The 62,083-nt window shown below is 48.1% G+C and overlaps 3 protein-coding genes across 5 annotated transcripts; 2 read left to right on the forward strand and 1 right to left on the reverse strand.

Annotated features, from left to right (window-relative positions):
- Positions 1-1,455: 1,455 nt before the first annotated feature.
- On the reverse strand, positions 1,456-16,817 carry LOC122372475 (heparan-sulfate 6-O-sulfotransferase 3-B-like). Of its 2 annotated transcripts, none has more exons than XM_043349690.1 (5): positions 16,667-16,817; positions 11,082-11,759; positions 10,425-10,577; positions 3,929-4,052; positions 1,456-3,326 (listed from the first exon to the last, which is right to left on the reverse strand). In XM_043349690.1, exons 2-5 carry the CDS (start codon positions 11,555-11,557, stop codon positions 2,796-2,798), a joined length of 1,284 nt encoding a protein of 427 aa, XP_043205625.1. In that variant the 5' UTR covers positions 11,558-11,759; positions 16,667-16,817; the 3' UTR covers positions 1,456-2,795. The 2 variants fall into 2 exon arrangements, with proteins under 2 accessions (XP_043205625.1, XP_043205626.1); XM_043349691.1 differs by having other exon boundaries at positions 11,082-11,576; positions 16,667-16,810.
- A 4,277-nt stretch (positions 16,818-21,094) lies between these two features.
- Positions 21,095-29,632, forward strand: LOC122372476 (carboxylesterase 1C-like). The gene is made up of 12 exons (XM_043349692.1): positions 21,095-21,195; positions 22,465-22,763; positions 23,619-23,744; positions 24,101-24,257; positions 24,492-24,677; positions 24,920-25,107; positions 25,429-25,615; positions 25,808-25,900; positions 26,546-26,649; positions 27,556-27,721; positions 27,969-28,092; positions 29,247-29,632. Exons 2-12 carry the CDS (start codon positions 22,473-22,475, stop codon positions 29,617-29,619), a joined length of 1,995 nt encoding a protein of 664 aa, XP_043205627.1. The 5' UTR covers positions 21,095-21,195; positions 22,465-22,472; the 3' UTR covers positions 29,620-29,632.
- A 6,233-nt stretch (positions 29,633-35,865) lies between these two features.
- Positions 35,866-51,462, forward strand: LOC122372477 (RNA polymerase II subunit A C-terminal domain phosphatase SSU72-like). 2 transcript variants are annotated; one of them, XM_043349693.1, is made up of 7 exons: positions 35,866-35,910; positions 36,001-36,171; positions 46,380-46,542; positions 49,743-49,869; positions 50,198-50,354; positions 50,588-50,706; positions 50,964-51,462. In XM_043349693.1, the coding sequence occupies exons 3-7, from the start codon at positions 46,472-46,474 to the stop codon at positions 51,063-51,065; spliced, it is 576 nt and encodes a 191-aa protein (XP_043205628.1). In that variant the 5' UTR covers positions 35,866-35,910; positions 36,001-36,171; positions 46,380-46,471; the 3' UTR covers positions 51,066-51,462. The 2 variants fall into 2 exon arrangements, with proteins under 2 accessions (XP_043205628.1, XP_043205629.1); XM_043349694.1 differs by having other exon boundaries at positions 35,866-35,905.
- Positions 51,463-62,083: the final 10,621 nt, after the last annotated feature.

Here is a 62,083-nt window from a genome sequence, read left to right on the forward strand (position 1 = left end):
GGTAATTGCACAAAAACGTGCCAGATTCACTGCACCAAATTAGTGATAACTTGTATATTCTGAGTACCAAGATCCTGTTTCGGATAGACTTGTTAAAGGGACCCTCCCACCTTCAAAAAAGTTAATGAATTGGCATGAAAGTGATGTCGCTCGGTTCAGAAAGAGCAAAAACGAATAGCTACCAAGTTTCATCGAAAAATATTCACCGGTTTTCAAGATATTAGACTTTTACTTTTGTTTACTTTTTGGGATCTCCGCTGTTCCTAGCGACTTTATTTGAAAGTGCGGCATTTGTTGCGCGCTAAGCAGCATATACCACCGCGTGCTACAAAACGTTTTAGTCAAACATTAAAAAATCGTTAGATATCTGCGCTGACGTCACACTTCAGAGGGGTATTCTTATGCATTAGCCCCTCTGAATCAAAATGCTGCAATTTTGAAATTCAATATTTCCGATTTAAGGCATTTCTCGATGTTGTAAGTGCCGAAACCGGTAATTGTGAGCCAGGGACCCCATTTTGGCTATCTCAACTCAAATCTAATGTTAAGGTGGGAGGGTCCCTTTAACCTTAATACTTCTGCCTTTGTCACCAAATAGGCTCTACTGGCCTATATTGGTAACTTCGTTGCAAGAAAACTTAACGCTGATTTGAACATGGGCATTGGAATGGACATCACAGCATCAGCTCCAAGTTTGGGTTTCACGGATGGAGTCCTTTTAGCAGACTCCACCAGCCCTGAGTAGTGAGTTACTACCCAAGTTACTACCCACTACCCAGCCAGCAAATTTGGTTTGGGCCGTAGCTGGTTTTACTCTGGCTGTGGCTAACTCAGGCATTTGCTTCGGCTTTAAGCAGGGATAAGGCCTGGCGCTCTACTGGAGCTGACACACGATCCCGGAGCTCGCCCGCACCACAGCCGGACTTATGCCGCATCAGCCGTGCCGTACCTCAACCGTACTTCAGCCACACTGAGCCAAATCAGCTACGAGGTGGCCCGCACCCGGCCGTAGGGGGCCGGACTTGAGCCGTGGCAGGGAGCCGGACTTGAGCCAGACTTGGCGGTCCGAAACCATACCAACCCGGGAGCGCTACGGCAAAGGCTGGCTAACCGGGATTGAGCCACATCGACCCAAACCCCGGCTCTGACAGCGTTCCGTTTACACCGGCCCAAGTATGGCATATTGGAGTTGCCGGGGCAAAACAGACTTGAGCCCAACCGAATTGCTGGCTGGGTATGGGCTGAAGACAAATACATTGACACAAGATGCGAGACTGGTAACGGTTTCAAATTCCACCCAGCTCTCTCGCACCTAGTCTTTCGAGTCACCGAGCGTAGGTATGCGAATCCCTTGCAGTATGCAGTAAAATTTCTTCCACTCATATTTCTCCGCTCACTTGGCAGAGACAAATTCCTTCTGCGACGGATTCCGATATATCCACCAAGAGTCGTCGATCATTTATGTAACATTCTCTATTACGACTTTGGTTATAAAATAACACATATGCCTAATGTGCCCTCATTCTTCAGTCACAGGGGTCACAGCATGCTCCCCGTCAAATAGCGCCCATTGAGTTAATACTGGCGCCTCTGCAGTGGCGCGGGCGGTAATCCCACATATAAATCAATCATCCACATCAGCATATTCATCCCCAGCAGATATCTCACAACTAAACATGCGTATCGAACAAATGAAGGTAGCCTGCCGCAATGCATCGCGGTAAATCACGTACGCCGCACTCACAAGCACACACTCAGTCCACAAACCCTGCCATGCGAGGACCGTGCCCAACGGAGGACACCGGCCAGCCGAGCGCTGCCGGTACCGGCCGGAACGGTCCACCCTACGCCCCGCTCCGATCCCCTCCGCGCTGCAAGCATTGTACGGTCGATGAAAGGCATATTCACACGGATATGTTGCACTGTGCTGGCCATGCCGGCGGGGCGACACCTCGGTGCGATCCGACCGCCTGAGAGTCGACACGGCCGCACTCTGACGGTAATACAAAACATGGTCCTCTCCGGGCCCGAGGGTTGTACAAAACACTCAATCGTTGTATGGATAAATGCTACCAAAATGAACGCCTCTCGGCACCGGCTCAATGAAGTACACGGGGGTGGCGGTGTGACTGCACTGGACAGCGCTCACAGGCCGCGAACAAGCTCAAAATCGAACACCCTGATGGCACACTCATAATGCGGAACACTTTATAAGACGAGTCACGACACCTAATGAGAAAAATGATGATCTAAACTCCGACATTAAAACCCCAACCCACGCAAAAATCACTCCGCTTCTATCAGCAGCGGAAGTAGCATCAGCCATGCGAATTACAAATAGTAAAGTAGCTGATCACGTGGCCAAGCCTAAGGTGATTATAGAAACATTCAAAAAGGTACACTGATCCACAGAAAGTCCCGAGGCCAGTCATGAATAAGAACAGGGCCCGAGTTCGCCTGGTCACTCCAAGTCACCGCCCGAGCTCAGGGCACGGTGGGTGGGTGGTGGGAACGAACAGCCCACGTGCAGAGGTGAACACTGATCGGCGGCCGACCGCGAGTATCAGAGAAGCAGCCTAAAATCTCCAGAGTTGCTCTCTGCCGGCATTCATAGCAGTATCGTGAGAGCTGAGTAGACCTGCATTCTTCCTAAAAAGCCCAAAGGCCGCACCGGTGAGCGAGTCGCTTTCAGAGCAGCAGCGATCGTGCGATGGATCGCATCACACCGACCAATCACCAGCGGCCCGGCGTCCTCACCGACCAATCAGCGCCGCGGCCACCACCAGGAGCGCCAATCACCGTCGCTGGTGCTCCAGTTCGGTCGAACCTCGCTCGTCCACCGTGCCCAGGGCATCCATATGCTCGCGGAAGTGGTCGTCGGCGGCGCGTATCCGCTCGAAGCGCTCCTGGAGCAGCTGTCGCGCGTACTCGTACAGCTCGAGGTCGAGCGCGTTTCTGCGTCGCACCTCCTCCAGCTGCCCAGGCCGCAGGGCGCGCAGCGCGCTCTCCGCGTGCGTGCGGTTGTAGGCGGCAAACGCCGTCTGGAAGCGCAGCCCGAACAGCTGCTCGAACATGTACTGACTGCGCGGCTGGTCCTCGGTCAGCCCGAAGAAGGCCATCTGGCGCAGGTTGGTCTTGGCGCTGGCCAACATGACCCTGTCGCGCTCGTCCGCCGACATGCCGGTGCCCGTGTAGCAGTTGACCAGGTGCAGGTCGGCCAGCATGCGTGTCTGCCGGTTGGCGGCCAGGTTCGAGTCGCAGCGCAGAAACTCGTTGAGCGACACGCCGTACCAGTCCTCGCCGTCGTAGCAGTGCGGCAGCTCCGCCTGGGACCGGAGGGGGCACAGACGGTCAGATGAACAGCTAGAAGACGGTACACCGTCCGTTCTCCATAACCCAGGACAGGGAAGAGTTTACGCGATGAAACAATGCGGTCATTTGCCGTCAAATTTTAACATCGATCACATAATATACCCGTCATACTCCGTTCCAGATGATCAGGATAGTGTCCCGTCCCGGTACTAAAGTCCTTTTCCCTGTCCACCACCCTCCGCCAGACTGACCTCTGTGGCACCCCGTTCCCTCCCCATCCACCCCGTCCAGTGACCCTTGTGGGGTCCCCCTCCCCCGTCCAGTGACCCTTGTGGGGTTCCCCACCCCGTCCAGTGACCTGTGACGCTCCGTCCCCTACGGTCACTTCTATGGCATCCCCACCCCCACCACTGACCGCATCCCCTTCCACTGACCTCTGTGGCACCCCGTTCCCTCCCCATCCACCCCGTCCAGTGACCCTTGTGGGGTCCCCCTCCCCCGTCCAGTGACCCTTGTGGGGTTCCCCACCCCGTCCAGTGACCTGTGACGCTCCGTCCCCTACGGTCACTTCTGTGGCATCCCCATCCCCATCCCCACCCCCACCCCTTCCACTGACCTCTGTGGCATCCCGTCCGCCACACCAGTGCCGACTGGTGCTCCAGGTGGCGCCCCGCCGCACGTGCTTCCACTCGGACAGGTAGCGCTGCACCGGCTCCCGCAGCAGAGAGATGTAAAAATACCTGAAACAAGACGGGGAATTGTAATTGTACGTCCACAAATCGGGATAGGGACCGGACAAAGGCAGGCATATTAAACATAAAATTCCGTCACTATCCATTCTCAGAAAAGTCAAATGCTTCTCCTTCACGCCTCAGACCCCTGCTCCGGCCTGGACGGCCACATGTATCCCACATGGGTAGCTCCTCAGAAGCAGGCCCATCGCGAGGTGTGGCGCCTGTTAGGAGGCTGGGTGGGCTGTCCATGTGACGGTATCAACCCCGGCAGCGCACCACGGCCCGGTGGCCGGCCGCCGCCCGGACTAATGTCTGCCCTTAATTCCTATCATCCTTCCGGCTCTGCGAATAACAACTATTATAACGACTTTGCGCCGTTCACGCATGTTAAAAAAGTATGGTTAAATCTTGATAGCACAAGTATTTTTCGCAGCATCGGAGGACTGTCTCTAAACGCGCGCGTGATTTCAGTTTTTTAAAGGGACCCTCCCGGCTCCCACCTTCAAAAAAGTTAATGAATTAGCATGAAAGTGATGTCGCTCGGTTCAGAATGAGCAAAAACGAATATCTACCAAATTTCATCGGAAAATATTCACCGGTTTTCAAGATATTAGACTTTTACTTTTGTTTACTTTTTGGGATCTCCGCTGTTCCTAGCGACTTTATTTGAAAGTGCGGCATTTGTTGCGCGCAAAGCAGCATATACCACCGCGTGCTACAAAACGTTTTAGTCAAACATTTAAAAATCGTTAGATATCTGCGCTGACGTCACACATTCAGAGGGGTATTCTTATGCATTAGCCCCCCTGAATCAAAATGCTGCAATTTTGAAATTCAATATTTCCGATTTAAGGCATTTCTCGATGTTGTGAGTGCCGAAACCAGTAATTGTGAGCCAGGGACCCCATTTTGGCTATCTCAACTCAAATCTAATGTTAAGGTGGGAGGGTCCCTTTAAGTAAAACGTCGGTATAACAGAAATTAATCCCGGGAATAATATTGTTAATCAGACTTTTTCTTTCCGTGGTGGAGCCCGAATGGTTTCACAAGAATGGTTTCAAGCTGCTCGCTGAAAAAAAAAGAATATTGGCCTGCATCGAGGTTGAATGTTAAGTGCACCGAAGGCAACACAGAGCTAAATCAAATTCAGAGAGAGCTTTGAGACGCCTTCTTAATTTTTTTTTTTAATCTGATAGGCCCACTGCTTTGTCCGATCACTCAAAGGTGGTGCTCGTAATGCAGAAAATGGATACGAATGGTACAGACAGCGAGAAAAAACTGCAGTTTGCTCTCCCAAGAGCTGGCGAACAGAGAAGCAGAAGGTGTTCCAACCAACACAAGGAAGACCCAGAATGGGCTGTAGCCACTTATCGTGATAGGAGCAGCGCAGACCAAGTGTCTGATTGGTATACCCAGGCACACATGATACAGAGATGATGGAATAGATCAGAGCTTGTAAATACGCGTTTTCAGAATAAGGTTCTCACAGAAGGCGGCCCTGGGTGCTTAAGTTCTTTACAAGTGCTGCAAGAGGGCCTGCATATGAATATAAGAGACTGACCGAGACATTGCACAGTCCACTTATTCCACTATTGCATTTCCTAATTGGCGCTATTAATTTGATTAATTAGTACACACTTCGTTATTAACAAATGTTCCCCGAAAACAAAACCAAGCCCCGTTTCTTTTCCCAATCCCTCAATGTAGCCCTTTTAAATAGACGAGCTGAGCAACGAACGGCGCAAAGTCGTTATAATAAATGTAATCGGACCGCCTCCTCGGTACACCAGGCATTATTCGGTGTGCCTTGCCAAGAGTGTTTATATTTAATGCACTCGCAGGCTCGTGCATTAAATACAAAAATAACACTCATTTCATTCGTGTTATTTTTGAAAATATTAACCTCACTTCGTTCGGTTAATATTTTAGAAAAAATAATGCCCTCACTCAGTTCGGGCATTATTTAAAACACCCTTGGCTAGGCACACCGAATAATACCTGGTATATCGAGGAGGCGGTCCGATTAAATATATATTGAACAAATTGAATAAAAAAAAAAAAAACACGACTGACGAATAATTGATATATCATATATGGATGTCGAAATTACCGATATAACCTGAATCAAAACGATTTTACATTTCGTCAAGCAGGTTAAGTGAAGCAGATCTGAATAACACTTTGTTACGGAGCGAGCGAAGCGAGCGTAGTCTTTCCTTAGATTAACGGAAATTTCTGAGTATGAGCGGCCGGCCGGCCGGCCGGCCGGCCGTGGTCACGCTTTTGCGAGGCTTATATCTCAGGAACCACTTGACTGATTTACACGCGGTAATTTTTGTAGGGTAGCTTCATTCCTTCTACCAAGTATTGGACTATTCACGATGCATGTGGGTGACCCCTTATGCACGTGCCACGTGCAAAACGAAGAGGTGTCAGTTTTGTAATTGTTGCAATATCTCGGTAACTACTTGGCCGATTGCGCTGAAAGTTGGCATGTAGGTAGGCACCCACTAGGCACTGCATATACATGTGCCAGAGTTGGGGTGCTGCTGCACGTGCGCACGTGCAGGGGTCGTTTCCAGATATCGGGAACGGCTGGACCGATTGCGCCCAAATTTGGTACACGGTTAGGGACCGGTTAGTAGGGTGCCGTGCACAAGTCAGTTGGGACCCATTTTGCACGTGCGCACGTGCAGGGTGCCGCTTCCAGATCTCGAGAACGGCTGGGCCGATTGTGCCCAAATTTGGCACATCGCTAGAGACCAGTTAGTAGGGTGCCGTGCACAAGTCAGTTGGAGGTACCCCCTCGCAATTTCGCACGTGCAAGGCCCACCCTCTCGCTCGCTCCGTTAGTCGCCCCAAAAGGCGTTATACTGGTGAGATTATTGATTGAGCATAATCAAAACCTCAATATGTCATTTAAAGCGGGCAAAAAGTTTATATGAGATCTTGGTATGAAAAAAAAAACGTTTCAAAACTACTGAGAATTGAGAAAAAACACATTCACTCATTTGTTTAACCATTGAGCAAATGCCGAAACAGCCCAGGCTATTAGTGTTTACGGAGCGAGCGAAGCGAGCGTAGTCTTTCCTTAGATTAACGGAAATTTCTGAGTATGAGCGGCCGGCCGGCCGGCCGGCCGTGCGGACGCTTTTGCGAGGCTTATATCTCAGCAACCACTTAACCGATTTACATGCGGTAACTTTTGTAGGGTAGCTTCATTCCTTCTACCAAGTATTGGACTATTTCTGATGCATGTGGGTGACCCCTTATGCACGTGCCACGTGCAAAACGAAGAGGTGTCAGTTTTGTAATTGTTGCAATATCTCGGTAACTACTTGGCCGATTGCGCTGAAAGTTGGCATGAAGGTAGGCACCCACTAGGCACTGCATAGTGCATATCCATGTGCCAGAGTTGGGGTGCTGCTGCACGTGCGCACGCGCAGGGGTCGTTTCCAGATCTCGAGAACGGCTCAACCGAATGCGCTCAAATTTGGTACACAGTTAAGGACCGGTTAGTAGGGTGCCGTGCACAAGTCAGTTGGGACCCATTTTGCACGTGCGCACGTGCAGGGTGCCGCTTCCAGATCTCGAGAACGGCTGGGCCGATTGTGCTCAAATTTGGCACATTGCTGGAGACCAGTAAGTAGGGTGCCATGTACAAGTCAGTTGGAGGTAACCCCTCGCAATTTCGCACGTGCAAGGCCCACCCTCCCGCTCGCTCCGTTAGTCGCCCCAAAAGGCGGTATACTGGTAATTAAAGTAGTAATATGAAATATCGCCTAGATTAAAGGCACCATCGATAGGTGGCGTGATTGTGGCCTAGCTGACACTTTTGTCACCTGACACCGTGATACTCATACGACTCGTGACTCCTTCAGATCCATAAGTGTTTACTTAGACGCCATTGTTTTCGTGCATTCCAATCGCACCTCGCCCCAAGTGCAAGGGATTCAACTTGTCACGGTTCGAGTGGCCTCATGCCGTATGGTGTGACAATGTGCGCACTACGTTAGCCTCGAACATTGGACTCAGCAAGCCATGTATACGTCTTCACCGGTCGAGCATCTCATAAAGGGATCATAGACGTCAAACTATGAGATCTTCATCCGGACAGATGGGAGTGGGGAGACATTAAATGACAGCTAGCGTGAGTATCGATTACTATCCTGCCAACAACAGGCTCTTCACGGCTCAAGTGGCTTATCAGGAGCCACACCACCAGACTGATCCGAGGAGGTGCTGGCTTGGAATCTGTCTGTGTCCGACTGTCCTGGCCTTGTCCGGCAGAGGAGGGGCACGCCCCCAGGCTGGTATCGGGCACGGGTGTGTGAGAGCTCACGTGCCAGCACGGCCCAGTAACTGGTCCTATCGTACCCACCCCACATCACCCCAGACAGGTGACTGAGGGACGACCGACACTCACGGGCTAAAAATGGGCGGCATTGTTTGATCAAGTACTTAGCGACCGCGTAAAAGAAAACTGTCATCTCGCACGACAATGGCGCTAATGTGCGAGCTAATTGAACTCTTAAGTGGCAATAGTTGAAGGTAAGCAGTAAGCACTCATTGAAAGCAAATTGAAAGCAATAATCAAGGCGCTAGATACGGTGTCACGCAATCCAGCTTTATATCGTTTGATCTATGTTTCATTCTGTATGGAAAATATCACTTATTCCTTCTATCGACCAACAGCAAAACACATATGAGCCGTTGACAACAAGAACACGTCGGAATAAAAACAATGAAGTCGTGGGCACCAACAGCTAAAATCGATAAGTTGGGATATATTACTAGACTTGCCAGTGGAACAAAGAATAGAACGGCACATTGTCAGTCATTGGTCACCATGATATGACTTTAATTTTGAAAATCACCTCACGTTGATCCCTACGCCCTGTGTGGTCCTTTGAGCTACCCTGCTTTGAGCAGGTCGGAAGTGCTTTGTCATCATTACGTTTTTCGTTTGTTTCGTCATTTCAGTATTCTGAAATTTCATAGTTGTGCCTCCTCAATCTAAGCAAATGCTTTAATGCCTTCGACCATGAGCTTCTACTTCAAAAACTGGCTAGTGGCTATGCAAGGGATCAAGACCTCCTGGTTTTCTGCCTTCTTTAGGGGACACACCCAGAGTACGTCGCTGTCCGATGGAGCCAGAGGCAGAGTGCTGTCGCAGCCGCTTCAAAATAACATCGGAGTGTTTCAAGGATCCATCCTGGGACTGTTCCTCTTTAAAAAAAAATCCAGCAACCTATCACTATCCACAGGGGACGCAACCGTTTTCCATTATGCGCACATTTCACTCAGGTTTTAGTGAGCCGCCGTACCGAAGACCTCAGCCCACTTACCCTCGCATAGAAGCTCTCGCATAGAAGCTTCACTCGCATCAATCAGTGATTGGTTTAGCCTTCAAGCCCTCAAGCTGAGCGCAAACAAAGCACAGCTCATGGTGCTTAGCAGTAGACAAAACTTACGGAAAGTACCTGACTTCAACATCTCCCTAGCTGAGTTTTGCTGCAGCCAAGCGAGCAGATGAGGAATCTGGGCGTCGTCTTTGACAGCACCCTGTACTGGGAAGCACATGCGTCCGAGCTCAATCGTCGGTGTACTGGCTTGTTGATTGGACTGTCTCATGCACGAAATTGTCTACGGACGGTGTCATTAACGTTCTCTTGTTGTGTTACGGATCAACTACTGTCTTCCCGTGTACGGAAACGGGACTCAGAAAAATTTCTACCGACTCCAGAAAATTCTGAACTTTGCCGCTATCTTCGGGCGTCGTAAATTTGACCACGAAACGAACTTGGTTGGCTGCCCCCAATATCTATGTCAAACTAAGATTACTTGACACTTATAATCGCCCACAATTTTCGCCCACAATTTTCGAGACAGGCACACCCGGCAGGACCATATCCTCCAACTACCACGACCGAGACTTTAAACCGGTAAACGGCGTTTTGAGTACCGAGCCACGGCGCTTTTGAATAGCCTCCCACCTCAAATAGTGTAGATGCCACCTGCCAGCTTCGCCTGGTCTGAAGAGTCACACCCTGTTACGCCGCTAACCAGCTGTACAGTTAAGCCTACAGGACTGTCAGTATGCCAGTTGTGCAGTTTGTTTTGTGCACAGCCTTATGTAGAGATGTTGATAAGCTTTGTTGCGACCCCATGGATGGCTGACGTTAGACGTATGGTGTTGAGTATGGTGTTGACTGTTGAGCGTTCTCCCCTACCTGAATGCTTGTTTGTTACCTATGACTCGGGTCTAAGCCGTAGTCGCTACGCTGTATGTGGAAGATTTGTGATGTCAATACAATACAATACAATACAATACAATTCTGCCCGGGACAGTGCCGTCGGGTGGCAGCGAGCACTGACCTGCGCTTGTGTCGGTCTCTCTCTAGCTGGTCCATAGCCTCATCCACGCAGGCGGTCAGCTCTGTCCAGTCGGCGTGCAGGCCGCACCTCCAGCCCGTCGAGTAGCGGCTGAACAGCCACCGGCTGTCGCGGCCAGGCCGCAGACACTGGCATCTGGCGGTGACACGGAACACTAGCGTCACCACCGACCGCCGTCGGGCGCTCACCGCAACCACCAATCAGCGAGCGGGCAATTGCTGGCACTCGTTAGGTACAGTTAAATACTACATCCATTGTTGGTATTTGAACACTGGGAGGTGGATAAATGTTTCAAATAAATAATATCCCTTCTTCCGGTGCCACATCTTTTGGCATTTAAGTAACAACACGTTATCATAAAACACGCAATTCAAAAACACGTAAACATCACCTCGAAAATATTTTAGCCACTTTCAAAGCCGAACAAAAGTAATTGGATTTAATCTCGGAACAACGGCTAGCTTTCAGTGGGCCACAAAAAGTATTTTATAAAAGAAGTCTACTGAACAGTGTAAATGATGATACCGGGACCTCGGCAAAACGTCCCAAGCCGTAATTAACATCCGACCTGTCCCTAAAGTGTGGAACTGGACATGACCCTCCAGCAACCCTGACAGCGCCCCCGCTCCACCTCCTTACCGTTTCTTGCGGCGGTAGCAGACGCACGGCCGCTCCAGGTCCAGGTCGTGCACCAGGTGTCGGCCAAACTCGGTGCCACCCGTCTTCTGGATATGCAGGAACACCATGACGTCGTCCCCCGAGACGTCGAAGCGCACACCCTCGCTGAGCAGCTGATCGAAGCTGAGCGAGTCGGCAGCGGAGGGCAGTCGCGGACGGCCCTGTCGGTCGGCCAGCGGCGCGCCCGGCGGGCCGCCGGCGCCCAGACCGAGGCCGGTGCCGCCGCCGCACGCGCCCGCCGGACACAGGTAGGCGAAGTAGACGATGGCCAGTGTGCTGGCGGCGGCGGTCAGCAGCAGCAGCAGCCGCAGACAGCGCGTCCGCGACATGGGACGGCCCGCCTTCTCGGCGGCGGCGGTGGCGGCGGCGGCGGCGCGGTCGGCGGCGGGTGGCGGCAACAGCGGCTCGGAATCGGTCTGGATGCCAACCTCAGTCATACTCGGCGGTCCACGGCGGCTGCGGAGCACGGTCAGCGGCCAGTGTCGGAGGGAGCGGAGGGGCGAGGCACAGAGCTGTGCCCGCGGCCAGTCTCGGCGGACGGCGGTCGGCGCGCGGGTCTGGGCGCCGGCGCGGGTCCGCTCCGCACGCTGGATGGTACTGACTCACAGGCTGGCTGGCAAGGCCACCGGACAGCTGACACTGCAAAACAAACGGTCTGTGTTTGTGTGTGGTGGAGTAGCCCACCCGACAGCCCGAGCCGACAGCCCTGAAAATGGACACGGAAGTGGCGTGTACTGTAGGCAGGGCGTGTTTAACCAACGCTGTGTTGGTGGTCTGTTTTCCGTGGAGTCCTGGGGGGGGGACGTTTTTACACCCCCCCCCCCCGTCTAGCCCGGCTCCGGTAAGCGACATTCGAAAGTGTCGAAAAAAAGATGAAGGTACGTCGTTCATTTTTATGTCAGGTCAAAGGTCAGATCACTAAAGGTCGTCAAAGGTCAAATTTCGTCTAGTTTCGACATTTTTCGACCAAGTTGGGCGGTCAGGAATGAATAGAGATACAGTGCCGCGGAAAAACGCAATCGATAGCGCTTTTTACATTCTTTCTGCATTGTGTCCTCAGCCTTCACCGAAGACCAACGGTTTAGTCTCCAGAGGGAAAACAATATTAAAATTGACGTTTTTACATAACCTTTGACTGAAAAATGACACGACATTGACTTTTCCGGCATCGTGTTCTTCTTGTCGAGACACGTCAAATGAACTTTAATTTTTAATTCGAAAGTTCGTTTTGAAAATTTGACCTGAGGTCAAAGACATGACCTGACCGGAAAGGGGTATGGTGAACATCAGTCGATTCGTATCGTCAACGTGAACACAAACAATGTGTTTTCATCGTTCTAGTATGTCTCTATCAAAAGTTATCATCAACAAACTGCTGGAGACCTTTCATGTCCTGGGAATCGGGATGACCTCAAGGGCATATAGAGGGCCATGGGTGAGGGTGGGAATTTTCCGATTCAGTGTATCATGGTTAGGTCTGATTAGTTCAGACAAGTTCCCTGAAAGTTTCAAAGCGATCGTTAAGTCAATGTAGTCATGGCAAGCATTGGAACATTTTTTTAGGTAAGATATTATGGGTCTGAAATTTTCACATGAGTATAATAGATGCATGAAAAGATGTGCCAAAAATGGTGGCGCAGAGGATATTCGCGAAAAATATGTGAAGCAAGAAAACACCCCTAGCATGGCATGAATGAGGACTGAAGGCTGATGCATAGGTACCTAGTTTGATTCAAAAATTACCTTTCTATTGCATTTTTCATGATGAAAGAAAAAGGCAACTTTCTTTAGAACATAAACTTAATTCCAAAAAACATCCTATAAGGTTTTTATCCAAATTATACAACTGCCAGTACCTTAAAAAGAATCGCAAAACGTTTCATGCAATTATTTGCAGACAAAAATCAACATCACACTAATATCGAACAATGCAGAGCACGAGCATATCAATATAAAACAAAAGCAGGTAAATGGTAATCAGCGCCCTATCGTAGGGGGGGGGGGGGGGAGGTCGAGAGCAAACGACCTCTGCCTTCTCTCGATAGCTACTGAAGTGGCCAGTGAGTACCCAATGCAGATGTTGCGACCCTTCCCACAAGCACTGTAAGCATGATGACCAAAAACAATTCAGTTCAGAGGTGATCAGCATTAAGATCAGTTGAAATCAACTCAAAAAATGAGTAGGTAAACTCATTTTCAGGAATTCAAGATCACAAAATGTTTTGCAGGAAGAAGTGGTGCTAAATGCTAATACCTGTTTTTGGTGTGGAGCCTCCATAAAGCACTAAGCAGTGTTGGTCAACTGCAGGGTCATATTGATATTGTGTTATTTGGCCTTTCCCTATGCTGGTCACTGGTGTAGGCTGCAGCATCGTCCAAACAAATTTATGCACTAGCCAGGGAAAAATTTAGCATTTACTGCCATTTAATGTTATCATATCACAAAAAAGATGCTTAACTCTGGTAGCAAAAACTCTAGGCCTTGTTCAGTGCTGGCTGGTACACATTTCGTACCTGGGTGATGACTGATGCAATTGCAGGCCCCTAATGTGTTGCATCATCCTAAAAATGTAATTCTTTGCAGCTTAAGTTTTCATGAAACAAATTAATAAAATTGAGAAGAAAAAACACTTTTATCACCCTGCAGGTTAGCCTTTTAATCCAAATCTGCATATAAAAATACATGAGCTGTTGATCTGTTCAGTCACAGTGTTTTACAGCTTGCTTTCTGCTTCTTATTTGGCAAATTCGTATTGTATGTGCAATTCAAAATCAACAATAAGATACCACAACCACCAGCAGGCAGCAAAGGCCTGTCACTGAACACATTTTAGCTGCAAAAATCCGTGTTCATATTTTTTTGTAAAACTTCCACGTTGGGTCAAACTAAGACTATCAAATGTAAGGCTTGGTCAGGTTAGGTCAGGTCATGTTATGCTATGTTGATTTCATTTCTTCAGGGCCCCATTGCATGGCATCATGATGCTACAACATGATACCCATATCAGTGTATTGGGTTATCATGGAAACATCGACAAACTCGGATGCTTGCAGCACTGGAGCTAACAAGTTTGTAAAGGCGAATTTGTCTAAAATCCGCATCAATGCCTAGTCGCATGGCATAGTGCGATGCACTGAAGTGTCGCGCCAGCCGCCAGGAAACATGGCCCTAGTTGAAAGCAGCCATAGCCCATACAGACTTGTCCATTCAAAGATTTGTCCGGCTGGAATGTCAAGGACCTTCTACTTATTACTTTATGAACCTGTGGTACCATGCTCATAGAAACAGATGCCGTACAGGAATACATTACACGAGTTGCAATGAAGCCTAACATCTCCACAATTATCATCATCATACCTATCTTGAAATCCCACAGCTATTTCAGCCTGGTAAAAAAATAAATACGTCATACTTAGATAAAATCCTAATTTTGCCTTGGTGATGGGCGGCCAATGGCAAGACCGAGACGCTGCTCCTCCAGTCTGCAAAACGTGGCAGGCTTCGACGAGATCTCGTCGGGGCAGACACCACAGGTTGGGGCAGAAATAGGGGCAGGTTTCAGGAAGATTGGGGCGGAAACAGGAAAATCTGGTGCAGAAGTTAAAAATTGACACAGAAGTGATTTTCTCAGCTTCTTACTGCTTCCTACATCATTATATCATTACATTATTAGCATCATTAGGGGCAGGAATTGGGCTGCCCCTGGACTCAGCATTCTGATTCGGGGCAGGATTTTGTCTGCCCCAAAAATCTTGTCGAGCTCCCTGCCATGTTTTGCAGACTGGCTGCTCCTAGCAGTTGATCTTCACCATGGAGCTCGCATTTTGCCAAGAGAAATTATAACCAGGCACCAACAAAAAAGCAATAAAGAAATCGGTCATGGTGAGAATACCATGACTATCCTTAGGGCTGTCAGGCTTGGTGAACCCTACCACAGTAGGCGGAACTATGGTCAAGCGTACCCATTTTCGGGAACGCATTTTCGTTCCCATGTTTGGGAACGATAAACCCAAATATGGGAACGCCATGTAGGCATTATTTAAAACAAGAAAAAGAACTGTTAAATGACGTCCAAAAAATATAAAACGATCGTGAACCACCTGATAGTTGTCTCAATATTGATGGGAAAGAGTTTGATATTGTAAGGCCCATCGTAGTTTCAAATCGTTCCCCTATTTCTAAAGCAGTCCATCACCCGGGCCGCGAGCCCAAATTTGGGAACGCTCTCGTACACTGGCGCTGCAAGCGTTCCTTATTATGGGAACGGCGTACCCAAAATTGGGAACGATTTCACCGACGCCTTTCAGGGGCTCTTTTCATTAACAAGCATCACGTCCAACGCCGCAAATTATTGTTAACGCAACAATCATCAGATGACCTTTCCGGCAAGACCGTTGCATGTTTCGCCCGGTCTTCTGCGCTTTTATTCCCGTCGATCTCGCAGCGGGCACGCCCCCCTCTGCAGGATTACGTAATCCACAACGCTCAGCGATGTTCAACAAGGTCTTCCATACCTATATCCACCGTCCGCGCCGAGGGTGGAGACATGTCAAGCACCTGTCTGCTAATCACCGAGAGTTGACGAGCACAAGAAGTATCCAAAAATGGGAACGCTGAATATGTTACACCCTTAAAACACCTAGTCCCAATGAAAATCTAGTTTTTTCCTTTCTTAATGAGTGTAAGTGGCAAAAGGCCTGGTAGGATGGGCACGAGGTATGATCGAAATCAGCATAAAAATTATAAATAAGCCACACAGAGCGACCTATATCAGAGAAATTCCCCCCAAACGATCATGCTTAGAAACGCCGAAGACAAAAACCACGCTCATGACGCTGCTTATAAAACAACGCTAAACAGCTAGCATCCAAATAAAATATGTCTTTCAGGGCTGATAAAATACAGCTGAATGATTTTAAACCACTGAAACTGAGTTTACAACAGTAGTTCGGTAAAATCACTGACGTTCCACGCGGTCGATCGCCCCGACACCAAAAGTCAACAATATTACCTCGGGACTGTCCGCGTGTTCGCTTGCATATGTCAGCATCTGGTGTCGCTAGAATGAAATTTCATAACCAGGCGAAAATTATTATACTTGACCTCAAAATGTAAAAAATGCTTCATTTTCCTTAAAATTGCATGTTAAATGTCGTATAACCCATATTTCCACCATTCTGTCATTTTTAAAAAATCATTAAAAATATCATTCCACGGTCAATTTCCTTGTTCCACGGTCAGATTAAAGATAACTTTATGGAGATTTAGTAGATACTTAAATCAGCGTGCACTTTTTTGAGACGTGATGCACTTTTGAGTTTTAGTGGGCGAACGGCCGAAAAATTGCCTTCCGTTCTCATAAATGGGAACGCCCGTTCCCATATTTGGGAACTCCGTTCCCAAAAATGGGAACGTTCCTATATTTGGGTACTCATGACCATAGTTCCGCCTACTGACCAGGTGAGAATACCATGACTATCCTTAGGGCTGTCAGGCTTGGTGAACCCTACCAGGTGAGACCAGGTCCCACCCATGCCATGCATACCTTTGAAATCTATTCAGGCATTTTTTGCATATAATTTATCAAAAAACAAAATAAACAACAACTTGCAACAACCACAAATTTACGTGCATTATGTGGCGCACACTTCATCCACTTCATCAACCACCATCAACCACCACGAAGCAGCTGCGCCGGATTGTTTTGTGACGGGTGCTGCAATATTGCTTCCATTTCCCCCTGTTTCAGAGGATCCCTTGCTTTTAGATTATTTTATGTCCGTTTTACACAGGCGCCTATGCATATGCATGCTGCATGCATATGCAAAACCATTTAAAGCCTCCAGAAGCCTTGTGCAGCCCTTGGAAGCATCAAGCATGGGACTCTCAGACGCCGATGGGACAGTAGCGGCGGAACACCTTCAAAACCCGCGCCCCGTAGGGGGGGCCGAAACGGCCCCCCTGTCCTTTTCCGTCGATATCTGCTAAATGGCTAAAAATTTCGCCACCAAATTTTCAGGACCCCTCCGGGCATCAATTTTACATATTGTGACCAAACATTTTTCCAGAGGCTATGATAGGTTGGCCACAAATGACGTCAGAATGACGTCATGTTCTGCTATTTTCGACCGAAAAAAGATCTTCGCGAGAAGAGCTGTCAGGCCTACAGCTTTGAAGATACAGAAAAATGATCAGACATAGAAGGTGTAGAGTTGACAGGGCTACAAAAATGCTATCTCGGATTTTTGCCATTTTTGAGTTTTGACCCCCAAAAATCAAAAAAGCATTTTTTATATATATTAGCCGAAAAATTCGAAAAGTTTTTTGATTTTTCGAAAAAAAATGGAATATATGTGATAAAACTCACCGTGTTCTATCTACAGACCAAATTTCAGATCGATACCTCGTTTTTTGGCCAAGTTATAGCGAAAAACCTGTTCAAAAATGATGACGTCAAATTTTCAAACTAATTTTTTTGGCAATTCTAGACCACGTATGGTAAAACAAAGACCACCATAAAACTCCCCGTGACGAGCTGCATCGAATCGATACCCATTTCATGCAAAATATCAACTTTGAAATTTGACCTAATTTGACCTGACCTTGACCTGACCTTAACAAAAACGTGACCTTAACTAGCCCCAAAGGCTGCCTGGCCCACATAATCGCATTTGTCACGCAAAATGGACCATAAAACATGTATCACACGACACTTTCATATTGTGACCTCCCAGTGACTTGACCTCTGTGACCTTCGACCTGGTATCAATCAGGGTGTATCAATGACCTCAGATAGCAATGTATGTGATAATGTGTTTGACAAACAATGTACCATTGTAACCATACCATCGATGGTTTTCAATAACTAACCAATTTACTCGATTTCACAACACATTTCTTGAAATGCCTGTGAACGGTGAAAATCCGATCTTTGACATGACCTGTGACGTCATCGGTTTGACCTAGGTCAATGAAATTTAGTCAAAAGGTAGTTCCCCGGTGAGGATATCGAACACCGTTTGAATTTTGAAAATCGGCCGGTAAATTTCCGAGATCTTAGGGGGGGGGGGCGAAACAGCCCCCCCCCCCCCTTACGGGTGGTAGGTCCGCCGATAGCCCTACGGGGCGCGGGTTAAAGGTAGTGTGCCAGCTTTCTTGGACCGTATGGAGTTAATGGCCCAGATAAGGAGAACCGGATTTTTAGAACTTATCCATACCTTCAAAACTCATGGAAACGTCTTAAATTCTTCAAATTTTGAGTACCCCAGTGCGAAATTCGCCCCGACGGGTTGTCGGTCGTACCCCAACCACATTTCACACCACTATGAACAATAAATGCACACACTGAAATCGCTATTACCGATATGCTCATCCAATCAAGTTTCGATAAACCCGTTCATCATCAGCTCCTGCGGTTTCGAACACGCCTGTTAGTTGGCTTCTGATGCTCGTCGAGGTCGGAATTTCCAAATACGCGTGGTGCGTCGGGCCGCGCGCTCTGACTTCGGCCAAGAAAAATGCGTCAGCTGATCATTGTCATTTCTGCCACTTGCGTGTGGTGAAATGGGGTCATAACTTATAAGACGGCTTTTTCATATCAATTATTTTACATAAAATCATATTTCAAACCATAAATAATGTTCGACAGCCAAATAAAAGAAACAATACCAATACGGGTTTACAGTTTAAGGCTCGACATTGTGTTGTCTACGATTAGACAGCTGATAACTCATTCCCGTACGTCGTATGGTCGTAACACTATAATGAACTTTGCTTATTGTCACAAGTGCGCCGCATTCGCGATTGTTGCCCGACGCCTGTTTGCAGGTGAGCCCACTACAGTTGTTATACATATCTAAAAACCGATAAACTTTTAGGCGAAAAAGGCACTATTCCAGGCCCATTTTTGATTTTTTTTGCGATATTAGGTAAAAACAGAAGCTTCTTATCCTAGGAAAAATAAAATGGGAAATCTTTCAAAGGTGGCACACTACCTTTAAGGGGGAGGTGGCACTGCCGACTTTTGGTCCCATTCTTTCCATGCAACGCCCATAGGGCTTATGTTAAAATGCCAAAATCAAAGGGGGGCACGGTGCCCCGGTGCCTTCCCCGTTCCGCCGCCTATGCTCAAAATCACCGTTCTGGGGCCCCCAGAGTCGCCGGTGGGTGGTCGTCAGATGCGTTGATGTGGGGCCCTTAACCCTATTCCTGGCGGGCTCCGCCGGGACAAGAAACTGGCGGGGGGGGGCGATTCGGCCCCCCCCCCCTGAGATCTCGAGAACGAAGCAAGATAGCTCGACAAGCGGTAAACGGCATCGGATACGCACGGCCAAGATCTACAATTTTTACTAAAGTCATTTTCAGGTCAGGTCAAAGATGACGTCACAGGGTTCGAAAAAGTCAAAATGGCGGCGCTAGATATGGAGAGTTTTTCTCGAATAACTTTCGAATTAGTCAAGATAGGAACAAACTAAGGGCATCATCGTGATCCTCTTGTCAATCCGCATCGAATGATATATATGTTGACCTCGAAAGGTCAAGGTCAAAGGTTGACCTCAGGTCACGTGACCTCGAGGTCATCATGTATATCATTCGATGCGTCTTGACGAGCTGAACACAATGAGACCATCCACGCGTCTGTATCTTGTTCCTGTACGGAGTTATTGGCCAAAAACCTTTGGTGACCTTTGATGACGTCACATGACCTCACAGCTGCCCAACAGCTGAACAGACCTCAAGGTAGTGAAGGTTGATCGTACATGAAGTCATGTATGGTATATGGGGCCATTCCGACCCGTTTTAGTGGTAAAAACAGGGAGTTGATTTTTCCCCCATTGACTTATAATGGGGAGGTCGCGAAATTGACCTGACCTTAGGTCACCGATATCAAAATTCCGAGATTTACAAATTGCACATACTGGTACCCTAACTAAACCCTGAAGAGAAGAAATTGATCGGTCAAAAACTCTAGCTCTGGCGTGATTGCAAACTTTTCTGAGGTAGGGTCACTAAACCGCCTCTGGTGACCTGACCTGAGGTCAGATCAACTCAAAATTTTCAGACATGTTGCGTAGAAGCCTTTTAGGAAAAGTCAGAAAATTTGAGCTTCCTAGCTCAACGCGTTTGGGAGAAATAACCAAAAAACCTCAGGGGGGGCTCCTGAGGCCCCCCCCCGCCAGGAATAGGGTTAAAGCCTCGGAGGGGTTGGTGTAGGGCCCTCGTAGGGTTGGTGTAGTCCACCGGTGTATGTACGGCTCCTAGAGTTATCGGCGTAAAGTCCCAACAGGCCCTGGTGTCCGACTATGAGTGCACGCATGGGAGGGACCATCAGAGGCTGGTTAGTGCTATAGGACCTATTAGAGCTCAGCGAGACTTCTTTAAGAGCTTGTGTGGTGCCTACAGTAGCCTTGTGGAGGCTGGAGCCCTTAGACACCAACATAGTCTCAGACGCCACTGAGACCCTCAGTCAATGGCGTGAGGCCCTCAGGCCCTCGGCATGGGGCGTCAACCCCTCATAGGCCGGCAGGGACCCTCCAGAGGCCGACAAGAAGCCCTCTGAGGCCGGTCAAGGGCCTTCAGAACCCAGTGTGGGGCCCTTATGGAGATAAGCGTGGCTACTTAGGAGCCGATGAGGTCCCCCACGAGTCCTGGGGCCCTTTCGAGTCGAAATGCAGCCAGCCTGGACCCTCATTGGCCAATTGGCGCCGCAGGGATACGGGCCCGTGTACCCCCTGCACCTGATGGGGTAGCGTTACGTGCCCCTCGGTCCTACTGGCTACGCCACTGTATTGTATGTATTTAGGTAATAAGCTCGATCAGTGGATAATCTACTGCAACAAAACATTGCAGAAATGTCGAGTACCTACTCTTGCCGCGAACAGGCAGTCACACATAATGGTAAACCCGCGATTTTTGTTGTTTGAAGAGTCTGATAGAGGGTGATTAGCGGGCCTATCTGGGAGGTGGGAGGGGCGGAGCCTTCAGCCGCCAGGGTCGCGTACCGCCACAACAGCCACAGTTGTTCCTCGGGGAGCGAACGGCTCACTTCATCTCGCACACGAATTGTACGAACAGGTGAGGACCTACCTACAAGTCAACAGTCGCCGCGCTGCAGGCGGAGTCGGTCCGTTCCGTTTAGAATAATATCGGCACATCAACACTGCATTGGTTCATTCGAGGAATGTTATTAATGAAGTGTGAGGGATGTTATAAAAATACTTACATGAAAGTGTCTCTCTCAATTGCTCGGACGTTTCTGAAACATCTATTTACAATTACCTGGATAAACCTTATAACCTACCTCCCTATATACATGCACATTGCACACGCAACTTAGTTCCGAACATTGAAATATTTACCTTCGGATCACGATTCAGGGCTTTATAATAGAAACGTTCCAAGGACTAGAACTTAGGAGCTGGAGCCTATAATAGGTACCTTTATTTTAGAAAGAACGTTAGATGCGAAGTAATAAAAAATCAACTGTTTGGCTCGCTTCTCTTTATAATTAAAATAGGTACCTATCTATTAGGTACAAGTAATTGCACAATGCACGCACCTTATCACACAACCGATTGTTTCAGAGTGTTAACGATAGAGACTGGAATTCAAAAGTTTTATTTTTGTCTTTTCATCCCAGTTTTTGCTGTCATGCCCTTTTTGTATTAATAAAATCGAAAACTCTGAAAAATGTCGATTCATTCGACTGGTAGCTTGATTTCATTGAGGTAGGTATTAGGAAGTTCAAATAAAAATATGTAAAAAGTAAAACTAAAGTCTAAACTTGAAGTTCATCACATCAATTTCAATTCAACGGCTTCGGTAAGCTCCACTCCAACAAGCTCCACTGAGCCCACACTCCAGTAATTTTGCACGTATGAAGATAAAACATACGATATATCCTCCTAGCGATCCCTTCTGATTTATGAATTTAATTTAACGCATCATTCATTACCGTTCCGTATATGTAAGGCCCGGGGCCGCCTTTCACTGTACTAGGCCGCGGCGTTCCTGTCGGATAGGCAACCCGCAACACTAATATGTGCTGCGGTGCAGTCTAGCCACGCAGGCAATTCCTAATGCGCGCCGCTCCAACTCTCGCACATTACCAAAATCGGATGCCGGTTGAGGTCTAGCGGACGAAAATACACGTAGACGACCGTCGGCGTCACTCCAGCCTTCTGTCAGTTCCGACCATATGTCGATATTACTGTGCAATGTGCATGCCTTATCCCGATTCGTCGCATTTTCTGGTGGTGTAGCCCGGGTGAATATCGCAATTATTGCCACTGAGTGCCGGGAGCCTGACGCGGTGTCGACCCGGCCTATCCACGCTGCCGGCAGGGAGCACGATGCGGTGCCAGCTCTCCGTACAGCTGGCAGTGGTCTGTCTGGCCATGGCCGGATCGGGGAGCGCCCTCCCGCGGCCCGCCGAGGCCGACTGGGACGAGGGGGTGCCGCAGTACCGGCCCGAGGACCTGGTGCGGCCGCCGCGAGGAGTCACCCTGCCGCTAGCGCCGGCCGTCAACCTGACAGAGGGCACCGTCAACGGCCTGGTGTACACCATCGACCACGGGCGCACCTTCCTCGCCTACCAGGGCATCCCGTTCGGCGAGCCGCCCACCGGTGACAACCGGTTCAAGGTAGGAGACGCGCCAGAGATATAGTCGCCCACCGGAGACAACCGGTTCAAGGTAGGAGACGCACCGGAGATATAGGCGTCCACCGGAGACAACCGGTTCAAGGTAGGAGACGAACCGGAGATATAGTCGCCCACCGGAGCCAACCGGTTCAAGGTAGGAGACGAACCGGAGATATAGTCGCCCACCGGAGCCAACCGGTTCAAGGTAGGAGACGCGCCGGAGATATAGCCGCCCACCGGAGCCAACCGGTTCAAGGTAGGAGACGCGCCGAGCTACAGACCGATCGGGGAAGCGGGAGCCGCTCACTAGATAACTCTGGTTCAAGGTGGGAAAAACACCGGAGCTAACTATACATACATCTACAAACGTTCAGCGTAACACATACCTAATGTGCCAATCTGAATGAAGTTATCAGACATTGAGAGACCTTAACCTACTAATAAAAACATAACCCGTTGTGTTGTATTTTATTCCATTGGCTAAATTTAGGAATCACAGAAAAGGAATAAGAAATTAGGTACGAACTTATACAATTTACGAACACCTATTCAGGAAGGCTGGTAAAGCCGGACATTACCTGCTGGTATCCGGCCTATTACGGCGTTTGCGATCGATACCTACCCGACGACACCAGTAGCGGCGGAACACCTTCAATTAAGGGGGGGGGGGGCACTGCTGACTTTTGGTCCCATTCTTTCCGTGCAACGCCCATAGGGCTAATGTTAAAATGCCAAAATCAAAGGGGGGAGGCACGGTGACCGGTGCCCTCCCCGTTCCGCCGCCTATGGACGACACATGCACCCGTGATAACATGTCTCACTTGGTGACCGTCCTCCCTGCCCTGTTCGCCCTCAGGCACCGGTGAAGAAGGGCTACTACGGCGACCTGAACGCCACCTACCCGTCGTACAACTGTCCCCAGTCGGGCATCCAGGGACCGGGCACAGAGGACTGCCTCTACCTCAACGTCTATACAACCAAGGTCAGTGGGTCAGACGGGCAGGGCTGCAGCCAGGAGTTCGATAAAGAATGCTTCACCGTGGGTCGATATATAGTACGTCAACTACAGTCCGTATTGGTTATAAGGGAGACGGAGGTTGGACGGGTTCGGGAAACCGTTGTGGCTACTGGCTGCACTGACCATTGACCACGACCAGTGACCACTCTGTCGGTTTTAGCTCTAATCTATCCCGACAGCCCGCTGCTGCTGCTGCTCTGATGTCCCCCACTGACCCGTTTGTACCCCCACTTCCCAGCTGCCTCAGCCTGAGGACCTCGACAGCCCGCTGCTGCTGCTCTGAGGTCCCCCACTGACCCCTCTGCATCCTCCCTCCCCAGCTGCCTGAGGACTTGGAGGGTCCACTGCTACCCGTCATGGTATTTATCTACGGCGGAGGGTTCACTACCGGCGGCTCCAGCCTCTACTACCCGGACCGGCTGCAGCGAAATAAGGACATCGTAGTGGTGACACCGCACTACCGGCTCGGAGTGCTTGGTGAGTGCCCTCAGAGTGCTCGGTGACTGGCGAGTGTCCTCAGACTGTCCTGTAAGCGTCCTCAGAGTGTTCAATGAGTGTCCTCAGAGTGCTCGGCGACTGACAAGTGTCCTCACCATCCTTTAAATGTCATCAAGGTGCTCGAAGACTGTCCTCATTGTCCACACTGATAAAACCAATGCTCGCCGGCCGCCGCTGCCTGGGCGCTAAGCCATCCCGACCCGTGCCGCGCAGGATCGTTCACCACGCTGACAGACGAAGCGCCCGGGAATCTGGGCCTGCTGGACCAGGTGCTGGCTCTGCAGTGGGTGCAGGACAACATTGACGCGTTCGGCGGCGACCCGGATCGGGTGACCATCTTCGGCGAGTCGGCCGGCGGCGCCAGCGTCTCCCTGCTGCTTGTCTCGCCGCTCGCCAAAGGTGAGAAGGTTGAAGGGAAAAGAACGAAGAGGGAGATGATAGGTACTCAGTGGAAAGGTGTGGCATTGATGGTGGTTTGCTGATTGGTAAGCCCTCAGCAGGACAGATATGAGTTCCACACCAGAGAGGGAAATTCGAGACATTTCAATCTTTCCATAAAACTCGAATAAAACTCAAACGATTTGCTACCCCACCTCGCAGCGTCCGAAACTCAGCGTCTGACGCCCCTCCATCTCCCGCAGGTCTGTTCCACGCGGCGATAGCAGAGTCCGGCTCGGCGGTGGCCGACTGGGCCTACAACAGCGACCCGCTGGTGACGGGCCGCGCGCTGGCCACCAAGGCCGGCTGCCCGCTCGAGCAACCCGCGCTGCTCCAGTGTCTGAGGGACATGACCGCCCAGCAGCTGGTCCGCCTCGGAGACGACTTCTCGGTGAGCGGGGGGGGGGGGGATGGAGGGGTGAGCTGTCAGGGTGAGCGGAGGAGTGAGGTGAGCTGACAAGGTAGGCTTCCGAGGCTCGATTATCTATGCCGAGTTGTTTCGATGATTTGTCTAGATAAGCTGGCTCGGTGGACAATCGTGATGAGCCGCCTCTGTGAGCTACATTGAGAAGTTATCTCAGTGAACTATCGTGACAAGCTCGCTGCCGCTGTCCCGGCGAGACGCAAGGCGATGTGTCTCGGTTCTGAGAGTGGTGAATGCCTCATCAGGTCACTGCGATGCTAATTTAATGTCCTCTCGGCTCTCTCCCAGGCCGAAGAGCGGAAGGCGGCCCGTAACGGATTTGACGGCCTGAACCCCATCATCCAGCCGGACACGATCAGCGAACAAAACCGATTTCTGCCCAAGGACCCTGTCGAACTCATCACGGAGGGGAACTTCAACAAGGTGCCCACCATTCACGGCACTAACAAAAACGAGGGCTCCTTCATTTTCGGACGTAAGTAAGATGTTACCTTTTCAAACAAGGTGGTAAGGCCTACAATGAATAGCCATCAGGTTCAAACTACAACCTCTTGCAAACCCATAAAGTAAATTTGGACGGTTAGTCAAACATCATTCACCATACAGTTCGAATGATATTTAAAATCACAAACATCCATACAAATCAACTCACTATGTCCTGTTTCAGTGATGTACAATGACTATTTGAAAGAGAACAATCTCATCAACGACACCGACTTCTTGAAGAACGACTGCATCCAGAAAATGCTGTATACTTTTCGTGAGTAAATGAACTAGACACGATCATCCCAGCTGGAGCTGGCAGGGGCGCGGGAACTACTTTCCGACTGGGGGGGGGGGGGCACACCATAATAGAGATCAACCTAGGGTACCCCCAAATCTAGTTTTCTCACCGGTTTTAGGCCACTTATTTTTCACCCCTCGGCTTTTTCAACAAAAAAAGAAAACATTTGCAAAAAAAGTGTGGTATTCCGTCTCAAAGCTGTGGGGGCACCGCCCCCACGGCCCCAGAGTTGGGGGGCAAGCTGCCCCCACTGCCCCCCCCCCCCGGCTCCCGCGCCTATGGGAGCTGGGAGGGGGGTTGGAGGGGGTCAGGGGGAGGAAGGACGCGCCATAGTTGATGGTCGGGTGGTCAATTGTTTTCATGCAGAACTGACATGAATGCAAAGTTAGCTCGGATTTTAAAAGGCGCACCAATGCGACACTGCAACAGCCAATAGTCAACGGATTCTTGATCGCCATAAAAAATCCTGATCTCTCGAACAACCAACGTCAGTCAAGTTAGTCTATACAGTGTAGGTATAGTGGTCATGAAGGTGATGCTCGACAGCATCAGGCCAGGACGCTCTCTTCTCGCCACAAGTTGTTCCTAGTGCTTCAGCAGCCCGGCCCGCCCTCGTTGCAGACATCAACGACCCGACGGGAGGCGTGAGCCAGTCGATTGCCGACAACTACTTCTACTACGTGGACAGCTGGGACGTGAACACCATGTACCCCGGCCTGGAGGACGTAAGGCACACGTGCCCGTCCGTGTGTAGGGCTGTGATTGTTTGTCATGTCAGTCTGGTTAGACGGACGGCACACCGCACCGCGCCGCCGTGTCAATCCTTAGCCTGTAATCAACAACAATGGGTAGAAAATGGTACAGGAGAAAGCAAAACAACTTCAAAATGTCCATGGGCCTCCACCCACCAATGCATTCTAGCTATTCTAGAATGCACCCACCTACTATGGACGTCAAAGCCCTTGAGACCCCACTTTTTTGCGATAATTTTTAAATGCGTCAACTTTCGTTGACAATATTCTGGCAATGTGTGTTTTAAAACCTGCCGAAACTTTTATTACTAAGGTATTTTGACGCCAAACGATTATGAAAGGTACTTCTCATTCACTCGTAATGTTAAATTTCACGGAACGAATCTACTGTTTGGGTAGAGGCTACGCGCTCATGGGGCGGAGCCACGCAATGACGTCAGCGCTAAGCTCCGCCCTACCCCTCCGGCGCTCCTTGCCCGGCGACCGGTCACTCGCGTCTCTCGCTCCATTCAAGCTTGATGGTGGGCGGTAGCTGGTAGCGGTAGCGGGCGCTGGTAGATGGCATTTAGAGCAGATGGCGCTGGTGGCGGGGCTCGAGTGTGGCCGAGCGCAAGCCTCTGCCCGGGCCTGAATTGGCCTTAGCATTACGAGTGAATGAGAAGTACCTTCCATAATCGCTTGGCGTCAAAATACCTTAGTAATAAAAGTTTCGGCAGGTTCTGAAACATACATTGCCAGAATATTGTCAACGAAAGTTGACGCATTTAAAAATTATCGCAAAAAAGTGGGGTCTCAAGGGGTTTGACGTTCATAGTAGCTATTCTAGCTCCTGTTAGTAATCCCCGTGACCGAAGAGACCCGCCGCTGCTCTGCCCCCAGCTGACGGGCCTGTTTGGGATGAAGGCCGGCGCCCAAACGATGGCCCAGCTGCTGGCCGAGGCCGGCGTGCCCTCGTGGATGTACTCGTTCGAGTACCGCGGCAGGAAGAGGCTCTCCATGGCGCACTTCTTCTTCATGGGCAGGGACCGGCTGCCCTTCGACACCGGTTAGTCTTACCTAGATACACGGTCTAACAAACTCTGCCATTCGACGCCAGTCAGTTTGGGATTAACAAACTTCCTACCAGCCGCCCTTCGACGCTGGCCAACTTCAACTATCAACAGACTAAAACTCTTCATGAACTTTATCGATTGAAAGCAGTGCATGAACGACGGATGCTAAAGGGAACGACGCTGCTCACCATACCGCTCACCGCAGCGGGCACGTCCTCTCACCCTCCGCCTCCTCCACAGGTGTGACGCACGCTGACGAGCTCATCTACCTGTTCCCGTTCCCGCTGATGACCGGTCTCAACGAGGAGGAAACACAAGTCAGCCACACCATGACAGACATGTGGACCAACTTCGCCATCCACCAGTAAGTACCCCGGGCTGGAGGGTGACGGGCTGAGCCGAACGCAGCTAAAGAACGACGTGAAACGTAATGAGGCGACCGATCAAAAGGGAACAAATAATCCACTAGTAAAAAATAAAAAGCACATTCAGGGTGCATAGAAATGCACGATTTAAAGGTAGTGTGCCAGCTTTCTTGGACCGTATGGAGTTAATGGCCCAGATAAGGAGAACCGGATTTTTAGAACTTATCCATACCTTCAAAACTCATGGAAACGTCTTAAATTCTTCAAATTTTGAGTACCCCAGTGCGAAATTCGCCCCGACGGGTTGTCGGTCGTACCCCAACCACATTTCACACCACTATGAACAATAAATGCACACACTGAAATCGCTATTACCGATATGCTCATCCAATCAAGTTTCGATAAACCCGTTCATCATCAGCTCCTGCGGTTTCGAACACGCCTGTTAGTTGGCTTCTGATGCTCGTCGAGGTCGGAATTTCCAAATACGCGTGGTGCGTCGGGCCGCGCGCTCTGACTTCGGCCAAGAAAAATGCGTCAGCTGATCATTGTCATTTCTGCCACTTGCGTGTGGTGAAATGGGGTCATAACTTATAAGACGGCTTTTTCATATCAATTATTTTACATAAAATCATATTTCAAACCATAAATAATGTTCGACAGCCAAATAAAAGAAACAATACCAATACGGGCTTACAGTTTAAGGCTCGACATTGTGTTGTCTACGATTAGACAGCTGATAACTCATTCCCGTACGTCGTATGGTCGTAACACTATAATGACCTTTGCTTATTGTCACAAGTGCGCCGCATTCGCGATTGTTGCCCGACGCCTGTTTGCAGGTGAGCCCACTACAGTTGTTATACATATCTAAAAACCGATAAACTTTTAGGCGAAAAAGGCACTATTCCAGGCCCATTTTTGATTTTTTTTGCGATATTAGGTAAAAACAGAAGCTTCTTATCCTAGGAAAAATAAAATGGGAAATCTTTCAAAGGTGGCACACTACCTTTAACATCCAACATTCATGCAATTTCTGGGTCTTGTTTTATGACATTACACAAAGTCATGTATTGCCTCATCCGATGCTGGTCGGTGGATGTGCCATCATCCCTCCGTATTCCGTCCCGTGACCGGCCTCCCGTCTCCCCAGCGACCCGACGCCGGCCAACTCCGGTCTGACGCGGTGGCCGCAGGTCTCCGAGAGCGGCGCCTACCTGCAGATCGCCGCCACCACCGCCGTCAAACACGACTACAGCCAGACGTTCGACGTGGCCGTGCAGGAGCGTGTCAACGGCTCTGTCACCACGCCGGCGCCGACCAGCCCGTCGCCGCCGGCCTCCTCCTCCAGCGAGCCGAGCTGGCAGCACGAGATGGAGCGGCTCACGGACCAGCGGGACACCTACCGGGACACCACCATCGGGCTGGCCGTGCTGGCCGGCGTCGGCGCCCTCCTGCTCATCGTCACCGTCACCATGCTACGCCGTGGCTCAAGACGCTCTCCAAAGACCTTCCCGGTTAGCTAAATCCAGCGGGATGGATAGCACAGTAAATGAGGCCATGAGGATTTTTTTTCTGTGATTATTTGTTGAGCTGAGTTCAAAGTCATCGTCGTTTCCACGTCAGGTCAGTATGGACTGGATAGTACAATGTTCAAGTCATGACAATGAATCAACATCGAGGAAGAACCAAAGCCAAACCGACGAGCACGACGACAGAGACGTCCCAATGCGAAGCCACGCCATTTGGGCGTGTGAATATGTGCAATGCGATTGTGCCAAATGTGTGTCGCGAGCTTTGTATATAGCTATATGCATAATTAGTGTTTATTAATTGTATTGCTCGTGTCCTGTATGTACCCAAATACATTTGAAAGAAAGCAATTACAATGAACGTGAATTAACGAGCAGTTCGAAGCATCTGCTCCAAGGACCGTATCCGATTAAAAGTAGCCGTCCTAGCCGAAAAAACGAGATTGGTGCCGAAATCTCAGATCCGAAATCTCTTTTCAGACCTTCCCCCGATACTACTGTTGCCAAATCATGATCGCCGATATAGAGAAGCGAAATGATTTATCACCAATTAACCGAGACGCATCCCAAATCATCAAACGATTTCAAATCTCTCGGGTGTTGACACTGCTGCTGGAGCGAAGCGAAGGAAAAAATCACCAGTTCACTCAGTCACGCGACATGTATTCACAATCTCTAGCGATGGGCGAGGTCACAATTCACAATCTGGGTCTCTGCCGCCGGGTCAGTGCCGTGACTGTGGTCAATCGGCAGCCACTGAGGCTAGCAGCCGCCGAGTGTCGGGAGATGACCGCTCACCGGTGGACGGGATCAGTCGGGAGCGGTCCATCCACCCGCTACGGACGGCGGGTCCCGAACTGCGGCTAGGTATTCAGGGCGCTGAGTGCTCCTCATGACTTGTGGTATAGTTATGTGAGATGATTTCCCAATGTCCTGAGCAGCATCACTGCCACAACAGACTGAAAACAAAACAACATAATTTGATAGAGAAATGGTAAAGTTGCAATTAACTTTGCGACTTGCGTCATTAAAAGCCAATACGTGTATTTGTAAACCTCGCAAAAATATGTTAAAAAGATGCTTATGATTATATTTTAAGAACAATATAATCATTTCTGAGACTCAAACCCATCATCAATGAAACAGGTAACAGGAAAACTGCTTTTTCGTGTCTTTTTTCTCATATCATGAGATGGTAAAATGAAAAATATCATAAAAAATATCTACTGTTCATAATCTCAGGTTCAAGGCCTTGCACTCTAAAGAGAGCAGAAGGCTGAAAAAACTTACCTCAGTGGTGTGATTGGTGGCATTCCAGCATCTGCACCTTTCTTGAAACCTGTGAAAAACGGCATGAATTATTTTAAGCCAAATTATAGAGGCACTTAGTTCACAACTTCACTTTCCAGTTCGAACTTTCATCGAGACAACCTCTTATGTTATTCCACTAGGCGTAAGACAACGTGTTTGGACAAAATAAATAAATGAGTAAAGAGTCACTCAATGAGGTAAAAGTCAACACTGGACGCATCCTTTCTTGTATATACCAAGTAAAAGCAGCATTTTTGTCAAGTGAAAATGCAATTATTCGTGTAACGATTACGAGTGTCTTACACTAAAAACTGTCAAATGCTTTGTTTTCTCGAGCTAGTAGATTCATCTCGAGCCTTCTCAGACCTTTATCTCGAGTACAGGATCGACCGCACGGAGTTTCAAAGGCAACCTTCTCCCATTCCTTGCCGACTGTCACCCAATCCGGCTTTTAGCAGCAACTTAATTCTAACGTAATCGAAGAAGGTGAAAGCGGCAAGGCCTCTTTAAAATCCCAAAAGTTGTGGCCAGAGACTTCAGCCGTAGCCCTGGCAAGGCTCTTGTCGCCACAGCCCACAAAACGCTTGGCAAACGCCGGGTAATGCGCTGGGACGGAGGCGGTCAGGGGAGCCCAAACCGAACGGATGTGGAGATATCCACGGCGGGTGCGCGAAACGGCTTAGGCCTTCCAGCTTGCGAACTACTGTTGTTAACTCTGCTGAAGTGGTTGAAAACTATTCAGCTGTATTTCTATCAGCCCTGAAAGCCATATTTTCTTTGAATGTTAGCTGTTAAGCGTTGTTTAACCCTATTCCTGGCGGGCTCCGCCGGGACAAGAAACTGGCGGGGGGGGGGGGGGGGCCGATTCGGCCCCCCCTTCAGATCTCAAAAACTACACATCGCAGCGACAAACGGTAAACGGCATCGGATACGCACGGTCAAGATCTACAATTTTTACTAAGGTCATTTTCAGGTCAGGTCAAAGATGACGTCACAGGGGTCGAAAAAGTCAAAATAGCGGCGCTAGATATGGAGAGAGTTTTTCTCGAATAACTTTCGAATTAGTCAAGATAGGAACAAACTAAGGGCATCATCGTGATCCTCTCGTCAATCCGCATCGAATGATATATATGTTGACCTCGAAAGGTCAAGGTCAAAGGTTGACCTCAGGTCACGTGACCTCGAGGTCATCATGTATATCATTCGATGCGTCTTGACGAGCTGAACACAATGAGACCATCCACGCGTCTGTATCTTGTTCCTGTACGAAGTTATTGGCCAAAAACCTTTGGTGACCTTTGATGACGTCACATGACCTCACAGCTGCCCAACAGCAAAACAGTCCTCAAGGTAGTGAAGGTTGATCGTATATGAAGTCATGTATGGTATATGGGGCCATTCCGACCCGTTTTAGTGGTAAAAACAGGGAGTTGATTTTTCCCCCATTGACTTATAATGGGGAGGTCGCGAAACTGACCTGACCTTAGGTCACCGATATCAAAATTCCGAGATATACAAATTGCACATACTGGTACCCTAACTAAAGCCTGAAGAGAAGAAATCGATCGGTCAAAAACTCTAGCTCTGGCGTGATTGCAAACTTTTCTGAGGTAGGGTCACCAAACCGCCTCTGGTGACCTGACCTGAGGTCAGATCAACTCAAAATTTTCAGACATGTTGCGTAGAAGCCTTTTAGGAAAAGTCAGAAAATTTGAGCTTCCTAGCTCAACGCGTTTGGGAGAAATAACCAAAAAACCTCAGGGGGGCTCCTGAGGCCCCCCCCCCCCGCCAGGAATAGGGTTAAGGAGCGTCATGAGCGTGGTTTTTGCCTTCGTTTTTTTTAGGCACGATCGTTTTGGGGGAATTTCTTTTATATAAGTCGCTCTGTATGACTCGTTTATAATTTTTATGACGATGATTTCGATCATTTCTCGTCCCCATCCTACCAGGCTTTTTGCCATTTACACTCATTAAGTTAGGAAAAAGTAGAATATTATAGGGACTAGGTGTTTTGAGAGTGAGACGTACTCAGCGTTCCCATTTTTGGATACTTATTGTGCTCGTCAACTATCAGTGTTAAAAGACAGGTACTTAACCCGCGCCCCGTAGGGGGGGGGGGCCCGAAACGCCCCCCCCCTGTCCTTTTCGGTCGATATCTCCTAAACGGCTGGAGATATCGCCACCAAACTTTCAGGACCCCTCCGGGCATCAATTTTACACATTGTGACCAAAAATGTTTCCAGAGGCTATGATAGGTTGGCCACAAATGACGTCAGAGTGACGTCATGTTCTGTCATTTTCGACCGAAAAAAGACCTTCGCGAGAAGACCTGTCAGGACTACAGCTTTGAAGATACAGAAAAATGATCAAGATATAAAAGGTGTAGAATTGACAGGGCTACAAAACTGCTATCTCGAATTTTTGAAATTTTTGAGTTTTGGCCCCCAAAAATCAAAAAAGAATTTTTTTTGATATATTCGCCAAAAAATCCAAAAAGTTTTTTGAGTTTCGAAAAAACCGGAAGACATGTGATAGTGCCTACCGTCTTCTATCTACATACCAAATTTCAGATCGATACCTCGTTTTTTGGCCAAGTTATAGCGAAAAACTGTTCAAAAATGATGACGTCAAATTTTCAAACTCAATTTTTGGCAATTCTAGAACTCGTAGAGCAAAACGAAGACCACCATTAGACTCCCCGTGACGAGCTGCATCGAATCGATGCCCATTTTATGCAAAAATATCAACTTTGAAATTTGACCTAATTTGACCTGACCTTGACCTGACCTTCACCAAAACGTGACCTAGGCTGGCCCCAAAGGCTGCCTAACCCACATAATCGCATTTGTCATGTAAAATGGACCATAAAACATGTATCACACGACACATTCATATTGTGACCCCCGGTGACCTGACCTCGCTGTGACCTGACCTGGTATCAGTGACCTCAGATAGCAAAGTATGTGTTTGACGAACAATGTACCATCGATGGTTTTCAATAAATTACCAATATACTCGCTTTCACAGCACATTTCTTGAATTGCCTGTGAACGGTGAAAATCTGACCTTTGACCTGACCTGTGACGTCATCGGTTTGACCTAGGTCAATGAAATTTGGTCACAAGGTAGTTCTTGGGTGGGGCTATCGAACGCCGTTTGAATTTTGAAAATCGGCCGGTAACTTTCCGAGATCTTAGGGGGGGGCCGAAACGCCCCCCCCCCCCCTACGGGTGGTAGGGTCTGCCGGTAGCCCTACGGGGCGCGGGTTAACATGCCTCCACCCTCGGCGCGGACGGCGGATATAGGTATAGAAGACCTTGTTAAACATCGCTGAGCAGTGAGCGTTGTGAAGTACTTAATCCTGCAGAGGGGGGCGTGCCCACTGCGGGGTCGAAGGGAATAGGAGAGCAGAAGACCTGGTGAAACAAGCGGCAGTCCAGCCGGAAATGTCATCTTATGATTGTTGCGTTAACAATAACCACACAATAACTTGAGGCGTCGGACGTGATGCGTGTTGATGAAAAGAGCCCGTGAAAGGTCAGTGAAATCGTTCCCAATTTTGGGAACGCCGTCGGCCGTTTTCATAATAAGGAACGCTGGCAGCGCCAGTGTACGAAAGCGTCCCCAAATTTGGGCATGCGGCCCGCGAGGTGGACTGCTTTAGAAATACGGGAGCGATTTGAAATTACGCTGGGCTTTACTATACCAAACTCTTTCCCAACAATATTGAGACATATATCAATAGGTTCACAATCATTTTGTATTTTTCGGATGTCATTTAAATTTTAATGGTTCTTATTCTTGTTTTAAATAATGCCTAGGCTACACAGATTCCCCTATTTGGGTTTTTCATTCCCAAATATGGGAACAAAAATGTGGTCCCGAAAATGGGCATGCTTGACCATAGTTCCATCTACTGATCTATCTCGTCTGGTCTGTCATGTCCGTCGCGAAGCTAATTCCGCACCGCACTACACATCCGCACCACACCAAGCCAAAATCTGCACCACACTAAATCCTCACCAGCTGAACAAGCCTGCACTGACGAGATCTCGACAAAATTGCCATACTTTGAAGACAAGTAGGTTGTTAGGTTCAAAGTTGTAGTTCAGTACTATAGGTACTGAAGGTAAGGTCAGGTTAGATTGCTTTTCATCTTTACTGTGCTTCATCTACACATTTACTGTTTCTTGCAGTCTGGCTACACAGTTAAAAGGTATTTGCAGTAGGTACTCACCCAGATAAAGAACTGTGGGTACGAATCCCCAATGAAAAATAGTCTTGCTCACATTGATCACCACACTCAACCTGTCCTTAGCTTCGGAGCTCAGCTTTATCATGATTGTTTCTAATTTCACAATCTAATTGCAAATGTAAATATAAAGGTGGAACTATTTGTCAAACAGAATCCCTACTATCCCCTTTGCAATAGATATGGGCGATTTATTTTTCAAAGGACCTCGTGGTTACTTCAAGGCGGTCCCTTTTCCATAAGTGTGAGTTGCCATTATTAGTTCAAAGGGTAGATAGTTCAAAAGATCATGCAGTCAACCGGCTTCTACCATTGGACAGATTCGGCTAATGCAGCTTTTAATTTGCTGACAGCTGGCAACGTCATCACATTTAGCAAAACAGAACAGGCAAATAGAAGACGTAAATGACGCATATTTTCATTATGAAAACAAATATATTACGTCACGAGTAAATCATTATTTTTCAGGAGCACGATGCATTATTTTGTTTTTGTTTCCACATAATGCTACAAAAACTCCTTGATTTTTTTATAATTGTTTTTATTGAACACTAACTAATTTGTTAACCTATATTCTCAAAAATAAAAAATAAAATTCTTAAAAATGATTTTAGTCTATGATGTCATCAGAGACGAGACGTGACAAAATACCGATTGAACGTTTGCCTTACGTTTCGCCCCTTTTTCCTCCATCCTTTCTCTTTGTGGTCTTGCTGAGTATGGTTCGTTTCTGTGTGAGATTTCACGTAAATGGTGTATGAATTTATCGCCATCGGTTGCGCCATTGCTCTTACAATTTGTCATTTTTACAGATCTACGGCATCGGTGTATCAACCTTCTTCATTCGCTGCTGAGTGCTGATCTTGAGACGCGTTGCCCGCCCGCTCAAGCTGCGACGACCGCTGTCAAATCGAAACCGAGATCAAGACCAACTGAGACTGCTTCTTATAGAAGCTTGAAACCAATTACCCTTCACTGCTTAGGTAGTTTGACAAATCAATTTTTAACATCAAATCAATGCATTTTGTTTCCATGATACAAAGGCTACCTCATATTAGTTACATTCCATAGTATTTTAGTATTTTTAAGGTAATCTGGTAAGGTTTGTGGCAGGAAAACCCTATTGCTCACAATGGCTTTGTGGCAATCTACTTTGTGTAGGTACCTATGTGATATTATGAACTGACCTTGTTGTGTTGCATTTCAGGTCTGTTGGGTCAGAACTTGGTTCCTGCAACTAGCAATCTCACAAAGATCAGTCAAGCACTAGATGCATTCACATATAACATAATTTTCCTTTTATTTTTCTGCTATAGCCACTTTTCTGTTCCATTGCCCATGTAGACATGTTATTCATTTTCAGTGTTACCCATTGCTATGGTAAATTATCATAGTTATAACAAAGTGTTTAATTGCTGTAACTTTTTTATTTGTTTCGACTCTTCATAGTAGTCCTACAATAATAAATAGCTCATAAGTTTTAAAATATTCAAGTTATTTTAGTTTGTAACATTTTTATTTTCATAATTTGTTTTATGACGACCTCTTACCTCACATACCTACAAGCTTTTCATTGACATTGACATTTTATGAAAGCTGCTTTTTCAATACCTAGTCTGCATAAAAATAAATGTCAAAAGCAGATGTACCTAGATGGTCAGAAGCATATGGAGATGATATAAACTTGCAATGCATTAAATATTGAATGTCCTCTTACCTCATCCTGTTCCTGTGTGTGCTAACAGTAAAACACATTGATGCCTCAGTACTCATCTGATATTTAGTATTCCATACAAAATATTTTTTTACTATTCTTGATATATTTTTTCTCGAACAAATAGAATACAGTTATTGCAGAAATGCAAGTCACCACCCACCTACCACTGCTAAGTTTGAATAAAAACATCAATTAGGTTTCCATCATTAGCCTTGAATCAGGGTTTTAAAAGGTCTAAAATGTTTTTTTTTTTAGAGTGTGATGCTGAAGACCGGTCGATATTGCCCCTGTGGGTTAGTTGCGTTCATGTGTTTGAAATGACAGCGAGGCAAACAGTTCAAATTGTCCCTCGCTTTGCACATGATCGTACATTTTGAATAGGTCAATTATCCGTTAGTCCTTGCCAGGCCAGCGCCTTTTTCATTACGTGAACGGCGGCTGAGGGTTAGTACGGCGATTGGAGCCTATGGCATCTACATATTAGAAACGCTAAATTTGCAGGGTAGGTGGACCCATAGGAAATCTCACTTCTCTACAAAGTTGGTGGCTAGATCAGTTTTGAGTTTTCTGGAGGAGGGTATAATGTAAGCATCTCGTTAGAAATTTTCAAAAGTTTTTTCGCTGTAGCTTTTGTTCTAAAACAAATCGAGCGAAATTAAAACCACTAGTGGACTATTAACCCGCACCTGGATGAGGCTCTCAGCCAACTTCACCATGGTGGGAGGGGACCTTTTTGGCCACACGTTAGTTATCTCGGAAAGTTAGCAAGTTAGAAAAACGCGGCAAAAAGCAATAGCTAGTTCGCTATAAGATCTTTTAAAATCAGACAGGTCATTTTTGATCAGGTCATCGCTGAGATTACTGAAGGTCACCAAAGATAAAATTTTCGCGATTTGTTCCCGATTTTGACAACTTTTCACAAATAGGCGCATAACTCGAGAACCTAATAGAGCAACAGCGTTGCGGAAAAGCGCATTCGATGGGTCTTTCAAAGGTCTTTCTGAGCATTGTTCTCAGCTTTGACCTAATTTCAACGGTTTTGCCTCCAGAGTGCAAAAACTGAAAAGTTGATATTTTTGCGGAAAATCTTTTTGTATAATAACTTTTGACTCCAAGCTTGTATTACGCTAATTTTACCGGCATCGCGTTTATCTCGCCGAGACGCATCGAGTGAACTGTAAGTTGACCTGAATAGGACAACTTTAAATTTTGACCTCACGTCAACGTCACGGAAAACGTCATGTTGCATGTCATTCGATGCGTATTGTTGAGCTAAACACATGCATGGTGTTTTCAGCGCTTTAGCATGTTTCTGTCTAAAGTTATTGCAAAAAAAAAACTGTTACAGACGTTTAATGGCCTAAGATGACTTCAGGGGCATAAAAGTTCGTTGCAATTTTTCGGCTTAGTGTGTCATGTTCACATGTGTCTCGAATCTCGATGTTTGAGGGGTTTTTATGGCCAAAAGAAGAGCATTTAAATTGTATCCTGTTGATGGATAGGTCACGAAATTCACCTGACCTTAGGCCACCGATATCAAAATTCCGAGATATAAAACTTGTTGGTACTGATTCCTTCATGCAATAGGCTGAGTTTAAACTTCTGGGATATAAACTCTAGGAATGACTAAATCACATTTTTTAGAGGCATGGTCACTTAACTTGACCTGGTGACCTGACCTTATGTGACCTGAGGTCAAAAATTTATACACGATGCGGACTTGATGTATCATAAGCTATACAAAGTGTTGCGTCGCGGAAAAAACTGGCAGGTGTGGCCAAAAACGTCCCCCCCCCCCGCACCCGGGCGAAGGTTAGCCCGCGCCCCGTTGAGGTCTCGCAGGTTCCATGTCCTGTTTTGGAGGGGGGGAGGGGTAAAGGGCCCCCGTCGTATCTCCGGAACCAATCGCCGTATCGGAAAAATTCAAACAGCATTCGAAAGAGTTCATCGAGATGCACAAGATAAGATATCGATGACCTTGGTATTTGACCTGTGACGTCACAGGAAGGTCAATCGAGGTCAAATCGTTAAGTTGAATTCTGAAAGTTGCGTTGCGGTCGGCCGCTTTTTGCGCGAGTTATTCGCAAAAAACGAGGGGGATCCATCGGACACCCTTATAAGCGCGAGGGCCAACCCACGAGCCGCTGGGAGGGGGGGGGGGCAATAAGTTGCCCCCTCCCCACCCAGCGGCTGACGTTATCCGCAACCACGCCCAGCGGCTGCCGGGTTAACCATCGCCGGGCCCATACCAGTTTTCTACATACCTGCGCCTTGGCTGAGAGGTGATGGAACCCCTTCACCGTCTTGACCCTAATTGAGCTAGAGCTTCGCGGAGAAATTTACGTGTGCGCAAAGGCGGCGGAACGGGGGGAGGGGGACACCGGAGCACTGTGCCTCCCACATTGATTTTGGCATTTTAATATTAGCCCTATGGGCGTTGCATGGAAAGAATGGGACCAAAAGTCGGCACTGGCAGTGCCCCCCCCCCCCCCTTAATTGAAGGTGTTCCGCCGCCACTGCGTGTGCGTCGTTAGTACGAGACGCAGCGACTGCTACTCAATTTCAAGCTCTTTGTTCAAACGGTGGCTCTGGGTTCAGGTTAAGTAACCCAAGTTTGAAGGTAGAGGCTCATTTTTTTGGTGAATAACTTCGCCAAAACTGGTCGCAGGGCCGCGTTTTTTTGGCACCATCATGCTTGCCATGATCAGGCGCGTCGAATTATTATTCTTTATGTAGGACCGGTCAACTTGGGGCGTTGACTTCAGGTCAGGGCCAAACATGTCACGGCTCACGTGACATGTTTCATGTTTCACGAAACATGACAGGTCACGGCTTCGGCCTCTTGTAACGAAGCTGGTTGAAAGAGATCATGTCGCATATCTATTTCTATTTGGGTAATCTTCACGAGTCCACTTGTGTCTTGCTCGAAGTCGACTCACTAGCTCAATTTGATAGGGAAATATTGACGAAAACTCCGATGACCGTAGTGGCGTCATATAACATCGCTAATGTCAACATTGCGAATTGTAAAAGCATTGGATTTTCCAAGGAAGGTATGAAATCACGGTTCAATTTTTAGCTAATCTTCGATCATTTTTGTTGCCAAAGTAGCATTTTCCATATTTTTTTCCGATTGGGTTGCTGTAATTTTCATTGCGCTGTGGAAAATCACATGGTAAATGACACTGATAACGGTGCGAATTTGCGACATCTGAGGACCGTGCAGAGGTTCACTTATGACTCCATAGGTCATTGACCTGACCTGACCTAAAAATGCGGTTAATGTGTTAAAATCCAGCTTGAATCGAAGGCCAGCTGTGCGAACTTTCAACGCTCGGTCGCTATTGGGTTCTGAGCAATCGTGAAAAAAACTGCGGGGTAGCACCTACCTCTCCCAAGGGAGGGCCCCTCCTGCCGGCGAGGGTCACCGGTCAGGCCTTGGCTTAATCTTGCTCCACTGAACCATGGGGGTAAGAATCAGCGTTGCCGTGGTATTCCAAGCTCGGTGATCAGTGGACATCGCCAAAAATCCATCCATGTCATCTTTTGTAAGTTGAGAAACAACATGGTCGATTACATGCTGATTGCTGAGTTTGAACCAACGTGCACCTTTATGGAACGTAAATTAACCCTCTAGTGCCCCCGGTATCATATCTGTAAGTCAATTTGCAGAAAATTCGCGTGCTAATCCTGAAGGCGAAAATTGTTGAAAACCCTGCTGTATCAGAAGTGGTACGTCTTGGCAACCACCTGGTGGCAAAATTTTTAAGTAATGATTTCTCAGTTTCCCACCAGGTGATTTTGAAGAGGGTCAGTTTGTCCTTTGTTGAAAAGCTATTTGAGATGCAAGTGTAAATTTTAGCATTTAAAAAACAAAAAATAGTTATTTGGAAAGAAACTTGGTATACTGTGAGACAAATGTCCAGCATTTATCACAGTACGTTGCAAAACATCGCAGCTATTTCAGGGTCAAAGATATGGACCCCGAATTTGGGGGATACTAGATATGATACAGTGGGCATAGCACTCCAATATTTTCTATGAAATTTTCGCCGCTGCAACATACGGTGTGCCAATACCATAGTTTTCTCAGGTGATAAGCATTGCAATGGCCTGTGAGTCATTGAAAATGACGATGGTACAAGATGCATAAATTTGTGAAGTTCGCACCTCTGGCGTCAGATAACTCTATTTCGCTCCAGACTCGATATTTCATAACAATATTCGTACGCTTATGCCGCCTCTCATCCTTGTCAATCACCTAACATCTAGCTGTCCATGAGTGGCCTTACGTGCCGCATACATCTCGACTTTTCTAACGCTCATAGGAATCTGGTTTTCCAACTGTTTGACGATGATAACAGTGAACTTTTTGATCTGCAGGACACTAGCAGACCATATCTTCTAAAACCACGTTAGGAATGACATGCCATCGATGACAAGCTTGTTGATTTCAAGGGACGATCATCCGTGCAAGCATTTATACTCGTGAAACAAAAAATTGAGACTTGACTATGTTTGGGAAAGGAGGATTCAGCGGTCTCTTGCACAATTTCGATATTCCAACAGGGTTTGTGGATGGGCTTATGTCTTGTGGGTCTATGTCTTAGCTGGGCATGGCCGAAGACTTGCATAAGCAGCCAGCCAGCATTTTTCATTCATATTGGAGAACGACTCACAATTTGTTTGCGATTCAAATCCCCTCCGTTCATCCCAGTAGTAAGATATTGAATGTGGAGTGGAAAACTACACCGTCATCGTCAGAGGAAGCTAGCTAAACGGACTCGCCATGAAGACAGACGTCATGAAGACCGAAGGACGTGGTTCCTTTGATTTACGTATCCAAGAAGTAGGCAACCATGCACTGCTGCCAGGATCCAGCAGGTGCCTGACACCTGGCAAACATTTTTACTGCCAGGTATGTCATTTGTTGTCATATATTGACATATGCCGCCAAGTATGGTAGCTGATTGCCACTGAACAAATAGGATTTATACTAAAACATGGACACTGACCATAAGAATACAAGTTAAAGTGCGGCATTGCGTACGCTCACCTCCATATGAGGTCAATGAACATTGTGCAAGTTCCTGCCGATCGGTACACAGTTACCTGTACCTTTGTTGTCTGACACGTACAACGGTTACTGCACTGGTCAGTGCGCGGCTGTTATACTGACGCCGATGACATCAGGACCGCACGACCAGTCAAAGTACTAACTGACGATTCACAGGCTGAGAGTTTCAGTCACCCGAGATTGTCCGGCTATCATGAAGATAAACCAACATCGTCTTTGGCATTGATCCCGGTCCGTCGGCAGGCTGTCCAGCATTTTGCATCAGAACTGCTTCACTTCGACCACTTACCGCGAGCCAACTGTAATGTCTTCATTTTTGTATCAAGTATGTATAATGCACGTTTGAGAAGCATGGCCCACATGTCTGAATTATGAAAAAAATGCACAAGTGCAACGCGCTGTATCGTGGAAATTAAAGGAATAGAAGGCATTCGTAAAAAGATGCCTATGATTAGCGTTGTTCCCTTAGTACCGACTGAAAGGGCATTTTGATACAAGTAGGATGCCAATGAAATATTAAGAAAATGTTCTGATAAGTGGCGCACAGTAAAGGATTTCTTGTTTGCATTTTACACATTTTAACTGCCGCTTTTATCTCTGAAATTTTTCAAAACATATATCTCCTCATCTATGTCTTCACTTCCTTCTGTGTGGTCTGATACCACTAAAAATAACCAAGTGGAATGCCCAATGTATCATATTTGATACACAAATTATTTCCGAAATTTGAACTGCGAAAAAATTTTTGACTTCAGATTTCGAACAAGGGACCCAAAATGAATCATATGTCACGAGGTGCTAATTTTAGGAACCGTGGAACTATGTGTGGGCATTAGAGGGTTAACTCATGGGCATGGACGCAATGACGTAACGGCAATGTTTCTGAAGGCGCCCAAGACCCCGGTAGCTTCTGGCTCGCTTCCTTGAATTTACGCTGGAATAACGAAAGTTATCCGCTGAACGGCTTCGGTGCTTGCAATGCTGGAAGTGTGGTGCCTTGCCTACGTATTCTCACGTCTCCGTCCTGAGCTTTGAAAGGCCTTGCTTCTCGTTGTCTCCGCCAAGGAAGAGCTGGATACTGAACAGTGCCTTTACTTTATCTCCGCTGTGTGGTTTACTGTGTGGTTAACCCACCTGGTATGGTGAGCGGACCTTTGGCCATTGAAAGGCCTAGCCGAAATCTATCGTTTTGTTTGGTGACGAATCTTTCGATGGTCTTCTCGTTCGTTCTTTGAGACGGAACTGGTGACAACTTCTGCACTTCTTCCTTTCGTCGGCTGGCATGGTTTGATACTGGAAATAGTGAGCTCCGTTGTTCGTACTCTTGCTTAGTTCCCTCTACCGTCTTCAAAAACGTCCACGTTTAGTTGTCGCAGCATTTCCCAAAGCGCTCCGTCACGTAAAAGCTGTGTGCTCCAGAGGGACGATTCCTATGTTTCAATCGAACATCGGGGATGGTGATCGTGGCTCTGCGCACTTTGCGATCCGACCACTCGATTGTTGGAGTAGATCGTGTTCTAGGTATTTTTAGTTTCATTTTAATTACAGGTCTGTGGTAGGGCTTACCGTTTCGAATTTCAGTGAATAGCTTCTGGACTCAGTAACGTGTGGTCTTGCGTCGTGGTATGACACGCTTTTGTCCTGTATCGATGATACTGGCAGCGTAAGGAAATAGTGTTTGGAATCGTGCTTTGTGAAATTCCGCGTGCCTAGGAGGGCTTCATTGATACCCCCTAAGTACTGCTGGTATTGCTCACTGACTGGGGCCTGTGTTCTAACAAAATTCAGTGGCCGTCTCGGCACTGTGCGGCCAGTGTATCTTACAGCGGCGTTTCAGGGCTCTCCTTCCCCGCTGCTGGAGTGTAGGCGAAGCCATACGACCTCTGATCGCCCCGCTCGGTCGGACGAACGACGACCGCGTGACGTCATCACCGTCCAGCTGAGTCGCGTCGTCCAGTCACGTGCCCTGAGGGCTCACCCTGTACACGGGTGAGACAACCGGTAAGAGGGGGCGCGATGGTTAGTGAGATATGGTCGAGACAGAAGGGCATAATCCGGCCGAAAATGTTAGAGGAGGGTGTTATATAGTGTGAGGGTCAGCGTTTGCTGATGGCTCGTCATAGAATGATGGGGACCTTATAGATTTCTCGAGTTGTTTTTATGTGCTGAAGGAAATTTGGTAAAATTATGAATTGTGTAGGGTGTAACGGGTCAAAAATTTCCATTTCGACGGGACCGGAACGAAATTCGTGTAGAAAATTGTTTGATCAGGCCGCTTTTGGCTACAGGATGGCATGGTATCGAACGGCGCCACATGGCTGGTCGGTTAAATGATAAACCGTGAGAGCGTCGGATATTGTGCCCAAAAAATGTACGGTCTTTCGGTAGTGTGGGTCCGTTCCATCGTGAACAAAATTGGGTGTCGTGCCCGAGCTCGCGCTCACGGCTGGCGCCGAGAAAAGGTCGGACAAGAGCGAGTAACTGCGCTACTTGAATAAGGAGCAAGGTCCTACATGTTGTGTATCTGTGAGGATAATACCAATATGGAGGGGATATTGGTAGCATTTTTATAATTAGCTTTCGTTCTTAGCCTCGATAATCATGCTAACATTGACCTTGGCATTTATCGGTGCCGATGATCAGTATGTCATATAACTTGTAGCGTTGTTAAGGTAAATATGAAAGGGTTTATGAGGTAGACCACTTGCTATAGGCATTTAGTAATTCTATTGACATGATTTTCTCAGATTTGCGGAGAGAAACCTCATGATGTGTCTCGCCGGAATGGTCGTTGCCAGGATGGCGTCGATTGTAGCGCCACCTAGTTGGTTTGCGTTTCGGCCGCCAGGGGTAGATGTAGGTGGCGCTAGGAACAGCGCTGTTTCGCATATTCCTCGCTTCGTGTGCTGCTGGGAGATTCGCTGTGCGTTGCATCACGCGTTGGAGGAGCATAGATAAAAGGTATAATAATAGTGTGTTTCTGGAGGGTTCGTTCTATGGTTTTCTTCCTTTTCTAGACGTACAGACCATATCGGCAGGGATCTGCCGAGAGTTGCGATGGATTTTAAGGCTCACTGTCGGACTAGCTGCTTGGCTCCATTCATCACTAGAGCCTCACCGACGCTCCTCTGCTACACCTCGTTTGAATGCCTTTTCTGTCTTATGTAGACCATTCACTATACTTTATCGATGGTGTGCTGAAATAGGGATGCCAGCTGGAAGCTTCCCTTGGCTGTGACTCGGTTCCTGCAGTGCGCCCGGCTGGATGCCATTGATTCTGCCGTCAACGGCTCCGGAAAGGCAGAAGGCGTCTCTCCTGTGCTATAGCTACAATCAGTGATTTTTCAGAGCGGCTTAGCTGCAAATGCAGCGCTATGAACTGGGAAATGGTTATCGAGCGGCCTGTACTATGACTCGGATGTGGTCTCTAATGTGTCCCGACATATGGTTGGACTTGAGATGATGTAGGTAGTCTTGGCCTTGATGCGCCTATTTTTTTGAAGCTCACATGACTGCTTACTTGATCTGAGGCACTGGTGGCCGTTGTGCTAACCTGAAGACTGAACAGTCCTTGTAACTTGATGTCAAGCGTTGATGTCAAGACTGAATGCGCTGACCTGAAACTGGCGCTGGGACTGCTCAAGTATTGTGTGACCTGAGTTCAGCCCACACAGGCATATTAATTTACAGCACCGTTCAACAGTGTGCAATGTTCAGACAATCGATGTTGGAGAGCCATAGAACCCCGTTTACTTAGGGAGACGAGCCGCATTTGCGGCCTACGGACGTGTGTAATGTGATGTCTAGGTTTGTGTGATAAGGTGTTGGACGGCACCGATCGAGATGTATTTTTGGTGTTCGACGAAAAGAGACGTGGTCGTTTGCGCACTGATCCACAAAGTTGCGCTGCAGTTAATTAACATACTCTGTGGTGCTTGTCGGTCTATGGTAGCTGGATTTTAAAAGGAGCGGCTAAAAAAAACCAACTGGGGCAATTTTGCTCCGGGGTCCGATCGAATTTAATTAAAACTACCGATATGTTTATCATGAGTCGGCAGATAAGCATTAGCGATTTCGAAAGCGCCAACTGTGCTGCGTGCATTTTGAAATTAATTTGCGTAACTACGCACAACTTCCACATACCTACTCTCTCAGCATCCTCAGCAATACCTCGCCCCTCGCTATTCACCGAAATATGTCACTCAATTTGACATCTGTCCTTTTTCACAGGTCCGGGCGGTCTGTACGATGTTTGACATTCCCCAAGCCTCTTTCAGGCCCTCCAGACTGCTGACCAGTTTTCTCAGAGTACCCAGTGGGGCCTCTGAGTATTATCCACGACTCACCAGCCTGCAATGACGGCCGGCAACGTCTGACTATTGCCTCCCTGCCCCCAGGTGTGCCCGGCGCAGCGCCTGAGCTCCGAACACTCAGCGGAGTAGAGTGGCCAGTTTTAGCTCCCTAGCGACCCGCCGTCGTCCGCGCAGCCATGCCGCTACGGTTCGCTGTGGTGTGCTCAAGTAACATGAATCGGAGTATGGAGGCGCACGCATTCCTCAGGTTGGCATCGTTCTAGATAATTGTTTGGCTGTGATGTATTTTTAGATTGTATGATTTGCTAGTTCATCACTCACCGATAGTTGAGCGGCGAAAGTTTAGATGAACACGCGTGACACGGTATGGCGCCATTGCGAGTGTTACAGCAATAAACTCTCCGACCCACCGCCTTCCCGATGTTCTCAACACGCTCTTCCTTCTCCTTATCCGAAGAAAGCACGGGTCCCGGATCATCAGGACATACTCGACCGAGCTTAGACGACTATTCGTAAGTTAGCCATAAAAAGCGAATGAATAAAAGCTACCCTCCAGTAAAAGTATTTTGGGCTACATGCGTGCTGTTTGTTCATGCACAGAAAATAAATGTACTCAAAGTAGCCATTTGATGGTTTCTGTGCGGCAGACGCGCCGCAGTTATTTTAGAATACGTGATTTTATATGGGTGAGCATCAGAACCACTTAATTGTTAATACTTTATTGGAGGTCACATTTTTTGTGTCGGACTCCCTAAATTGTTCGCCAATTAGCCATCGGACCTTTCCTTCTTCAAGCACTTGAAACCAATGCCTTTGCGGTTTACCGGACCGATGGCGGTAGCATTGACCCGCGCCACGCCGGGGTGGGGGCGGTTTTACGCCCCCTTTAAGTTTTCCGCGAATATCTAAAAAACGGCGGCGTGCCGTTTTTGGTACACCTGTTTATACATCCTTTCCGCACATGTGAAAATTTCGGACCCGGGTCGTTCAAGGTCAGGTCACCAGGTCACGTCAAGTGACCTTACCTCAGAAAAAGTTCAAAGGCTCACTAGCTACACCGAATGAACGATCACTTTGAAACTTTCAGTGATTGATAAGAGTAACAGTATGTACAAAATGTATATCTCTGATTTTTATAAATGCGACTTAATGTCAGGTCAATTATGCGACCTGTCCATTATAAGTCAATGGGAGAAAATTAACATCCGTCTCTTTTGGACAAATGTCGTTCTAAACCGTCTCAAACATCGGTTCACATGTAAACATGACATACTGAATCGGAAAATTGTACCTATGACCCCTCTGTGTGCCCCCGAGGTCATCTCAGGTCATGAAAGTCTCCAGCAGTTTTTGACTATGACTTTGGATAGAGACGTGCTACAGCGGTGAAAACACGTCAGATGTGTTCAGCTCGACGATACGGATCGACTGCTACGCAACATGACACTTTCCGGTCAGGTCATGACCTTGACCTAAGGTCAACTTTTCAAAATGATATTTCAAGGTCAACTTATAGTTCATTCGACGCGTCTTAACAAGAGGAACACAATGTTGGAAAAAGTAATGTCGTGGCTCTATTGAGTCAAAAGTTATTACCGAAAAACATTTTTCGTGAAAACGGCTATTTTTAGAGTTTTTGCCCTCTTGAGGCTAAACCGTTGACCTGAGGTCAAACCTAAGGACATGTTGGCGAAAACGCTATCGAATGCGCTTTTCTGCGGCGCTGTAGCTATTGGCTCCCGAGTTAGCCGTGGGGTGTTTCGAAAATTGTTGAAATAGACAAAATTTGACCTTTGATGACCTCTGGTGACCTGACTCTTGACCTGACCTTTAAAATGACCGAAGAACTTCCGCCATTAATTTTGACGCTCTTTCGATTGCCGCTTACCGCGTGTCGCTACGTGGTCCAGGAAGGCCACCAGCACGGCGCGAGTTAAATAGAGCGACGATTAATCGGAGTATCCAGCGACACAGAACAGCACGTCATAGTGACCTAGGAGGAGAATGACTGTTCACCTACGCCATGACGGTGTGGTAAATGACATCTGATCGGGGGGGGGGGGGGGTGTGAACGACCTTCCCGTCTAGCTCGGCTCCCGGCCCACCACGAAGCTACAAGCGCCGCGGTAAGCAGTGTTCAGGGGCCGTCACTTAAAAATAGATGTCAGTTCACCAAAGGTCATTTAAGATCAAATTTTCCTGGTTTGACATTCATGAACGAATTGGTTCATAAGTAGAGTCAGGAGGGTTCTAATATCGCGGGAGAAGGTATTCGATAAATAATATATAAATAATATAAAGCACTTCGCTGTCATGTCCTCATATTTCACGAAACGTCAACATTATATCCTCAACAGCGCAATAACCGATCAAAATAGACGTTTTCGTGGATTTTTTTTTTTCCAGCATCGTTTCCAGACACTGAATGAACTGAAACTTGACCTTGAAGATCAACTTCAAAGATCTGACTGAAGGTCAAGGTCATACTCTGACCGGAGCAGTTCATGCTACATAGTTCGCGGTGTAGAGCTGGACAGACGTGTTTTCATCCCTTTAGCATTTACCTATCAACAGTTTTTCATACATCTAAACTATTCTGTCTTATCAATCTCTGTCATGAAAGGTTCAAACTGCAAACGACAAGTCGCGTTAGTTAGGGCGAGCGTTTACCTCTCCCTGAGAGCTGGTCACTTGCCGTGACCTGGTGATCTGACATCGAATGAGTTGGAGCTGAAGTTTTCTGATTAGCGAGAAAGACCACAAAATTTTCCAAGAGGGAGCTACACACCGTTTTTGACCCATTGATAGAAATCTGGTGGGGGCGGGGGGAGGCTGTCAAAACGCCCCTCCTCCGACACTGCACGGTTTAAAAACAACGCCGAATGGAGGCCGGGGGGATAGCTGACGGGTAGGATATGACGCTTAAAGTTGAAGGTGTCTATTTAGGAGAAAGTCATGCGGTCCAATGGCCGCATATAGGTCGACATGTTGTCATCGCAAGATCAGGGAGATGCAGTATGGACATTTGACGGTATGCATCGAAGGGAAATGCGGCAGCAGTCATGAAGGCGCTGCCTTAGGGCGCCAGCAGTAAAGGGAGCGCCGAGTGACGAGGGGTTTCGGGTAGTGCGAAGGGTTCTGAGCTCTAACAAGCACTGCAGAAGTATGTGATGTTTTTTTGTGAGATGGTAGGCTAATGTTTTCACAACTGCTCCGGTTAATTCAAATCAGGGGCGCCAACAGCCGGGATAATAGTTGAAACGGGGTGCAAAAACACCGCCACTCCGTCAGAACCCAAGGCTGGTTAACGATGCAGCTAAGAGATTGTGTGAACAACACGTTCTCGCCTCGATAACAATGCCTAGCTTTCTGATGGTGGAGCTGGAAGGTCATTCTCGCCGCTTTCCCCCTTCGTCTCGTTACCCTATCGCCGCCTCTCGCCGACAGTAAGAAGAGTTTCACGGTACAGTCGTTCGGCACCGGTGACAAGGTGAAGCTGCCCGGCTCGGCACCCAACAAGCCGAATATCTACGACTTCGGCACCACCTACGAGCACATTTATCGCGACCTACAGGTCAGTCGGCGGCCGTGACTCGACACTTTCACGGGAAGCTGTAGTAGCTGCACGACAATTTTGATTTACGCTCAACAGACGTACGAATTAGTTTGGAAGTGTTACGTAATATAGGGCTTTTGTAAAAAGGCTCAGGTTTGAAGGTTGCGCTGGTTAACACACATCAAATACTAATCAGCAAATTGTATGCCAACATTCGGCTTGTACTTGAATATTACCAATGTATCACATCTCCGAAGATTTTTCGCTATTTACAGACATTATTTTACCGCAGCCCTGCCGACACGCTGTCTCAGCTGCGACCTGACCCCCTCCATGCCCCTCCCAGGAGAAGGACCGGTCGCTGTACACGCAGAACGGTCTGCTGCATATGCTGGACCGTAACAGACGCATCAAGCCCGGCCCCCAGCGGCTGCAGGAGTGCTCCGACAAGTTCGACGTGGTCATCAGCTGTGAGGAGCGCGTCTATGACCAGATTCTAGAGAGTGAGTCATGGAGAACGCTGTGGATAGAGGGTGGGCGGAGGAAGCGGGACAGTCAGGTTTTGGCTTCTGTTGAGCAGTTGAAAGGATGCTATTATTTTGTGGGTCAAAGCAAATCGGTTTACAGGTTTTGGGGTCTCTGTCTGCCGTCACCTTTCTGGTCAGAAATTAATGCCATGTTTCAGTCAGTCCCCTGGACTGGGTCCGTAACAGCCCGTTTCTGTCTTTGCGCGCAGTGTTCGAGAGCCGGGAGCCGGTGGACAACACGCCCGTACACGTCATCAATATCGACATCCAGGACAACCACGAGGAGGCCACGATCGGCGCCTTTCTCATCTGCGACCTCTGCACACAGGTAACTGCCGCGTAACGACAGTTGAAACTTGTGGCGTCTCCAAGCAGATGATACCGTAGTTCAAACCTGCCACCGCTGTGCTCAGGCCATGCCGCAGTTTTTGTCAGTTGGTGGGTATCATCTCAGTCACTCTGTTTTTCTCCCGATCTCGGGTCGCACGCCACGCGCTCTGTGCCCCGCCTGCTCTGTCCCTCCCAATGGCCCTTTCTCTGACCCTCCCCGCTGACCCTCCCTCCCTGTCCCTCTCCCTGTTCCAGCTGGAGGATTCACAGGACCTCGAGGACGACATTGACGAGCTGCTCCAGGAATTCGAGTCCAAGGCCAAGCGGCAAGTGTTGCACTGTGTCCAGTTCTATTAGGTCGCTCCCCCGTGCCGCAGACTGGTGCGGAAATCGCGTCACGGCGGCAACTGTACTGATCTGTTGATAAATGTACCGCACGTTGAACCGAGCTCTGGCTACGTTCGAAACGTAAAACCCAGAGACCAATGAATATTTTCCCATAATGCTGCAGCATATACCTCTGTATACCTGAGGTCGGGTATACAGTGGTCATGACTGCGGTGGTCCGCCGAAGCTGAGCCTCCGGTTTCGGCCGATAGATGGCAGCCGTGTTCGTTTAGCGGCTCCGGCGGATTGCGATCGTGTTTTACACTCGCTGCGTATTCGAGAGAGGTGAGATGTGACGATGACGCTACTGACGGTGTGGGGTTAGCTAGCTGTGTAGGGTGACAGGAATATATCGTCGCAACTCTGACCGGCCGTTACTGAGCAGTGAGCACTGAGCAGTCACTCCATCCGACCGACCGAGGACTGGCAGAGACACGGTCCGTTACCGCACTGGGGTCTCCATTGACATCTCATGACTGGTCCGATATGTAGGTATCATACCTACCTAGCAGCATAGTTAGTAATACACAGGAGCCGAGCCAAATAGGCATCACGATTGTTAGTTGGCTTATTTATGGCCTTGCATTTAAAGATCATTTGCGTCGCGATATTTCCTGTATGGTTGATGCAGTCTTGCAATGCAATCCAGCCATCCAAGAAACTTTGCGCGAGACGTTTTCTTGGATGGTTTTCTTGGATAGCTTGATTTCATCAAGGGCTTCTGTTTTAAAGAAAATTTGTAAGCTTTGCTGAACTTTTAAGTAATTAGAACTGCCAGTTTTTCAGTATTTAACGTGTAGTTAATGTTCCTGTATTTTATTTATGCATATTTCGGCCTTTTTTAAGCAAATAACGAACGATATTAAGAAACATACAGGAAATAATATCTAGGACTCTACCGCGACGAAATATTTCTCAAGGCCCTAAAACATATCTCGAGAAAACATAAACATATCTCGAGTTTTCAAAGAATTTCGTGCACTCGGCCAAGGCCCCGCGCATGAACTCCTTTGAAAACTCTCTATAGAAATATTTCGTTTTCGCGGTATCGTCCAAGAATGTATATTCATAGGGGACTGTGAATGCATTCAGTTTCAGTATATGCATTTAACTTACCACTTATTTGAAGTAGGTAAGTGTCAAGTGATGCTATATTTGCATTGATTTAGCCATGGCTACAAACTCCTGACGACTTTTGTCCGTAAGAAATAGGCATTCTACCTAGACCACAGCTACGAGTTGATAAGACAGCTACGAGTCTGGCCACTCGCTCTGCCTCCCTCCTCCGTGTGCCTTTGGTTGCGCCCGCCGCCTTCCAACAACTAGATAATGAGTGATGCATCCAAATTATTCCAGCCTTACCTATAAGCAGGAATGCTTCAGGCCGTGAAATTAGGGTCAGCCTGACATATTACTCTGACGGTTAACATTGTATGCAGATGTGAAAACCGAAAGCCTTGAAGCTATTGTTACAAAGTTACGACACAATTTTCAAGTTGGTTGACGGTAAATGCTTATCGAACAATTGTTTTTACTGGCAACGTAATTTTTAACAACTCACTTATCTAAAGATATACCTGATAGCTCTGAATATTATCATAACTGAAGACCTTCGTTAGTCCTCAATTCTCATCCGCTCCACTTTTAAAATTTGACCCGATACAGACTATGTCGGACATCATGGGCTCAAATGGCTTCGCCACTCATCCAAAAGCATAAGCGGGCTGGAAAGCAGGCTCCTCCCGCACGGGACCAATTTTACCCTAGCGAGCATTGCGGCACAGCATACCTGCAGGCGCTGACACACCCTGCCATCTAGCGGCCGGAGGATAAGTTAACGGAAGATTTTCGGAGTTATTTCGCGCAGAGGTCCAGGCTGAAAATAAGGGAAAGTGGAATCGGTTGGCATCGAGAAAATCCTTTGAATTCATCGTTGATTATGATTTGAGGTTCATCATTGATAATGACCCATCGGCTTTCGTTCTTGATTGGTTCATTGGTTATAAGTCATAAGTCGTAACAATGTTTACTTGTTGGAATTTCAGCACATCATTCACACAAGTGCTGGAGCAGCGTTTATGCAGTTTATTAAAGCAAAAAACAAATAGATTAGCACGATTCAAATACGTAATAGTAATTTCGTTGTACCGAGGAGGACCAGTCCCCATTGCCTAACCCGTACCTACATACATCACGTGTTCGTTCGGGTCTCCGCTGCCAGCGTGGTGGCGTCTCGGCGTCCCGACTTTGGTCCCGACCAAGGCGTCCCGACGGTTCCGCCGGAGAGGGCAAACATGCGCCCAGATAGCACACGTCCTGGTTGGTATAGCGGAGCGGGGAGGAAAAGTCGGCCGGGTGCAGGGCGGCCATGGAGGGCGCCCTATCGCCCGTCGGTGGAGGGGGGGGGGGGGAGGGGGAGAGGGATGATTCACTTTTTGGTAGTTCATGGATTCGTTACGCTTATTCTCTGCGCTTTCAAATATCCCTGTACTTTAGCTAAGTGATTGGTTCAGTTCATCGCGGTTCGGGGATAAAGTTCACCTCAGGTTTGGCCGTTGGCCTAAACCTATTTCCCAATTTCCACCCTGTCATACATTAAACGCTCATTACGGAGCGAGCGAAGCGAGCGTAGTCTTTCCTTAGATTAACGGAAATTTCTGAGTATGAGCGGCCGGCCGTGGTCACGATTTTGCGACGCTTATATCTCAGCAACCACTTGACCGATTTACACGCGGTAATTTTTGTAGGGTAGCTTCATTCCTTCTACCAAGTATTGGACTATTCCCGATGCATGTGGGTGACCCCTTATGCACGTGCCACGTGCAAAACGAAGAGATGTCACTTTTGTAATTGTTGCAATATCTCGGTAACTACTTGGCCGATTGCGCTAAAAGTTGGCATGTAGGTAGGCACCCACTAGGCAATGCATATCCATGTGCCAGAGTTGGGGTGCTGACTGCTGCTGCACGTGCGCACGTGCAGGGGTCGATTCCAGATCTCGAGAACGGCTGGACCGATGGCGCTCAAATTTGGCACATGGTTAGGGACCGGTTAGTAGGGTGCCATGCAAAAGTCAGTTGGGACCCATTTTGCACGTGCGCACGTGCAGGGTGCCGCTTCCAGATCTCGAGAACGGCTGGGCCGATTGTGCTCAAATTTGGCACATCGCTAGAGACCGGTTAGTAGGGTGCCGTGCACAAGTCAGCTGGAGGTACCCCCTCGAAATTTCGCACGTGCAAGGCTGACCCTCTCGCTCGCTCCGTTAGTCGCCCCAAAAGGCGTTATACTGGTATAGGTATAGGTTTGGGTATAGGCATTGAAAGCTGCAGGAGACTTGCTCCCAAAAATGTCTAAATTTCCTATAAGTTTGCTTACTTATGCGTTGCGTACAATTTAAAATCAAACTTTTTACTAAAGAGGCTTTTTTCAACATATGCAAGGAGTAGGAAAAGTTAATGAATTCCTTATGATTTGGCGACAAATATATCCCAAATGCCATTTTGATTAGCCGCCCTGTTTTTCATAAAAAACAACAACAATAATGCTGCTAGATTATCCGGAAACGATAACTTGACGACCGACATAAAAGCCATAATCCTCCCATCTCCTCCTCCCCTGTGCACATGGTATTGCGGTGGAGGTGAGCGAAGGTGACCCGCGGATCATATCCAAGGTTATCTGTTCCCGGATCACCGGCCAGCTATCTTGCACAGCGTGCCACGCCGGCCAAGTCAGACACTCAACGGCCAGCAAACCACTTACGGCTGTCTGCACACAGGAATTAGCTCGGTGCAAATAGGCTGGACACATTGCAGATCACCGTATTTGCATTTCGATAAAATGGTTCAGTAAACGACGCCGTCTTGCAGAGACATTCTTTTTCCTTATAAGTACATATTTTATGTTTTATTTTTATGCCCGCAATCCTTCCCATTTCAGTTAGCGCTTAATTGCCTAACTGAAATGGGAAACGTCACTAAACGTGAATTTTCGATGCGTTTTTTTTTAGGAAAGCAGAATTACAGCCAAATATGTACAGATTTTCGTCGTTCCGTCAAAATGACAAAACACCTTTCAATAGGGTTTGTTTTTTGAATCGAATCGAAATGCTGGATTGCATCGCAATACTGCATCAAACATACAGGAAAACATATATTTTGGATTGTCTATATGGTTTCCTAAGGTCAGGTAATTAACCCTTGCCGGCCGAGAGGAGGGGGCCGCGGGTGCCGTCCCCCCCCCCCCCCTATAGAGCTTTTTCGCGATAGCTCGGAACATATCGGCGATAGAGAGCTGAAACTGTCATAATTGACTTTGATTCGAGCCGAATCTTTTGAAACCAATCGCATTTTAGGTCAGGTCAGGTCACTGACCTATGACGTCATAAGTGGACCTATGCACGGTCCTCAAATGTCACAGCTTCGCAACGCCCTCGGTGCCGGAGGAACTTCACAGGGAGATAAAAACTTACAGGACGTAGTATCCTCTAGAGGTCTCACAACTTGTATACCTCGGATTTTTCTTAAGGTCACGTGCGGTCGGGTCGGTCACGTGACTTCACCATTACCTATAGGTCAATGAGGGAAATATGAAAGCTATTATTTTGGCACCGGGTATGATCTTAAACTATCCTAAGCACATTGAATTGTGATTTCATGCACTCCTTGCAAGGTCCGATGCTTCAATTTTGTTTTGTTGACCTTGCGTGACGTCATTTATGACGTCACTAGGGTTATAAGCGTTTTTCGTCAGTTACTCCCGCTTAACTTGAGCTAGAGAGTCGGCCGTCGCGCCCGTCGGGAAAGCCATCAATGGACTCTGAAAGACCTGCCGAATCAAGTGATATGCGACATGACCTCATACGACCAGGGTGACCTGAGGGACTCTGACCTGAACTTGACCGGAAGTCACACCTTAAGCTGACCTCACCCGAACAAAAAGTATATCATTCGATGCGCCTGAGCTAGGTGAACACGATTATGCCAAAATCGCGACTCTGCGGTCATATTTTTTGCGAAGTTATTTAAACCAAACCGCGCCTTGGGTCACTTAAACTGATCTCAGAGGTCACCGGTTGACCTGATACCTTGAAATCGGGTAACAATCGCTGCCTCACGTAGCGGCGCACACGCTCGTTTTTACCGCGAGGCTATAGCTTCATTACGGGCGAAACTGCGAGGGGGGTCGTACCAGCCCTCCCCCTCGGCAGGGGCGTATGTAAAAAACGAGTGTAGGTCCAGCGACGAGGGCTAAGTTTGTGACCTCTCAATGATAAGTCCAAGATAAATCAGTGTGAGAAAGATTGAGCTGCGATGTTGTTCGGTGGGGGCCATTCTAAGCACGCTAAATTCTAGAACATCGCAAATCAGGTCACCATAACTTATTGAACAAAAACATTGCATCCGACCATAACCCCACCTGAGACACCTGAGGCCATCTTAGTTAGGTCATGAAAGGTTGTACCTAACTATACAAACTTTTGACAGAAACATTCTAGAACGATTAAAGTACATTTAATGTGTTAACGTTCAGCTCGACAATTCGGATGGCCTGCAGTATGCTACATGACCTTTCGTTCGTTAATGATTTATTATTCATGATTCAATTAATTCATGATTGATGTGCCGATGTTAAGAAGGTATTAAAATAGGCGAAATCGGACCTTTGACCTGACCCCGGAAATTGGGCTGAAACATCTTCAATGTTTGACGCTCTTTTGAACGCCGTTTACCGCGTGTCTCGTGGCCCAGGAGACAAGTTGAGGGGGAAGGGGTTAACGGTATTTGTTTCCCCGGAAAGGTTGATAAAATCTGATAACAGCTATGTCATAAATTTAGGGCATCTTAGCTACCCTGGGCGTCTTGGACGCTCTCGCCTACCTTTGTTAATTGGGCCTATATGACAAAAGTGCCGTGATTATGCATAAGGCATAATAGCGTATGTAACTGTTTTATTATGCGACTGTGCAACTAAGTTACCCATTCTTACACAGAGGATGTTCTTACCATGGGCCAACCGAAATAGCACCCAGGGGAGCGGGACGCTGTCTTCAGTCCACAAAATACGACTCTCGTTTAATACACAATTTAGCTGCAAAACACTATGGACTAAATACTAATTAATTAATAATGTTAACTATAGTTGAGACGTTGGAGTGTGAGGCTCCAGGGTTCCCTAGAGAATTTCCGATCAAACCATGGCCACTAGCCCCACCGCAGAACTGCACCATCGACCGTCGCTTTTGGTCGTCTTGGGTCCATCTCTGACATGTTCCTCATGACTCGCCAACCTCTGCCTCTGCCGTTGTCCAAAGGGACACAGTGTTGCCGTGTAATGAATTAATCCGTGGCGTTATTTGAACACTCGGGACTCTGGCCACCGGTCAGCACCAACTACCTCTTCAGCGTCCTGCTCTGCTATCGGCTCCTCTCCGATATCAGTGAGACCGAGGTCAAAGGACCATCCCCCCCCACTCCTCCAGACCGGGGGGGGGACGCAGGACAGACATAAACGGGGCGGGGAGGGGGGGTTAAGTAACTAGAGATTAATACGTTCAAATTCGAGTGTCGTGAACTGCTATTTGAATTCAAGTGTACTGATAGGAGAGGCTCAGTTGGCAACTAATCCCGGATGTTGCAAAAGAGGGGGTGATGTTACCCTCCGACCCTCCTTTCTCATGACAACCGTTGGCGAAGGATGCATCTTATCTTCATACCGGCAGCGTTGTTACAACAAGCTGGACAGTGGGCAAATACATGCCGATGCTTGGAATTCCGTAAAAAGACGGGACATTTTTCCCACTGTGTGGTTCTCTTACCTATACATTGCCTCATACGAGGTGTTACACATGCACTTGAAGCTGCAATCTGCACGTGCGCACCCCATGTTCATGCTTGGAGAACGTCTGGATCGATTTATCGAAATCTTGGTATGCGACTGCAGCTGAAAAAAATCTTATACACCTGTGACCTGACTCCAATCGCCTATGAAGTATGTTCCTCTGGAAGCGCTCACGCCCATGAACTGCGCGACCAAAACTCATGACTTGTGCGTATGCAGTGTGCACTGTGCATTTGCAACGAAAGCAGTCACGCAAGGCTACCGACGGGTGAACTTATTTGGCCTAATAATGCGCACCAAATTTACACGACATTGTATCAGTAACCGAATGACGAAACAAGCGAAAGAAAACCGAAAATGGTGCCAATCATACCCACCATTTAGGCTCTATGTAAATAACGTTTATTGATCGGTGATTGTTGAAACACGTTTGGCTTTTAGCCTGCCCAATTCGATCTAATGTCTTATTGTTTGTCGTTTGCTTACACCTTTCAATAGTTCTGCATGAGAGAGAAACTTGAGATTTGCCCACTGATCAGTTGTTCAAAAGAGTTACAGTCAATGCTTGCAATGACGTGCATCGCATAGCGAAGGCTGGCAATCAATAGGTCAAAAATTAGCCGTCATTTCCTCTCTGCTACGTCCTTACAAACAAGTTGAGAAGAGAGGGCCAGGATCCTTTTACGATTTCCTAGACTTGAATATTGTTTGGAATTCCCCTACCCTGACTTTCAGGGACGAACTACACACTAAGGATGCCTCAATACATATCCACTATCTCGTGCATCGTAAATAGGTATACCTATACCGCACGGCTCAACACTGGTTTTGGTGCACGTGATCAAGAAGAAGGATTTAGCTCAGGATTTAACATAAAAAACTTTAGGGGGTCGGTTGCAACTCTAGGGACAAATGTCACCCATTATGAAAAATCTTCGATAAAAAACTCACTCAGGACAAAAAGTATTTGCAATTTTGTTGTGACTCTGGGTGCATGTAATTTCTAGGCTTTAGACAAAATGTAAAATGACCGCCACCTCTCCGCTCAGTTTTCACGCGACCATACCCTTTATAAACTGAAGGAAATTTTATTGTTGACATAATAATCTGCATGTGATACTAAATACATTTAACCGTCTAAAATCGTAAATATTTATATAGGTAGTAAAGTGTACGTAAACCTAACAAAGGTCTCCACTCGCTTGTGTAGTGATTTACGACAACACACGTGTTTCAATTGCAAAGTAGTGTTCAAAACCATCTCGCACGATCCTTCATTGTGTGAAACCAAGCGTGTGCGCAGCATACGATGCTTCAAAACAGCGTCAAAACCAAGGTCAAAACAGCGCCGATTCCGTGTTATCTACAGTACGCAATGCTTCCCGGAACTTCGACCCATGTGAAACACAGTACACACACAGTCGGGTTCCGCGTATATTGGTTTCGTCACCACCACCACAGCTGCTCAGTGCTCAGCCATGACTCTGCTAAACTAGCAGTCGTCGTCACAGGAACAGAGGGACAGATAAGACCGCGTGTCCGGCGCAGCCAGTGAGCGCAGGAGCCAACCCAGGATGTATGCCGTCATCCACTGATAGTTCGGCGGAGGGGCCACGGTGACGGAACGGAGACTGCCTTGGAGAGGCAGGCGGCCTGGGACAAGAGTGGGGTTTGGAAACGGACATTGTAATGTTCAAAGGTTAGCAGCGTAATGACGAGACAAACAATACATCGAAAACAACTGACGGCGAAGCAACAGACAGCGTGCATTGAAACTGTGAGACGACATTATACAATCGTGTGGCAGACGGCGGCTGTTATTCGGGCAGACGTGGATAAGGCGCGGCAGACGTGGATAAGGCGCGGCAGGCGTGGATGAGGCGCGGCAGGTCAGATGGAGGAGTTGAATCTCACTGGTCGTATCAGAGTGAGAGACGGCCCCTCCACCTGTCTGCGGCGCCGCTGTGTCTGCCTCTCTGTCCTCTCGGTGGGTGCAGTGACGCGCTGGGAGCGGCCGGCCCTCTCAGCTGGAAGAGTTAGATCTGGCATCGAAACTGCCGAAGACCTCTCGCCTCCAGCTGAGAGGACCGACCGGCGGCTGGTGGAGGACCTGCAGTCGGTGCCGACGGCGCTCCTTCTTCTCAGAAGCCGCGAAGTCTCTTCCTAGCGGCTGCTCCGGCTGGTTCGTTGCTGCGGTGGTCAGCCCTGAAGGCGGCTGTGGCAGCGGCGTCCCTCGGAGTCCTGTCTCCCCGGAGGCGTCTGACCTGAAACAAGACGGCGAGTCAGCGGCTGCTGGAGAGAAGAGGAGGCTGCTGGCGGCGGGTTCGGCTCCTGCTGTTCGACTGGTGCCGACGGGGGCCGTCGGCCGCACCTCGTCAGCTCCCTATCGGTCCTCGCGGCAGGCTATCGGCCCCGGCAGCGAGCCGAGCAAACAGATAGCGACGGCGGCCGGCGACGCCGTCCGATAGCGGGTCGACGCGGCGGTCCACACGTGGCCCGGCGACGCCCGGCGCCCCGGAGTGGGGCCCCGCACAACGGACGGGGACCCCGTACAACGGACATGGAACCCGGACATGGACCCTGTGCTCCGGACATGGGCCTCGAACCCCGGACTTGGGACCCAGACATGGACCCTGTGCTCCGGACACGGTCCCGTGACCCAGACATGGGACCCGTGCCTCGGACCGGGGCCCCGTCCCTGGGGCACCGTGTCCGCTTTTCAGTCGAAGAGTTGGTTCTCTGCTGTCCCTGTGTCAGTGCTTTTCAGCATTGCGTCAACTCTCAGGCGTCGTACGCATGGGATCCATTCTCGACGCAAGTGAGACGTCTCCCTTTAGAGGCAAGACGCTCCGAAGCGACTCGCCTCACATGGGCAAAGTACAAGGCGTGACCTGTGGATTTAGATATCTCGGTGTTCAAACATTTGACCGACCCAGTACACCAGGTCGATTCGAAATGAGTCCAACAGGCTTTCTCGCTGCATTAGATAAGTTCACAGGAATCACACATGGGTCTTTTAGCTATTACCGTCCATACCTTTCCATGAGTTCTGACCAATACTCAATCACATGTGACCGCTAGATGATACATAAGACATTTCAGTAATACTAGCCTAACAGGGACGAAATCATTCTCAAAGAATGTACTGCTGAAGTAGGTATGTCAACCATGGGAATGTAGCTGGCCGCACAGTGGAGCTTCAGGGCTCGCCATCTTAAGTAGAACGACCGACAGTGTGGGCAGCTGAGCGAGACTCATGAGACGTCCCCCCAACATAAGACGTTCCCCCACATAATGCGTTCCGTGACCCTTGCCGCCGTCGGATGGTCTGACCTTGCCATGTCTCTGCAATTCCGCCATATTCGGCAGAGAGAAAGAGAGAGGGAGAGAGAGCGAGAGAGAGAGAGAGAGCGAGAGAGAGAGAGCGAGAGAGAGAGAGCGAGAGAGAGAGAGAGAGAGAGAGAGAGAGAGAGAGAGAGAGAGAGAGAGAGAGAGAGAGAGAGAGAGAGAGAGAGAGAGAGAGAGAGAGGCGGCTGTGAGGGCTGATGGCTGCTGGCTCCGAGCGGATCGTAAACGGAAATGAGAGCTGCCGTAGCTTTATCACCCCGACTCAACTCGGGCTCAGTGCCGAGTAACTGACTCAGCATTAAGTGGGCAAATGGTCATAATCTCTGACTCAATATCAATCACCCTGAGTCGACGTCGAGCGACTATGCGACTCAGTGCTAAGCGATTCTGGCATGGTTAGGTCATGATGAGTCAACCCGACATCGATAAGACGGACGACGGTGCTGGCAAATTGCTCTACTTCGAGCGAACGTGTGAGTTGCCCACTTCCTTTTGCTGTCGTGTTTGCCTCAACACAGTGTTTGTTCCGGTTTTTTTTTTCAAACTTTCGGCCTTGCGACGACGAATCGCTACTAAGTATGAGCAAAGGCAACGGGCTTTTACATTGAAGATATTCTTATAACTATTTGTTTAATTTATTCTGCATTTTAAGAACTTAGACCACGAAGACCATGAAGGTATGAGCATTGGTTTATTGGATGATGCAAAGAATAAAACGGGAATAAAAACTTCTCGCCTTTCCCTTGAGGGAAGAAGTTGTAGCTAGTAGCTTGCAGTTAAGTCACATAATACAGATAGGT

Source organism: Amphibalanus amphitrite, unplaced genomic scaffold (assembly GCF_019059575.1).
Source record: "Amphibalanus amphitrite isolate SeventyFive unplaced genomic scaffold, NRLGWU_Aamphi_draft 001363F_arrow, whole genome shotgun sequence".
NCBI classification, from domain to species: domain Eukaryota; kingdom Metazoa; phylum Arthropoda; class Thecostraca; order Balanomorpha; family Balanidae; genus Amphibalanus; species Amphibalanus amphitrite.

What these genes read in the sequence shown, in the direction of transcription:
- LOC122372475 (XM_043349690.1), bottom strand. Translation starts at nt 11,557, where the DNA reads ATGACTGAGGTTGGCATCCAGACCGATTCCGAGCCGCTGTTGCCGCCA. An exon ending in TGCTACCGCCGCAAGAAACG is followed by an intron (nt 10,578 to 11,081) that starts GTAAGGAGGTGG and finishes TGTCACCGCCAG; the next exon opens with ATGCCAGTGTCTGCGGCCTG. An exon ending in GCGGACGGGATGCCACAGAG is followed by an intron (nt 3,327 to 3,928) that starts GTCAGTGGAAGG and finishes CTCCGGTCCCAG; the next exon opens with GCGGAGCTGCCGCACTGCTA.
- LOC122372476 (XM_043349692.1), top strand. Translation starts at nt 22,473, where the DNA reads ATGCGGTGCCAGCTCTCCGTACAGCTGGCAGTGGTCTGTCTGGCCATG. An exon ending in CTACCGGCTCGGAGTGCTTG is followed by an intron (nt 24,258 to 24,491) that starts GTGAGTGCCCTC and finishes CGTGCCGCGCAG; the next exon opens with GATCGTTCACCACGCTGACA. An exon ending in ACCAACTTCGCCATCCACCA is followed by an intron (nt 28,093 to 29,246) that starts GTAAGTACCCCG and finishes CCGTCTCCCCAG; the next exon opens with CGACCCGACGCCGGCCAACT.
- LOC122372477 (XM_043349693.1), top strand. Translation starts at nt 46,472, where the DNA reads ATGCCGCTACGGTTCGCTGTGGTGTGCTCAAGTAACATGAATCGGAGT. An exon ending in GAGGCGCACGCATTCCTCAG is followed by an intron (nt 46,543 to 49,742) that starts GTTGGCATCGTT and finishes TCTCGCCGACAG; the next exon opens with TAAGAAGAGTTTCACGGTAC. An exon ending in TCTGCGACCTCTGCACACAG is followed by an intron (nt 50,707 to 50,963) that starts GTAACTGCCGCG and finishes TCCCTGTTCCAG; the next exon opens with CTGGAGGATTCACAGGACCT.